The sequence below is a fragment of the Helianthus annuus genome, chromosome 7 (genome assembly GCF_002127325.2).
Source record: "Helianthus annuus cultivar XRQ/B chromosome 7, HanXRQr2.0-SUNRISE, whole genome shotgun sequence".
NCBI classification, from domain to species: domain Eukaryota; kingdom Viridiplantae; phylum Streptophyta; class Magnoliopsida; order Asterales; family Asteraceae; genus Helianthus; species Helianthus annuus.
In genome coordinates this window covers 7,522,699-7,594,787 of record NC_035439.2, presented here as the reverse complement: position 1 = coordinate 7,594,787, position 72,089 = coordinate 7,522,699, and the positions used below count along the sequence as shown (strand labels likewise).

Sequence of the window (72,089 nt, the reverse complement as noted above, 5' to 3'; positions counted from 1 at the left end):
CAGGATGGTCAACAGGTATATCAACAATAGGTGGGGGAACAACAGGATCGACAGCAACAACGACATGATCGCCCTCCAAATGATCATCAACGGGCAGGTCAGCTAGAACAGGCTCAACTAGGATGCCAGCATGTACGGGGTCATGCTCGGGCATAGGATCTAGAGCAGCTGCCTGCTCAGGAGCCAAGGCAGGCTCATGGTCATCAAAAGCCATCTCGAAATCGAAATCGGGATCAATAGGATCAACTGGATCGGCGGGATCCTCCACGGACTGGTCCATCGGGATAAACTCAATATCATGATCCGGGTCAAATCCCGGAGGAAAGATGGGATCAGAATCCTCTATATCGTCATGCTCAAATGCAAAACTCGGGATAGGTGCGGCAGAGGACGCCTGGTCAGGATCCGAATCATGTGCAAAGTGTTGTGCGCTCACCTCGTGAGAAGGTGCGGATGCCACAGACTCAAAGGAGTCTGGGACCGGTGAATGTGCGGGTGAGTCCTCGGCAAGGGCATCAGCGATCATCAGAAGATCGCCAGCAGGAAGTAGGGCTGCGTCCGGGATCTCATCCTCGATAGGCTCATCCTCAAACAGATCGATATCGCCGTCAGCCTCGGCGTCAAGTAGTAAGTCATATGCGGGATAAACAGCTAAAGGTATAGGAGCCGGAATCACTACTAGGGGTAGGTACTCAGCAGGGGGGCCATCCGCAGGCTCATCAGCACCCTCGGGTAGTGCGAAGGGCTGGAAATCGTCGTCGTCCGTGCTGGTGGAATCAGATGTATGCACCTCATGCTCCGAAGATGGGAGGTCATCAGATACGATAGGTAGGGGTCCGGTGGTGTCTGAGTCACCTGTGCCTGGTGAGTCCATGTGTCTGTAACACAAACACAAATATGCACAAATAATCAGTCATACAATCAGGTAATCACATAAGTCACCAAGTAAAAATCACATAATTCTCCTAGTCCCACTAGCCTCCCAGCCTCCCAGACTGCTCTTCCTAGTCCCACTAGCCTCCCAGTCTCTCAGACTGACATTCCTAGTCCCACTAGCCAATTCTCCCAGCCTCCCAGACTGACTCCCTAGTCCCACTAGACAATTCTCCCAGTCAACGTTTGCAAATATTATTTTTACTCTAAAAATAATATTTGTGTATTTTCACAAAATAATCATAAACAGTGTTGTGAAAAATTATATTTACCAAATATATATTTATCACGTTTAGTTTTGTGAAAATCCCACCTCCGAATATTTGTAAATAAAGTCGTGGCGAAATATATTTTGAAAACATGTCGAAAATAATTCTAACACTTGTAAATAATTCTAAGTGTTAGGTTTTAGAAAAATTTCACCAGAGTTTCCTCTGTAACTGGAGGTGGCCACGCTTTCAAGCGTATCATTTTCTTTTACCAAAATCATTTCAACAACTTCTTGATTCAATCAAACAATTTCCGACACATCAAACTAGTCGACAAGTATGTAAATCGCATAGTCACATGAACTTGTAGTTTTTCCGAAAACTATAGTGTAGATCCCGTTATAGTTTGTGGATCTATGTGTAAAATAACTTATTATCGTAAAAACCTCGTTTTTAGAATAAATCTATCTTTACATCTTCTTGTCAACTTTTACAAAGATCGTTATTTTGTCGAAACTTTTCATTTCACAAGTGTTTATACACTTGTGGTTTGTAGAAATCATGCTTGTTAGTGTGTTATCCGACTTTTAGAAAACATGATTTTCTCGACACTTGGTCCTTTGAAAATACCACTTGCAGATACGTAGATCCGCTAGTTTTAAACACTATTTTACAAGTAAAAATACTTTTACACAAGTTCATGTTTCTCGTGTGGTAGAGTTTCACCTTTTAACCCTTGTACCGATAGAAACAAGCTTATGTCAAGATCTATGATCTTAACAAAGTCGGGTTAAATGGTGATCCGAGCTACCACAACGTAGATCGGGCCTAAATAATCATCACAATATAAATACTACAACATTTACACAACTTGTAAGCTTTTAACCATCTTTATTTGTGTTTTTAGTAAACTTTAAAGCATCATCTTGTAAGATTTCGAGTTTTAACCGTTACACATCATATTAACCACTTCAAAATAGTTCGAGTAGGTGTTTTAAGTAACATACCACTAGCTCGAGGCTAGGGAAGAATCTAAGCGCAAATAGGGTGGATAAAAGCTAGAGAAAGAGGTCCTCCGAGCTCCGAGTGCACCACGACTCCTTATATGCGATCCTTGATGCTTGTGTGATGTTGGAAATGGATGATCAAACTCGAAAAAATGGCTGGACATATATAGGGGATCTCGGCCGAAAGTTTTAGAGCAAGGGGAGAGGTGTTTTGTTGAGATGTTGGATGGTGAATAATCATATGTGCAACCTCTAGTACTTATAGACAATTGTGAGATTAAGATCCAATGGTTTTTGTGCTTCTTAGATATTAAACATCCAAGAATAAAATAATCAAAAGTGTACCAAGTATGTCCCCTAGATGGGGACGGTTTCTAAAGGGGGGGGGGGTTCTAGTTCATTTGTAACTATTAGTTAGATAATAGTTTGGTTAAATAGGTTAGTTAAGTAGTTAACCCGGTTAGTTGTGTGTCGTGTTTTATGGCGGGTGTTAGGGTATTCAGGGACCCTAACTGGCTCAGAAAAAGACCAATAATGTTAATGGCAATATTTTCATGTTCCGGGTAAAGTCCGGTTGTTCGGTTGGATAGTAATCCGTTAAAGTGCTTAACGAAGCTTTCAAGTGTCGTAAATAATATTTTAGTGACACAACTCATTCTGCAAAGTGTCAGGAATATTTTCCTCATGTTTTGGCACTTTATTAGTTAGCCAGAAGCTAGTATGTTATTAAAAGTGCTGTGGCTTGTGCTTAGAGTACGTTTTAGGCACATCCAGTCATTATATCTTATTCCTAGAGACGCAATTCTACAACCCGTGTATCCCTACACTCACTATGGGTGTAGTAAAATATTTCTGGCTCATATAGGCCCTTAGAGGCAGTGTCTGCCTAATGCTGGCTTTATCAGCATGTTCAATAGGTTATCCGTTCTAATGCTACTGTGCTTTAGTGCATCATGTTTGTCACTAAGGTTCAACTTGTAAATAATGTAGTGACGGAAATCAAAGTATGATGCAGGAATATACAAGTACTAGAAATCAAGTAGCAGTTCGTCAGCAATTTTAGTTAAGCACAGTAATTAAGCAGCAATTAATTATTAATTAAATCGTACGGATACCTGGTTTAGTGAGGGTTGTCACATAAAGTATCACCCTGGAAGGGAGTGATGCGATTTGGAAAGAAAGGTAAGTTAAGCCCGAGATACATAGGACCATTCGAGGTCATCGAATGTGTCGGATCAGTTGCTTATAAGTTAAAGTTACCTGAAGAGCTCAGTGGTATTCACAATGTGTTCCACATCTGCAATCTGAAGAAGTGTTTCGCTGATGAATCACTAGTCATTCCACATACAGATGTGCACATAGAAGAGAGCTTGAAGTTTGTTGAAAAACCTGTGTCGATCGAGGATCGACAGGTTAAGAAGCTTCGAAGGAAGCATGTGCCGATTGTAAAGGTTAAATGGGATGCCCGTAGAGGTCGTGAGTACACGTGGGAGGTAGAGTCCACAATGAAAGAGAAATACCCTTAATTGTTTCAGTAAATCTCGAGGTCGAGATTTCTTTTAAGGGGGTGAGGATGTAATACCATGAAATTTTTCGTCGAATGAAATAACGACACGTGTCATGTACGACAAAAGTTTTATAAACCCGGATTTAGTTAAAGATGTATGGCAGGAATTTTAGAACATGTCGACGTGTTAATTTATACCTCTGAACGACTTCGTTATAAATCCCAAGACCCTAACAAGATTAATAAACATCTAAATATACCTTTAAATCCGGTGATTTTTCTATTAATAATGGATTCCAAATTGCAAGAATGGATCCTATGAAATAATGGTCGATAACTCTCGTATATAATTTCCATCATTGTGCAAACCAATAATATTGCAAGATAGGGTAACACAACTGATCAAGCATGGGTTAAAGGCCTCATACTGACAAATTCTGGCTCAAAATCATACCATGCAAGTTGACTGTTCAAAGCTTGAAAGATTAATTTTTTTGCCTTTTGGTAAAGGCTTACGGACCGTAAAGGTCCTGCCTTACGGTCCGTAAGGAGTGCCCAGCGACAGCAAGTTGGCTGTTGGCTGTTATAAACGTTTTAACCGACTTAAAACGATATTTTCACTCTTATGGGCGAACCCTAACTGTTCCTAGGCACTAGGAACACTTGTAAATGATCTGGGATCAACGCTAGGCTTAGTTGTCATGATCACAAGCCCTCAAGAACACTATATAAAGGCCTCTTGTGCAACCATTTTGATCACACCTCAATTCTGCATTTCTGGAGCTTCCTGGAGCATAAGAGCAGACCCTAAGCCTTCCTAATCGTGCATAGGACTTCAGTAAGTATGCTTAACCTTTCTTAGTTGAGTTTTTACTTAGTTTTAGCTTAGAAGTCAAACCGTCGTAATTAACGGTTGACTTAGCGATTAATCATTAATGGTCAAGTGATTAGTCGAATCAAAGGTAGTTATAAGTTGGTAATCATGTGGGCATTAAACCCTCAAAAGGGCACCCTCTGATTCCCACTCTAACTAGATCAAATGTCGGGTCAAAGTTGTTTAGAAAAAGTCAACAGAATGCTAATTTTCGAATTAACGCATAATTAACAATGTAGAAGGCATGTAACTTATTTTATCACTCATATAACTTGGTAATAAGTATAATAACTGGTCTAAGCTTGTTTGATCCGACAATTTTCTGTTTAGACCCGGTTCGGAACCGAAAATCGCAAAACTTTGACTTTTGCTTTGACTTCAGTTCTGATCCATTTTAGTAGAGTTTAGAAATGCCTTAGGGCTTCCTGGACCAGGTTACATGATAGTATAACCCTCTGTGACTGGTTCATTGTTTGTCCGAGTCGTTTGCACATTTCCGTAAATGCTTAAATGTTGACCATAATGCCCTTTCGACCATAAAACGAAAATTTTGGAAATGTAAGAGGACAATAATCCTTGCTACTAATTTATAAACATGTCCCTAAAATTTCATATCAATTAGAGGTCTAGAATAGGAGTTATGCTAAATAGCGCCTTTAAGAAATCTTTTGTTAATTAAACGGCGCACTTAGCGTAAAACCTATCTAAACCCAATTTCAACACCAAACCTTTTACACACTGATGAATATAATATTTTGAGATTTTTAAAGATTTTTAATTATTTTTAACTTGCTCATAACCTAAGGTTATGACCTTGATTCGGTAAATGCCGATTATACCCTTTTTGGTTATAAAATGAGTTCTACATAGTATTTTGACACCAATCCAATTGCTACTGATTTCATATAATAAATAAAGTATTTTGAACTATATAACCTGATCAGAAAACTCAGATTTCCTGTATAACCCGGAAATCGCTTAAAATGGCTTTTTACGCGTATTAAACGCCTAGTATGAGTTTAAAACCATTTTGCCAAGTAAGGCTTATTGCCTACTGATATAACTTATTAAAGAAAGTGGTTTTTACTGATTACTTCAGACCCGAACATCAGAAGTATAATTAATCGCTTTTACAATCTTTAAAATGACCAAAATACCCCTACGGGGCGTATTATGGGATTAAACTCGTTTTGGGCATAATGGGAGATATCCTACTGATATCACAACCTTTTTAAAGTATATTGACTTAGGAAACCTGTATAGGACTCTTACGGTTACCCGTTACGCTAATTACGCGTTCTGTTCGATTTATGTAACTAGTTTACATAAATTAGCCGAAACGGGTCAAACCTTATCGTTTTTATCTCAAAATCCAGAATGTGGTTGGATTACCCATATTATACAAGTCTTCAAACTTGTCGGGACTAAATCACATTCTATTCCGGTCTTCGCTTAATCACGCGTTCGAACCGTATCTTTCGTTAAAACTAACCGGTCTAAGTTTAGGCTTAATTAAAGACCCGTTAGGATTCTAATAGGTTATTATAAACCTTCATTCCAGAATAGGAGACCCGGTAAAAGCTACACGCACTTGCTATTTGTGATTGATACTTGCAAAGGTAAATACTTTTAACTTAATTTCCCTTATACGGGCTTGGGGTACGGTATATAAAATACCGCTTGGTACAGCATTGAATCTTTAATCGAATAGAGATTAAATCATTTATATGCTTCGTTTCGAAATGTTTTGTTTGCTTAAATCCTTTGGGAGGTTAATGACCATGTCCGGATATCCTTGGCATCATCTTACGAGATGGCCACGACCTGAGCACGGGGTGTAGGCGTACACCCGTCAGTGCATAAATGAATAAATAATGTGGTGTGTCTATTGATCTTTAACCCGGTCTACGGATCGGGCTACTGAACGCATGAGAAACATGTAATTCGTTTACAAGTATTATATTCAAATAATTATCCCAAGTTATAAAAAGTTTGTGCCCCGTGCATTCAAATCAATTTTTCAAACTCTTTTCAAAATGAGTCGGTTGAATTTATTTACCAGTGTAAACTGACGTATTTTCTCAAAAAGGTTAAGTGCAGGTACTACGCGAACTAGGCTGGCTTTCTCCTAGCGTCCACAATAAGTCTCGCAAGCTTGGATGTCAAACTGTTGAACAATGTTTCCTATTTATGTTTGATCCACCTGTGGATTATTTTCAATTGTTGTGATACTTGATATTACAATTATATTCGGTTGAAATATATCTATCTTTTGCTTCCGCTGTGCATTTAAATATTGTGTTGTTTGACTGTAATGTTACCAACTACGTCACGATACTCCCCACCGGGCCCACCGGTGAAACGTGTAAATATCGGGGTGTGACAAAGATTCAACAATATCACCAGAAAAGTTTGGCAAAACTTGACCCCCAACCCGGTACAGTCCTTGCCTATTGCTCGGTCTTAAATGCAGGCCATCCTATTCTAGAGCTACTTCGTTACTAGGGACACCGTCCACTAGAGGAAAAGACTTGGAAAAATTATGATTGCTTGGAAGAACAGTTTCCCGTGTTTCGACTTGAGGACAAGTCGTGTCTCCGGGTGGGTAGTATTGATACATACCTAGTGCCAAACAGCCCTGAACCCGACCCAAATCCAAGCCCAGAATCTGACCCAACTACTGATATAATTAATTAAAAAAATGGCGGGAACAGTTTCATAAGTGGTTTTCTAGCAGTTAATTAACTTCTGTTTCTTTTATGTTTTATAGGGCAGATTAGGTGATCTTTCTTTATGTCGATGTTTATTATATAAAATTAGGGTTTTATACCTTTGAAATCGGAGACCTAATCCTTCTCGAATTGGATTATTCTATCAATTTTATCTTTCGATTTCAAGTTTCTATCAATGGTTCCATTGCCGGGAAATTTGAAGCTGGTGCAGACCCGGTACAGTTCCTGCGATCAGGTTATGCTTGCTTCTCAATTAGCATCAATTGCAGCCAGCATAGACTCTATGCGGAAGGATATCGTAGAGATCAAGGCTCAGGTAATCTGAGATGGTCGTAACAGTAAAGAATCAGCCAGTGATTTGAAGATTACGGTAGAGAAGGGCATAAAAGAGACGACAACAGATGAAGGACTGGATGGTCACAAAGAAGAATTGCAGGCTCACGTGCATATCCAGGAGCCTCAAATCGTGTCTAATGCTACTAGTATTGCCCTAAAATACGAGTCCAAGAACGATCCCTCTAAGCCCACTAGAAGTCTTACATGGAGGCCAAGCCCAAAATCTATCTCAGCCTATGCTAAAAATACTACTCAGTTTATTACATAAAACCCTACACCCCAGATCCAATCCCCTAGGACTAAGGAGACAGGGAACCAAACTCGGTTTCTTAAAAGACAAGTTGCGGGTCATAGGTGCAAAATGGGTACATTCAACCTGCTGGAAACCACGAAAGGACAAGACGAGCCACTCAACACCAACAAAGAACCGAAAGAAATGGAGGACGCAGAATCCGCAATTAAGAGTGATGTGTCTGTGGATGCTGGCAATATTTTCTTTATCAAGATTCAACAATATCACCAGAAAAGTTTGGCAAAACTTGACGCCCAACCCGGTACAGTCCTTGCCTATTGCTTAGTCTTAAACGCAGGCCATCCTATTCTAGAGCTACTTTGTTACTGGGGAAACCGTCCACTAGAGGAAAAGACTTGGAAAAATTATGATTGCCTGGAAGAATAGTTTCCTGTGTTTCGACTTGAGGACAAGTCGTGTCTCCGGGTGGGTAGTATTGATACATACCTAGTGCCAAACAACCCAGAACCCGACCCAAATCCAAGCCCAGAATCTGACCCAACTGCTGATTTGATTAATTAAAAAAATGGCGGGAATAGTTTCATAAGTGGTTTTCTAGCAGTTAATTAACTTCTGTTTCTTTTATGTTTTATAGGGCAGATTAGGTCATCTTTCTTTATGTTGATGTTTATTATATAAAATTAGGGTTTTATACCTTTGAAATTGGAGACCTAATCCTTCTCGAATTGAATTATTCTATCAATTTTATCTTTCGATTTCAAGTTTATTAATTTTATCTTTCGATTTCAAGTTTCTATCAGTGATCGAGAGAGAGAGAGAGAGAGGGAGAGAGAGAGAGAGAGAGAGAGATAGAGAGAGATAGAGAGAGAGAGAGACGGTGACGTTGTTGTTCTGTGGCGGTTTTGGTTGGAGGCAGTGATGGTTGCAGTTGCTAGAGGGTTGAGTTTAGGGTTTTGATTATGGGTGGATTTGGCTGTGGTGAGAAGGAGGTGGTGGTGGCGACCGTGGTGAGAAGGGGGGAGGAGGTGGCGATGGGTGGAGTTGGAGACTTGGAGGTGGCTGTGGTTTCATAATCTGTCATCGTTTGTATATAATAAAACTCATAATGACTAAAATGCCCTTGAGGAAAAGGACAAAAGGCAGGTTTTTCTTTTAGAAATCTGACCTGATTTCATTTTTGGACCACAATTGCAATAAAACTAAAACCATAGGGACTTATATGCAAAAGGTTTGAGATTTAGACTAAAGTTACAAAATTGGCCAAACCTCATGGACCAAAATGGCACTTTACTCTTCATTTTAATAATTGGATTATTTTTTCTTTTCATTACGTACATCAATGTAAAGCACAATCTTGTCCATGATGGTAGAGGTCTTGACCAAGACTTGGCCTCTATTGTATTCCCATAAAGTTATTTCTTGTCAAACGACTACTTCATACTATTGCACAATATCTCCAAATAAATCTTAGCCGCATCCACATTCTTACTAATATGTAGAAGAACAGTACACGTGTTGGTTATTAGTATAAATAAATAGAAAATGTCTTGTAAGCGTAAAGCGTAGTTGGTTACGCTAGCTCTTATGGGTTCACAACTTTTCACTTTATGTCATTGTCACGTAGAACTAATCTCTCTTTTACTTATTTTCACATTTTTGTGTTATGGTCTCACAAGGTTTCTTACGCACTACCTGATAATATATATTAAATAACATTAAAAGAAATTGATTAAGTTGAGTGATGTGAGAGGGTAGGGGCCCACAAACATTTGCCCTTTACGCCAGACATGACTGCATCCATGCCATTTGGTTTTAACAGGGCTTTCACGCCCCTTGTTTTGGTGTTTAACGCCTGTTAAAGGCCACCTCAGCAATGGCAAGAATCGATAATGTTCAGCCTTATAATCCAAGATATCTCAAAAGAACTTTTATTCATCATCTCACTTCCTATAATATTGCTTGCTTCAATGGCCGACTTTGTGAGGTCGAGAGTTTTGGTAACATTCTTGTTCGTAAGTCACCGACATGCACGAGTTCAAATTTTGTAAGACACCGAGATCAACTTTTGTACCCCTCTTTACTTGCAAGAGGTAATGACAGTAAAACCAAAGGAAATTAGTCTACCAAAACATCATGGTTCCTTATTTCTAAATTCATTCAAGGATTTCAAGCTTTGTTCACACACACCTATTTGTGACAAGTTTTTACCCATCATTTATCCTATCAAGCTCCATTAGCATCAAATAATTAATATCTCATTTACTCTAGCTCCATTTTATACACATTTTAAATTGTTGCAAAGCTCTTATAAGAGGAATGCATTTCAATCCTAAATCTTTGTGACACGAGCGGAGCTGTCTTGTTGGTAGCTTGCCTTTCACTCTTGTCATGCGTGACATAGTTTAATTGGATTTGTAATGTAGCTCACACTTTAACACGGCTAAATATACTCATTACTTTGCTTATTATACAACTCTTTGCGTCTAATGGTAACTTATTGTCCGTTTATGGTTTACTGGTTCGGGAAAACTATGTTCAAGTAATGCTCAATTGCTAACATACTTGTAGCAAATGTACGATATATTTTTTTCTTGTGCATGGGTTATTGTCTTTCTAAATCAAATGCGCATTTTAGTTTATTATTGTAACGCTTATTAGCCTCCCTTTCCTTGATCATCGATCATATGGGTTCTATGTATCCTTAGTTGTCTCGCTAAAAATGATATCTTCATCTATGTAGACTTCTATGAATATGAATATGTTTATGAGGTTTACTACCACATGTCACATTATGGTGAAAAAAACATAATGCATTGGTGATGCCGAATTAAATTGTCATAAATTTATATAACCTAGACTTATGTTGCCTTCGGTTCATCTGCTTTAACTTTAGGATAAATTACACTTTTCGTCCTTTATGTTTGTATCTGATTTCAATGGATGACCTTTAACTTCAATAATTACAGACCTAGTCATTTATTTGGAAATCCCATTACACTATACGTCCTTTGGTACTAACCTGGTTAAAATTTTCAGTTAAATATGATATGGGATTATCATATGAGGGCATTTATGTCTTTTTACCTCCTGATTCATACTAAAAATAACCCAAATGAATTATTTTCTCATCTTCTTGGCCATTGAAAACACAGAACCATTCTATCTGCAATAGCTTTCAATGAATGTGGGGATTCACCAAATCGTTTCTCTAAACATTGGAACACTTATATTTTAGCAATGTATTTTTATTAATATTGCTGATGAGGTTTTTATTTCAGATCTAACACCTGAGACGTCGGCCACAACCACTGCTTGAAATGTCGAACCACCACCACACCAACCACCACCGCTGCACCTCCACCATCATCACCACACCACCCACCACCATTGCACCTCTACGTCACCACCACAACATCACCCACCACCGCACCATTCCGGTCAATAACGACAGAGATTAAGGTTTCAATACACAGAAGAAACTAAAATTCTGCAAATAAAGTACAAGTGCACGAAATTGGGGGTTAGGGTTTCGTTAAATCCGAAATTGACGAGCGCGTATACATGTATAATGAAGCAATATGAAGACAGTTAATGATGATTGACTTGTTTATGTGCCTGAAAGTGAAATCTTCCTTCTTCTGCAGTTACAAAGTGGATGAATTTGGGAAACTCTGCCTGAAAAAACTTGTGATTTTGTTTACCTTTTGTTTTTGTTCTGGTGAAAAAGATCTCTTGCGCTAACTAGGGTTCTGGTGACCCTCAGACGACGGCGACCCTCATCTCCGTCTACAGAAACTCCTCCTCTCCACCACTCGGAGGATTTCTGAAGATTGAAGTTGAGAGAAAAAGAACTCTGATGTCGAGAGATGACAAATTGAGAGAAACAGATGAGAGAGAAGAAATAGAGGAATCGTTTCAGAGGGGACCCGGAAATTGTGGTGGTGGGGAAGGGAGCTGGAGGCCCGGCGGTGGTGGTTCTGGCTAGATATGAGAGAGAAAGAGGGGGAAGAGATATTTTGAGAGAGGGAGGAGCATGGATTAAAAAGAAAAACATATTTGTGTAATAAATATGTAGTTTTACACTAAAATGACGAATCTACCCTCATGATGCCATATTTAACTGAAAATTTTAACATGGTTAGTGCTAAATGACGTAACGTGTAAGGAGTTTAAAAAAAGGATTGTGCCTGTAATTATTAAAGTTAAAGGTCATACATTGAAATCAGATACAAACATAAAGGACGAAAAGTGTAATTTATCCTTAACTTTATTAATAACATCTTGTTTTGCCCATAACTAACCAAACAAGCCTATGATACCTATGTTTTTTGTTAGCTTATTTTGTCACTGATAATTGATACACACGAGTAAGGTTCATCGTTCCTGTGTTGGAAAACAATCGAATGAACCCTGTGTCTGGTAACCTTCTGCATAAATATAATAAAAAAAATCATAAAACTACGAGCACAGAGATGTAATAACAAAACCATTACCAAAACCTTTATTAATTCACACCTAACCCGTAGAACTCATAATAATCAGTTCTCAACAACGATACAAACATCAACTTCAACTGATTAACACAATCAGTGTAATGATCTACACAAAATAGAACGAAAATAACAAAATCGCATAAGAACGAGAGGAAAAACCCTCATGATCTAAAAAACTTTCAGTTTTAGTTTTTTACTTTTTAAATATAAATAACCTCACTCATATAAACAAACACATTATACTATTTTTTTACACTCTCAATTCATCTCATTTTCTCTCAACTTTCTTCATTTTCACTTAAAAAATTGAAAAAAATGGCAACGATTCCATGGAACAAAGAAGATAACATCGCGTTATGTCATCGTGGGTCGAAGTGCTTACCCACTACACGCCTCGTAATTGCTCGGGTCTGTTTTGAGGGCGTATTTTCCAACAATTTTGAATTCATAGGGGTGACATCACCTGAACCATGGATGCACTATTTTCGCTTTTTAGGATTATCCGTTTGGATAGTGAAAGATTGGAACAATGCACAATGCGGTGGAAAATGACGGTGATGACCTTTCGGAAGACGAAGTCATATAAGTCGCCCTCATCAACTACAAGCACGCAGGGGCGGATCAACATTGAAAGTTACGGGTTCACACGAACCCACTCGGTTTCAAATTTTTACTAGAGTAGTATATAGAAAATTCTAAATGAACCCATAAAAGAAATTTTGGTTGAACCCATTAACAAAATTGACAGATGGCTGACTGGTTAGGACACCCCGTTCCAACCCAGCGATTGCTGGTTCGACTCCTGCGGTTTTTGATTTTTTGAAGGTTTTTTTTTAAATCTAAAACAGGCCTAAGATTTAACATTATACTAGCGTCCCATTCCCCATTTTTCCTGAAACTCGCACATCAGCCCTATTCCCTTAATCTCTTCGACCCTCTCACTACCAAATCTCTCATTCTCTTAAGCAAATTGATCCCTAAACTTCACCTTTTTTGTGTCTTCTTCACCATTTTGTGTATACGTTCTTTGGATTTTGTAGGTAAGTTCTTTTCATTTTTACTTTACAAGGTTTTTATTTTACCATGAGTGATTAAATTCATTAACATACATGTTAGGTTTCTATTTTTCCATGAGTAAATAAATTCATGAACATACTTGTTTGAACTTGTGATTTGGGGTAGATTGAACAAAGTTGGATCTTTCTATATTTTATTGAGAGTATGCATACAAGCTGCTCGATGATATGTCTGAATAATAATTGCATGATTATACAATACAAACTTGTGATTGAGATGACAGTTGAGTTGAAGTAATCAATGGCTATGATAAAACTTATTCCCCTTCTTCTTGATTTTGCAAATTGAACTGAAGTAGATGCTATTGCCATATGGCTGCTAAGTATAAATTACATGTCTTATTTGCTTAAAAAATGATTGAAACAAAGCAGCCCTGGTGAATAAATAGGAACCAAGGACCGACCATTTGTATTATATCTGCCCGGTTTCGATTAATTTTCGGTCTTGTTTTCGAGTAATTTCGGGTCGGGCCGAAATCTGTTAACCCCTAATTGTATCGATTTTTATTTTTTAGTATGTGATGAATTTTACCCGACCCAAACCGTCGAACCGACCCGGATTTTTTACATCCGGTCCTATGATATTAGAGTATCTAAAAACAATGAACCCACTAGAAAAAATTTCTGGATCCGCCACTGCAAGCACGCCTACAGCCTTGACTTTAAACACGTTTGAGCATGACAGATAATTAGATTTTTTGTTTAATTATGTTTAGGATTAACGTTTTATTTTAATTATATAATGTTATTTAGTTTATTTGGTGTGTTTTTTTAGTTATGTTTTTTAAAGTTGTGTAACATTTTTATTTTGTAAATTATGTAATTTTTTTAATTAGTTTTATTTGTTTTATTAGTATTAATTTTTTTTAAATTAAATAGATTTTATATAATTTTGAATAAAAAGAGTTAGTGCTATATTTCAAATAACGTCAACCTTTCACACTTCGTCCATTCCTTCCGTTTTTGCATTACACCACCTTTCTAACATGTGCTGATGTGACGTTCTTTTGTCTCGTATGACGCCCCCTTACAGAGACCATGTGTAGTGGTGGCTGAATTTCCAACCCTTTCTTAGGTATGATCAGACATGTGGCAACGTAGTCAGCAAAGGAGTATTATAGGGCTTGAAGTTAAAAACGGGTGTATTGGTATAATACCGCTAACGGTTTGATTGGTCAACAAATCTTCATCCCGACGTTTTCATGACCACACCCAAACCAAAAAATACATAAAAAACGTCCTGGGAACGGGTGGTGCAATGCTTTGAACGAAAAAAACGCTCAAACCACCCACTACTAGGGCTGTTCATGAGCCGAGCCGAGCTAGGGCAAGCTCGGGCTCGACTCGATTATAAACCGAGCCGGCTTGGCTCGGCTTAGATTTGAAACCGAGCTGAAAATCTAAGTTCGGGCTCGACTTGGTTTTAAACCGAGCTGGCTTGACTCGGTTTGGTTTGGCTCGATTTTAAAAATAAAAATTAATACATAGCTCTCAAAATTCAGTATTCTAAAACATTGTTCAATACTTCAAAAGAACATATTCAAAGTAAGTTCAACCTAATATATTATAAGCCAAAATCACGTTCAGCAACGCAAAATAAATTTTATATTTCAAATAAATACAATATTTGTTCATTAGCACGACAATCAACCTTTAAATATGTCATAGATATCAAACTACAAGCCTAAATATTTGTAAATAATAATCACTTTTTTCTAATATATTATATGTATATCAAAATAAAATATATTATAAATAAAATAATTCGAGCTAAGCCGAGCTGAGCTACCAAGCGAGCCAAACCGAGCCAATTTGGCTCGTCACGAGCCGAGCCGACCCGAGCTAGGCTCACTTTCTAACCGAGCCGAGCCAGCTCGGCTCAATTTCAAAACGAGCCATATCAAGCGAGCTTTTTTCAAACTAAATCCGAGCGAACTCTAAACCACGAGCTTTTTGGACAGCGCTACCTATTACATTGTTTGAGCACTTAAAATAAAAAAGATAGCTGATTTATTAAAAATTGAAAATAATATATAGACGTAATGATTTGTACCTTTTTTCCATGCTGAAAAGAAAAGGGTAATAAGTACAATATATCTCACATAATGTGCAGTCAATCGTCTTCTTTCTTCACTTCTGCTTCCTACATTTTATAGACCCCACCCCCTTCCCATCCCCCATTTACTCTCTCTTCTCTCTCCCTCATGCACAACCCAACCCAACCCACTGACTGATCACCACCATAAACCACCACCACCCACAAAACAAAATGGGCAAAACATCCAGATTCTTCAAATCATTGTTCGGCTGGAGTTTCTTCAAATCCCACGGAGATAAACATGCCAAGGTTCAACCACGTCATCATCGTTCCTCCGGTCAAACAACCGATGGTTCAAGTTCAGCCAATCATGCTATTGCAGTTGCTGCCGCTGACGACGCCGTTGCAGCTGCTCATGCCGCCGCGGAGGTGGTGCGTTTGACGAACAGAACAGCGGTTGTTGGCTCCGGTTACGGTGTCGCCGGGGAATGGTCGGCGGTTAAAATACAATCTTACTACAGAGGTTATCTGGTAATTGTTTAATGTTTATCTTTGATTACCGCTTTACATTGGTGTTAAACGGGTCTTGTGTTCGTGGGTTGACGACACGAACCTGGAAAATTGACTAGAAGACCCAAACTCGAAAATCATGTTAGACATATCAACCCGAACACAACACAAATACTTGCGGGTTGATCAAAACATGGTCGATTTCATTATTTTTTTGTGTTTTAAGTTTTTTTTTCTTTTGCATATTAGTAGATAGTAGTCAAACATTACATTTAAAAAAACAGGAAATAAAACATTACATTTTAGGGTGAGATTAGGCATAAGATCATGTGTGGTGAGGAGGTGAAATAATGCCTACTCTCTTGTGCATGGAGTGACATGTGGCATTGTAGGGTGAAGTTAGAAAGGGGTGTGGTGGAGATTTTTGAAGATGCGGAGAAATTTGATTTTTAATTTCCTTTTTTTTTTAAGTTAAAAAAGGGTTCAAAATAGAGGTGAGATGATCTGATTGGCCATTCACAGTCATCTTAGGCGTGTTTGAGGAAACACCAAAAAAAGGGCAAAAAACGCTTTATGGGGCGTTTTTGGGGCATTTCACCCCACTACGTGCGGTTTAAGGATCATTAGGTTCTGGGTTCGATTTCACAAAAGGGTTTTTCTCAGATTTATTGGGTTTCCTCCTGAATTTATGTATAAGCATACTTGCCTAGTGGGGATGAATATGATCGCACAAGAGAGTTTTTCCCAGATTTATTGGGTTACTCCCTGAATTGGTGTATAGGCATTCTGCCTAGTGGAGATGGAAATGTTCGGATGATTCTGGTGGCACAATGTTCAGAAAAAAAATGTCAGGAAATAAAATATAAATAGCATATAAAACATATATGTTTAGCTATAAAATTATGTCTACGTCTATTTCCTTTTCAAGTTTTAAATTTTGCATAAAAATTTTAACCAATTTAATTTAAGAAATTAAACAATTACATTACATATTAAAACAAAATAAACGGGTTCACAGGAACCCGTCCGGTTGACACGAAACTGACGACAACCTTGTTATGCTTGATCTAAGCTCGTAAATTTCGTGTTAGTTTTGTATCACATCGTAATGTTTTTCATTTTTTTTTTCTAGTTCACACCCTTTGAACGGTATTAATGTCTTTTTAAAATGGACGGTGTCTATTTTTTGGTCAAACGTCAACGCACGAGGTACGGTGTCTATTTATATTATATTGGTCGGCCGGATGAGTTCATACGTTGTTCAAGTTACAATATATGATGCATAAAGTACAACTTTGTAGCTGCAACAGCCGAATGTTGGAACCATGAAAGCCTGTTTATTTAATGGTTCACATTATGGCTCATAACTTCATTTATTTGCCGGTATGATTTACGACATTGGGTGGCAAATGTCCCACCCATAAAGCTCACAAGTACAAGTATTTATTGTTTTAATTAAACACCAACTTATTTCCCATTTTACCCTTGTAGCTTATATTATTATTTTTAAAAGAATTCATTACACTGTTTTGGATTTGATACATATTTTTTTATTAATATTAATAAGTACACTTTTGGACCAGTTTAAAAATGGTCATATCTATGTGGTCCGTAACAACAAATGGGGTTATCTTTTTTCTGTTAAGTAGTGTGAACTGACTGAATTATTTATAAAAAAATGAAAATATAGGCGAGGAAAGCGTTACGTGCGTTAAAATCGTTGGTGAAGCTTCAGGCCCTGGTGAGGGGTCACATTGTAAGGAAACAAGATGCAGATGAGTATAGACGTTTGCAGGCTCTGGTTCGAGTTCGAGCCCAGGCGAGAGCCCGTGCGTGCCAGGTCCAGATCACCGAGTCACCCCAGTCAACCACCAAGGTTGTTTCTTCTTCATGCAAAATTGTATGTTCCTAGGTTGTGCACGGGTTGATGTTTTTAATTAAATGGTTTGACCTGTCAACATGTTTTAAAAAAATATACCCATTAACCCTTTTCAACCCGACGTGTTTTACACATTATTAAATTAAATGGGTTAAAACAGGTCGTGTTTAGGTTACACATTTTTAAGGGTGTATGTGTCAAGAATGGTGTTTTTGACGCGGATTAAAATATAGCTAGGTCGTGTTCAGGTTACACGATTTATAAGTATGGACGGGTTAAGGTTTAACGGATAAAAATATGGGTCGTGCTCGGGTTAAATGATTTGCAAGCATGTACGGGCTGAGGTTGGTGTTTTTGACACGGATAAAAATATGGATCATGTTGTTTGGGTTGCACAATTTATAAGTGTGTACGGCCGTACGGGTTATAGACTTATAGTTGTTACTTGCAGGGGCCTCCAACTCCTGAAAAGTTTGAGCACGTCCATCGACCCCGGATGATAAAACATAATCAACCATCGATGCTAAAGGTGTGTGACTGTGTGTTATGTGTTCTTATATTTATTTTTCGTATGATATAATCATAAAAAAATTTGGCCAAACCGTTTATTGCGGTTCTGTAAGTAAAACGGCAAACCAAGTTGGTCGGGTTGGCCAAACCCCAGCCATAACAGTACGGTTTGCACTGGTTTTTTTATTTTTTATTTTTTCAAAATCGTTATGTTTGTATTAATTTTTTGAAAATGATAAAATGACATTCATGAATTTTATAAATATTTATAATTATAATTGTACGTTTTAGAAAGAAAATAATCTAGGTTCCAAGTTGTAAACTCTGAATCGAACTGTAAAGACCGATTTGAAAAACCGTGAACCGCACCTTGTAAACATCAAACTGACTGCTAATCTATCACGCAGAGTAACTGTTCTAGGCTGTTTGACGACCGCACCGAAAAAATCCTTGAAATGGACACCACAAAATCCCACACAAGACGACGAAGTCTCTTCCAACCGGACCAGATCAGTTACAGTCATAGTCAAAGTTTGACCACTTCTCGAGGGTCAACACTCCACCCAATGGGCCCTAGCCCAAGTGGCTCATGTGAAGTAAGTTCTCTAACTGGCCCTTTAAAGTGGATTCCTCATGACTTTGAGGAACAAGTTTCTTTAAGCACTGTCCAAAATAGCCCTCCTTTTTACACCTATACTTCTAAGAACGGGTCGATGAGGGTGAGCCCGTTTACCCCGGCTAAGAGTGACAGTTCGAGAAGCTGTCTTAGTGGCTACTCGGACCAGCCTAACTACATGGCGTACACGGAGTCTTCACGGGCTAAAGTCAGGTCTGTAAGTGCCCCTAGACAAAGGCCTCATTTGGAGTTTCCTAGCACCACAAAGAGGTATTCTGTCTACGGATACGGTTCAGTTGCTCATCGTGGTTCAAACTTACGGGATAGTTTTGTGAGCAAAGCATATCCGGGTTCGGGCCGGCTTGATCGGCTCGGGATGCCGATTGGAGGTGGCATCGGTTTTCGTGAAAGTGAGTTTAGCGGTGGTTATTGGAATTAGCAGCTTATATATGTTAGCTTTGTTACATTTGAGTAAGTGGTTGGAGTGAGAGTGCCATTTGAAAGTTATGATGGCCATTTTGTAATTTTCTCTATATTGAGGGGTTGATATGGACTTTTACTAATGTAGGCGTTTTATATCCTTGTTATTCCATCAGTATGTAATTCATTTAAAATCATCAAGTTGGGATCAAAACTAGATTGTTGTCGTATGTATGTTGCGCGTTGAGGTGGTGACTTTAATTGTTAATAGCTGGCAGCACGTTATGTAATGCGTTAATAATATGAAAACGCGTGTTTTGACGTATCTGATCTATAAAGTATCACGGTTACAAAAGAAATGGAATCGAATTCGAACCTGAGTTGGTTTGTTTAGTGAGGGTTCTACCTAACCACTACACTACCCTTACCATTGCATTAAGACTTAGCAGCGTCTAAATGTACAATAACTTGAATTTTATAATCTCAAATGAAAACGTATTATATTTATCCTGACTTGTTTCCGAGCGCAGATTATGTTAGAAACGTAGACCGACTGAAAGTATACGCAAAAATAAGCATGAAAACGTATACTAAAAAAAACGGTTCAAAGCGAAATTACGTATTTGCCCATATTATCATATACCTTGTCGGCATACATGTTCCAGTAAGCAAGCAAGTAGTTCAGATAACATAGTTCCAAGAAGTCCAAATAGAGCTCCACAAGCGCCGTCTAAAACGTTGTTTTTTATGAAAAGTGTCGAGAGTATGCACCCACTAATTCCCGACAGCATGCTCGTGCTGCCATATGTTTCGTGCATCAGAAAACTAGAATTAATATATAAAAGTTATCGAAAAGGGGAAATAGATTTTATCACCTCACACTAATCAAAATTAGCTGCTGCCACTCTCAACTTTTATTTTGGCTCTCACCACCCTCAACTTAACAATTGGGTTGCTGTGTCACCCCGTCGTTAACTAGACACTAACTAGGTTAGTTTTTTTTGCTGACGTAGCCAATTTCTCATGAATTGGCTTGTTTTTTATGAGGTGTCATGCTAAGGTGTCTAATTCCCTTTTAAAGAAATCCATATTCTAATTATTATATATAACATTATAGGGTGCAAGTTGGCTTCAAAGTCCATTTTTCATACAAAGTGTAAAAAGTCATAAAACACCATAATATTAACCATAAAACACACTGAAAACCTACAAATAACAAAGTGAAGATTACTAAAACGCCATATTTGTGGATTTTGTGTTGTGTTTTGCATGATAAGGCTTTGATTATCGAATGATTAACATTAGTGTGTTTTATGTTGATTATTATATTGTGTTTTATATTCATAGTTCTACGATGGTGTGTTTGAAAATTTTATGGACTGTTAGGGTTTAGATATTGTGTTTTAATGATCTACACATTTCACTCGATTCAAGGCTAATTCCGTAAGTTTTCTCCCTAAATTTTATACTTCCATCATCAATACACACTTTCTCATCATCTTCTCCATCACATCACTGACTTTTCACCATGAAATCGCCTGATTTGGACTGCTTTAAGGTGACGTCACCTCGGTTTCTTATGAACACTGTAGTGTGACATCATCTCATCAAGATTTGTCCAGATCTAAAGGATTTTCCACACTATTTTACACAAATCTCCACGAGATCTACACATTTATCAACTGTTTTCATACTTTTCTTCAACCTTCTTCACTTTTCACTCAAACCCGATAGAATCTAGACTCATTGATAAGTGCATTTTGGGTACACATTATGTAATATTATTTGTAATATAAATGCATTGATTTTATTGTACGATATATTATTTCTAGTTGTTTTTGCACTTTTGTGGGTTACAAAGAAATTAAACTAAAGTAATGGATTTGTGCTTTTATGGTCATTAATGGGAATTAAAATCTAAATGAATTTCAAATCTAGTTACTTACGGTGAGTGTAGAAAACAAAATAAATCACAATGAAATCTCATTAATGGATGTGTTTGAAGCCATGTTTTATGTAGTGGTGTGAGTTTGTTGAAGTCAATTTCTTTGATGTGCAGGTTAAATATTAGACAACTTTATTTAATTTGTATGGATTAAATAATGCAGAAATCATTGGGGAGGTCGATGACAAAAGCTGACATTTGAGGGTTATAAAAGGACAAAAATTTGTCATACTTTGGAGGGATTTTAATTGATCAACATCAAGCATATTGGGCTAACATGTGAAGACTTTTGAGAGGAGCATTGGGCTGACTCTTGGACGCACATGCACAATTGGGATTTCTTTGGTGGGCACTATTATTGTAGAAGGGTTTTATTATTAAATCATAAAACACATCATCATCTCGGGATATATAGTTCACGCATACATTGGATTTTCATCAACAGCCGACATTCGAGAAGTCATGGACGAATTTCAAGGATAACCATTCAGCTTTCATTCTTTCATTGAAGCCAAGCAATAATGCCCAACCAACTCGGGATGACAACTGATGCGGTAGAGACAAGCATGCGCGGCTAAGCTTCTCGTAACTTCTACCCGGATGAACGTTTACACGGTTTGACTTAATTATTCGTTTTCTGATTCTTGTAAACTGGTATATCTTGACCACTTGTGTTGGATTATTGGTAAACGTTCCTTGTGTTTGAATTACTTGTCATTTATTAAGCGTATTGGCAACTTTCTTGCGTTGTTAGCGGGTTGGTAAATTGGTGGGTAATTGATACAATCAAACGTGTTATTAGGTTGCATAGTGAATCTTAAAAACTATCCCTATTAACTAATCAAATTCATTAATTCCGAGGCCATGTCTATGTGGTGTTTTGAATCAGAAAACGGATTTTTATATTGAAACGGGTATTCGGGATTCCGGGTGGAGGTTACTTCTTCTCATCTTGATAACACTTTTCGTGACAAATCGTGTTTTCTTTTAAATCAAACAAGCAAACCCCCGAATTAGATAGTTAGATAATTCTAGTTTTTAATTAATTTCTTTAACGCTAACCACAAATTCCCCGTGGATACGATACCCTACTCACGCTATCTACGTAGCTTATTTAGGTTTTTGATTGACCCTTACGACAGTCATCACTCATTCAGGCTCTCTACCCATACTCTAGTTGAGAACCGGTCTGAAAAAGGATTTCCACCGGAGAGACGACCGATTCACGGATTGAACATGAAACTACATCGGGAACAGTTAGCATGATCGAATGGGGTGATTCCCATCTGATCGACTGAGTTGGACTTGGTATGGTTTCCGTTGTTTGACACGTCGTCACGCCGTCTCCGTCACCTTCAACCCACCACCTATGCCTCCACCGTAAACCGACCACCACCACCGTCACCTTCAACCCACCGCACCCGCTGTCATCTTCAACCCACCGCCTCCATCATGATTACACAAATTATCATACAGATTCAGATTCAAACACTCGTTGTACAGTTACGTGTCATTTAGGAATTAATCAGAATATCAGATCAATCAGTTGTTCATCAAACGCATGTAATTTTCTCGATCAATCTATCATGATAAGAGGAGAGAGAGAGTTGAGGTGAGAGAGAGAGAGAGATAGAGAGTTGCAGGTTTGGGGTGGACCAATGACCTTTTATTAAGCTATTTTTTATTTGGTTTTTCAATAAGTAAGGGTACTTTGGTAATTTAGCACACTTTTCACTGAGATATTTAACATTAGTTAGTGATAAGGATCACTCGAGTGCGAAAATTACAACCACTGGGATCAACTCTGTAATTATTAAAGCACTGGAACGAAGTCTATATTTGCAAACCAATGGACCAACCAGGCATTTAACTCTATGCACAAAATCCCAAAATTAGGAATTAACCAATCAAATCAATCAATCGTACCCAGTAAATCCCACAAATAACAAAACTACTGGTAGAGTCTGGGGAGGAAGAGATATAGGCACATTTTACCTCTATCCCTATGGATAGAGAGACTGCTTCCAGAGAGACCCCCAATACCAAAGGCATATAGTAGAAAAGCGAGAAACCAAACAAATCTATAAATAGAGCACTACTAAATAGCAAAAAAGTGGTGGCTAGGTAACATAGTGAAGTAGAACAAATATTTCAAATTACAAGATCCCACTTAAGCATATATGAAAAAAGAAAAAAAAAACAATCAATGCAAAATCCGCCTAGACTATAAAGAAAGAAATGCTAAGCAAGTACTGAAGTACCCCAATGCTCAGACCTAATGAATCTACTCCTAAAAATCTTTAACCTTAATCCTACGTCTCCAAAAACCCCTATCTTAGACCATGTCCACAGAGAGGTGTAACTCTAGCAAATCTTTCCTAATCCACTCATCCCAAGGCAACTTGGGCCTACCCCGACTCCTCCCTTCCAAAGTTAGGTCTTCTACTGCTCTAACTGGCGCTGTCAATTGCCTACTTTTCACATGCCCAAACCATCTCAATCTTCCCTCCTTTATCTTATCCGAAATAGTAGCTAGTCCTAACATTTCCATAAAATCCTCATTTCTTATCTTGTCTACCCTTGTGTGCCCACATATCCACCTTAACATTCTCATTTATGTTACCTTCATCTTGCGCTCTTGTGCTTTCTTAAGGGACCAACACTTTGTGCCATACAACATAGTAGGTCTAAAATTTCTCCTTTAGTTTAGTTGGGAACCTTTTATCGCACAAAACCCCAGTGGCTGCTCTCCACCTACACCAACCAGCTTGGATGCGATGTGCTACATCTCTATCTATCCCCCCAATCCCTTTGTACAAACGATCCTAAATACTTGAACTTAGTAACCTACGGAACCTGTTGACCGTCAATAGTAATTTGAGGGTCATCGCCATCGCCCGCACCACTGAATTAACCGATCAAAGTTACTATTCACACCAAGTTCCTAATTGTATTATATCTAATAATATCTAATATCTAATATCTAATATCTAATATCTAATATCTAATATCTAATATCTAATATCTAATATCGTACAATGGAAAAACATCTCATTGTACCAACAAACTCGGCCATCAACTCAACAAAAACAAGTCAGAAATAACATCACTAAAACAAACTGTAAAGATAAAAACCAAACTGCTATCAACATCACTAAACAAACTGTAAAGATAAAAGCCAAACTGCAATCAACATATGAAGAACCAAACATAATTCCTCAAAAACATTTTAACATTAAACTAGTACCACAACATAAAAGGTTATACATTGTCTATTTTGGTCTCATTCGACTTTAAATTTGACATACCATGATTAAAAACCTTATTTGTTTCATACTAGAATTAATCTGCCAAGCAACTAGTTGGATCGGCAGGCAACAGTCCAACTTGTAGTCCGACCTCTGAGAAAGTTGCTGCTAACTCCAGATTCAACCCTGGATCAGCAACCCTGTATAATACAAATTTATAAAGAAAATTAACATCTTGTATCTGAAACAATGTAAATATTGATTGATACCTTGGTTCCACATTTACCACTTCCAAGTTGGTACCTCTCACAACATCCCTCAATGAAATTAAGCTAGGAGTATGCGGCGGCAAGGCAGTCCAAAGTCGCCGATGATTTACGATTCTACCCTTCTTTGTTAACAAGTCATAAAATAAAATATAACCAAATATACTAACTAACCATCACTACTTCCCCATTGTTTCACAGGCGTAAAACACCAGTGGAGGTCGTACGCACCCCAAACAGTGGTGTAATTCTCTACTCCATGAATCTTTCACGCCGTATTCCTTCATTACCCAAACATTAAACTTTGTTGCTTCTGTAAGACGGTCAAAAATTGAAAGACGGTTACCAAGGTTAAAAAATCATTTGCATATGGATGAGCCAGCACCACCTGGGCCGGGCCTGGAATTTCCCCAACTTCACGGGTCTCGAAATTGAAGAAAACTATGAAATATGGAACGGTACCGTCCACGCATAACCAATGAACAGCTTTTTCCAAGTGGCATGGATGGTAAATAATGTTAAGAGGAGAAAAGGGTAATTTGCCAAGAGACTCCCATGAGTACATAGATCGCCCCCATCACATCATCTTCTGGATTCAACATTTCCGAATCAGAGTCTGAATCAGTTCTGTAGCAGGATCATCAGAATCAGATGAAACATCTGAATCTGGATTCAAACAGTGAAAGACGCAGACAACTTCAACCCGATTTGTTTTCGGGCAGTAAAAAAACACAGACGTTGCGTCTATATAAACATGTTTAATTTCAGGAAGCAGTGTGCATTCACCTGTTGTAACAGGATTGTATAGCATACACCGGTAGCTTTGCTCATTCTCTCCAAAAGAAGTATTCCGTTACACGATTGTGTTATATAAAAACCATCTAACGGCTTAACTTCAACTCGCGAAGTAGTATCAGTATCCGTTACACGATTGTGTTATATACTCTGAATCTGAATCATTAATTGGGGTTCTGATTTTGCAAAATCTGAATCATTTTTAATGAGAGTCAAGAGGGACTTGGAAACACCGCAACAAGCAATGAGAGACAGTAATGGCAGCTTTGAAAGAACATCTTCCAGATTGAGATTTGGGAGCTCAATCAGGGATCGGTCATTTGCTGCCATTGATTTTAGGGTTTTGTACGTAGGAGCAACCACCGGTCATTTATAGAGAATTGGGAGATATTAAATAGCATTAATGCGATCATGACTCAACCATCGAAAAACTATGATTTTGTCATGAATATAATAATGCTAGGGGTGAGCAGAAAAACCAAATAACTAAACCATAACCAAATTAACTGAACTAATAGAGAAAATAATGGTTCAGTAATGAACCGGCTTTTATAGTTTGGTTTTGGATATACGCTTGGTTTTAAATGGCGCAAAGCGCACAAAAGTGACGAGGTCTAAAACCTAGGCACAAAGCGCAAAAGCAGCGGGCTTTACATACGCGAGGCGCAAGGAGATTATATATTAACCTTTCTGTACAGCCTGCGCCTCAGGTTGCATAAGGCGCTGGGGCGAGTGCGCCTCGCGCCACAGGCACGCTTTTTAAAACCAAGGTTACATGTGTATATATAATATATTTTTTTTTAATTATATAAAATATGTAATATTTTTTAATTTTATATAATATGTTATATTTCATTTTTCATGAATCATATTTTCAAGTAAAATGACTATACATCAATTGGTAATATCATTCATACAATCCAATATAGTTACAAATTAGAAACATATGTTATATATACATATGTTATATATGCTATATATTAGTGATAACCGAGCGTGTAGGCGTGTGCTGAAATCACTTTCCAAAAGTAGTACTTTGACCTAAGTGGAAAACCTTCATTAGATCATCATTCTCAAGGTCAATAGATGAATCCACCAACCTTAACTTTCCTACTAACCCACTAAGTTTAGTGAACCAGTGAAAATTCTTATTACCCTTTTACTAAGTCAACAACACTATAATATTCCTTAGATGGTTCAACGTTTTGGTAAATATCAAAAAGGAAATCACACATACCGTTGAAGATGTTGCCTCTTCAAATGTAGTTATCATTCTCCCGCTTGGTCCTTTGCCTCCACGAGGATTTCATCCCGTATCCTCAGCACATTCAATAGTCTTATTTTGATCCATATCCGTTATCCAAACATCTATCTAATGTAATTAATAATAAAAAGCAAAAAAAAAAAAAACTAATGATCGGATATTGATGATGATGATGAACTTTATATGGTGTTTGACACGTTAGAAACCAGTGAATTTAGCAACCCTGTATTTTGCTATGTAAGGTTAATCGTCGTTTAAAAAATATCTTATATAATTCGTTAGGCCAAAGGGCCTTTTTTTGCTCGGCCGAGGCACTTAAATCCTCAGGACGCCTCTGTTGTTATACTATATAAAGAGGTATACACATACATACATACAGATAGACGCATATACGTGGCCTGTTGGGATTTGTGGAGGCTTCTTCTGCCTAAGGTCAACCAGCCCTAATACTCCAAATCTGTAACCCTAATCTAGTAATTATAAATAGATGGTAGGGCCTTTGTAATTCCTTGAGCACCTGAATAGAAAGAATCACTAGTTGTACACCATGGACACGTAAATATCTGTGTTCGGCTTTCTTTAAGTTTACCGTTAATGTGTGTGCGTATTGCATCATTTCCAGTCCTAACTAACAGACTCATCATACTCTACTGTATATGATGTTTATTATAGTCTTCTTTGTCATGAGCAACTATTGAAATCATACTTTATAGTGTGTAAAATCCATTTGTTCCAAGCCAAAACATATAATAACTGCAGTGTTCTTTCAATATTGGGTGCAATATCTGTTTAAAAAATCAGAAACTAGATGTACTTATGTTAATATCAATCTATCCAACAATATTGAATGAGAAAATATGTGTAATCATGAAACAAACATAAATAAATTACGATTAGATACTTACAGATAGAAATTCAGCAGCAATGTGAAGGTTAGGGTTTATGTTTCGGTGCGTGATACATACGGACATGAAGTGAGATGTTAACTCATTTGTTTGTAAGATTGAAACGAAACATATTTCAAGTTTACCTTCATATCGTTTGTTAGCATCTTCACACATGGTGCCAGAGATATTGCATTTGCAGGGCGTGTTTGGGTAGGCTCCTCCAACACCATTACACAAAGGGGCTTTATCGCTTTTAGAACACACGGTGTAGACCGTAGGGGTGTTCATGAGCCGATCCGATCCGATCGAGGGTCTGCTCATGCTCGGATTGAATTACAACCGAGCGGATCAAATTTGCAAAACCGATCGCAAAAGTGATGCTCATGCTCGGATTGAATTTGAATCCATCGGCTCGGTTTCGCTCGGTTTTTATCAAATCCTAAAAATCGAGCGACGCTCAATTGAATGATAAGGCTTCATTCAACAAAAACAAATTCTAACTTAATTAAAACATGTCCAACACTTTACTAACAAAAGCTACATAACTCAAATCATGATTCTAAAAATAAAGTGCGAATACAAACTGTTATTTAGTTTAAAAGCCATTTGATCATCTTCATCCACAAAATTCAACTTCAAATCAACATATAACCTATAAACAGAAGCATTAAGATGGGTTAAATATTATTTGGGCTTTTAATTTTTTTGGGATATTATATTTTTTTTTTGGGTTTTTAATCTGTAAAATCATATATATATATATATATATATATATATATATATATATATATATATATATATATATATATATTAATTATTAATAAAAATAATTCGAGCGAAACTGAGCGATCGACGAGCGAGCGGAGCTTTGCTCATGCTCGGATTGAATTTGAATCGAACCGAACCGATCGGCTCATTTACAAACTGAGCGGGAATCGAACGAGCATTTTTCGAGCGGTCATCGAGCGATCTTCGATCGTCGAGCAGTTTGCACAGCCCTAGTAGACCGCGTGGAAGAGGCATGGAAACCTCAACGGCTCGTCTAGAAAAATGTTCGAAAATCTTTAGACCCTATGCGAATAGAAAATACGGGCCCTTAAATATAACTTCTTAAAAAGAATATATTAAAAATATTTAAATATATGAAAATTGATAAAAACCAAAGAGGAAAAGAGATAAACTGAATTCTCATCCTTCATTCTATTCAACATTACAATATATAGATAAATATAACAATAAACCCTAAAGCCCATAAGTAATGGGTTGGACCTAAAATGTCTGGTTTATAACACTCCCCCCAGACATTTAGAATTATACACAGTTTAACAACATACTTCAGGATGATGTTAAATAGGTACTTCAGGACCTGAATAAATAAACTGATACTATTGGATCAGCTATGCTGCCTCATTAAAAACCTTACTAAGAAAACCCAGTGGGACAAAACTTAGTTAAGGGAAAAAGAGTACAGCGTGTATAATTCTCCCCCTGAATTCAACATCTTTCAATCTACGAAGACCAATCTTGTGTGATAGCTTCTCGAAACTGCTTCTAGGTAAATATTTCGTGAACAGGTCAGCTAAATTTTCATTTGACTTAATCTGGCAAATATCAATTTCCCCTTCTTTTTGCAAGTCATATGTTGAGAAAAATTTTGGTGAGATGTGCTTTGTTCGATCACTCTTGATGTAACCTTCTCTGATCTGAGCCATGCAAGCAGCATTGTCTTCATAAATAATTGGTGGCTCCTTCTTGATCTGTTCTAATCCGCATGCTTCTTGTATGTGATTAATCATTGATCTCAACCACAGACATTCTCTACCAGCATCATATAGTGTTATTAATTCGGCATGATTTGATGATGTTGTTGTAAGTGTTTGCTTAGTTGACTTCCAAGAAATTGTTGTGCCACCGTATGTGAATACATAACCTGTCTGAGATTTTGCTTTGTGAGGATCTGATAGATATCCAGTATCAGCATACCCAACAAGCTGGGACTTTTGATCTTTCTGATAGAAAAGACCTAAGTCTTGTGTTATTTGCGAGATACATAAGAGCACCGATCGCGTTTAAGTACGGTACTTCTGGACCAAGTACTTCTTCACCTTTTTGAGGGTGATTGTAACACCTCGAAAATTCCTGTCCACTAAAATAAAGACACGTGTCACGTTAGACAGAGGTGTCAGAAAAACCGGATTACATAAAAAGATGTTTGGTAGGATTTTATAGGGCGTCATGTTATTTAAAATACCTCTGAACGACCCAATGGCGACATGTTATTAAAACACCTCTGAGCGACCCAAATTGTTATAAATCCCAAGATCCTTAAATCATTAGATAATCATCTTATATGATAACCGGCTGCTCTCAAATAAATAAAGCTGCATCTTTATTAAGGACTTTGGAATTATAGGTTGTTACTACTGAAAATGTTAAATAAAATCCTCGTAAAAAGGAATCAAAATAGCTAATTACCTTGGCCAACTAACATGAGAATCCAAGGACTTATTCTTGATGTTCCGTCAAATTAAAGTTGCCATAAGATTCCAAGGTAACAATATTCATGCAAGCATGCAAAACCTGACAATGGTGGACCCTACATTGCAGTAAAAGTCTGATGTTTCGACATTTGAAAGTTGCATGGTCAAGACTTAAAAGTTTTAAAATTTTTGTCTTCTGACCACCTCTTACGGACCGCAAGGCCCCAAGCTTACGGTCCGTAAGGAGGGTACCTGGGCGTTTTCAGCAAGGGTCGGTTACGGACCGTAGCCATTTTAGCTTACGGTCCGCAAGAGGTTCTTACAGACCGCAAGGCCTTAAGCTTACGGTCCGTAAGACCGTCGCTGGCAGTAGTTTTTGGACAGCTGCCTGTCCAGCCCGTTGCACCGACTTAAAACGTAAAATTTCGAAACCATGGGCTTGCTAGGCAGTATTTAGCCCTCTAGGAACACATGGGATGATCCCCCAACCATTGTAGACTTGTGTGTCACAATCTTGGACCTCTTGGCTCACTATATAAGGACTTGAATGGTACCCATTGTCACTTGCTTACTTGGGACTTTGGTTCAAGTCATCTATGGAGCTTTGCTGGACATCAACTAAGTTTCATTAGGTCCCTAACCCTTCTTAGGACTCTTGTAAGTGCTCTTAACCTCCCTTAATCCATTCTAGCTTAGTTAATTAGCTAAAAGTCAAACCGTCGTAATTATGGTTTGACTTCGTGATTAATCATAATGTACTCTGTCAAATCACGAATTAAAGATACCTTTAAGTAGGTAATTAAGTGGGTAGCAAACCCTTAAAAGGGTATTTCCAGATTCCCGCTCTAAGCATGTCAATTGTCGAGTCAAAGTTAACTATAAAAAGTCAACAGAACGCTTAAATTCAAATTAACTTATAATTAGCAATGTAGGATGCATGCAACCTGTTTTATCACTAATATAATTTGGTAAATGATGTAAGAACATGTTCCAACATGTTCAACTCGACAATTTTCTGTTTAGGCCCGGTTCGGAACCGAAAGTCGCATAGTTTGACTTTCACTTTGACTTTCAGTTCTGACCCGTTTTAGTCAAGATTAAGATTGCCTTAGAGCTTCTTTTGGACCTAATAACATGTTAGTATATCCTCCTGTGATTATACAACTTGGTTCATTAGATATCTTGTTCACATGCATGTTTCCGTTAAATGTCCATATGTTGACTATTATGCCCGAATGTCCATAAATCATGATTTTTGAAAATGTAAAAGGGTAGACATCTTAGTTACTGAATTATAAACTTGTCTCCAAAGTTTGACATCAGTTTAAGGTCTAGATTGAGAGTTATGCTCATTAGCGTAATTAGAAGCTTTCTTAGTAAATAATTAGCGTATTTAACGCATAGCCTATTTAAACTTAGATTTTATACCAAAACCTTATACCCACTGTTATGTAATAATATTTTGGGAATTTTAAAGATTTTTATTTATTTTTTAGGCTGAGCATAACTTAAGGTTTTAAACTTAATTCGGCTTATGCCGGTTTTGCCCTTTTCGGCCATAAAATGAGTTTTACAAAACCTTTTGACCCCAAACCTTTTCCTACTGATTTATTATGTTAAATATAATATTTTGAGCCTTCTGGAATTATAAAAATATCAGCTTTTCCTTTAAAACCCGGAAATGGCTCCAAATCGCCTTTTAGGCATTTTTACGACATAGTATATGTCAAAACTAGTTTTTATACAAAAGGTCTAATACCTACTGAGATATTTAGTAAAATCTCATATTATAACAGTAAACTAAAGTTGAAGACTTAGGTTTCCCGTTTTGACCTTTTAAGTCTATGTAAAATTACCAAAATACCCTTATGAGGCGTAATTGGAGTTTAAAATCATTCAGGGTATAATGGGACATACCATACTGATATTACAACATATTTGGTGCAAATAATCTCAGGAAACATGTATATGATTTATATGGTTACCCGTTACGCACTTTCGCCTTCGGATCGGCTTATGTGACTAGTTTACGCACATTAGCCGAAACGGGTCAAACCGTAACATCTTAGTCTCTAAATCCAGAATGTGTTTAGTTTACCCATGTAATACAAGTATCCAAGCTTGTAGGGTCTAAGTCACATTCTTTTTTGGTTTTCGCCTTCCTCGCGATTAAACCATATTTATTCTTCGAAACTAACCGGTCTAAGCTTAGGCTATGTTAAAAGACCCGTTAGGATTCTAATAGGTTATTATAAACCTTCGTTCCAGAATAGGAGCCCAGTAAAAGACACTTGCATTTTTGCTTTTGTGGTTTATACTTGCTCAGGTAAATACTTTTAACTTATTTTCCCTTATACGGGCTTGGGGGTACGGTATATAAAATACCGCTTAGTCGGGCAATTGACCCTAACTCATTAGTAGTTGGGTATTATCAATGTGACCCGTTTGAAAACTAGTTTTGTTTGTTTTACGCCTTTGGGAGCTTAATGACCATGTCCCGGATATCCTTGGCATCATTATAAGTAATGGCCACGACCTTGACACCCGGGTGTAGGCGTACACCCGGTATTATGTCCATATTATTAAGGTATAAACGTTGGCTTCCCGCCGCGGACTTATACTGAGTGGTGTGTCAATTAACCTTAAACCCGACACGACTCGGGCGACTGAACGCATAACGAACATGTAATTCTTTTACAAGTTTAACTTTGATTAATTATTCCCAAGTTATAAAATGTTTTGTGCCTTGAGCATTTAAATCAATTTTTAAAACCTTTTCAAAATGAGTCAGTTAAATTGTATTTACCAGTGTAAACTGACGTATTTTCCCCAAAAAGATTAAGTGCAGGTGCTATACGTAATAGGCTGGTTTCTCCTTAGCATCATAGAGTCTCGCAAGCTTTGGGATGCATATATCTGTTGAACAATTTTCTCCTTTTTATTCCGATCCGCCTGTGGATCTATTTCGACTACTTGTGATACTTAAATATTACATTTGATGGTTGAAATAAATCTATTTCTTTTGCTTCCGCTGTGCATTATAAATTGTGTTGTTTGACAATGATGATATCAACTACGTCACGATACTCCCCCACCGGGCCCACCGGTGACACGTGGAAATTCGGGGTGTGACAGGTTGGTATCAAAGCCAACACTGAGTGAATTGAACACTAGCCTTTTGTGTTTAATCTCAGTGCACAAATTGCACATTCTTCGAGTTCCAAGTCTAGACATTGAACATAGGACCAACTCTGTTTTGTTTTATTTTGAGTCTTTTTGTGGTTGTTATCTAAATCATGTATGCAGGTCATCATGCCACCAAGATTTCTCCGTGGTCGAGGCAAGGGACCCGTCATGGGTCATGATCACGAAGCCGGGCCTTCGCACCGGCGTACCCCATCCATTACTTTGAGCACAAGCCCGCAAGAGCCATGGAGGCTCTATGTTGAACCTGGAAGACGGTCTGTCTCCCTTAGCTCTTCACCTTCTTACCAGCACTCCTTTGGGCCCCAATCGAAAAACGAGCCCAACAACCAGCCGCCAGCCTTCATACCGCTACAGAGATCCAACTCGCACCATGCGTATGGCGATCCCACTCCGATCTTTCAGAGCCGATTCAACCCGGCTAACATCTTCCCTGAACTTGTGGGTCATAACCCACTTGGTCCTGAGGATCACTTCCCAGGCGAACACGCTGATGATATGGATGAAGACACGGATCCAGTGGAGCCCGCGTCCGGAACACCCAATCACCCGATAGAGATCTCTGACGGGTCATCATTTCACGGATCACCTTACCGTGGTCCAGATAGCTTCCAGGAGAGGTTTAACCAGTATGACTGGTATTTCACCCCGTCCGAGCACTCGTCGTCCCACCAGCAGCATCAGCAGCAGCAACCTCAACAGGATCCATCCGAGGGTTCGCGATTCAGGGCAGTCACGCCACCACCGCCACCGCCAGTAGAGCAGCAACCGCCTCCGGAGCCGCCGAGGCGGAGAAGGTCGAACGCACGGATGTCCGTGCGAGGAGGAATTCGGATCAGTACTCCACAGCCTTCAAGTGGCAGCCATTACCCGCCACTTCAGGAAGAAGAGGACCCACAGATGGGAGGTCCATCAAGCCCTATTCCAGACATCAACTCAGTACCTGTGGCACCACCATTGGGTTTCGATAACCCAATTCATGCGTACGCCGGGTCAGCGGCATATAACCCCTTCGAGCAGCCGGCGCATACCCACTACAACTACAATTATGCTAGTGTGGACCCATACCAAGAGGCATGGGACTACAATGCCAGTCACCCTGAAGGGCCTTATGGAGGACTTTGGACTACTGGTTACCCGACTTTTGGGTACCAGCATCCGCCACCTCCTCCACCTGTGTATCAGCCGCCGCAGCCACAGATTATTCCACCTGAGCGCCAGCAGGAAGTCCTTGAGAGACTAGACCGTTGTGAACGGGAAATTCAGACTGAGCGCAGACACAACAGAGGATTCTTCAAAGGACTATCAGATCTGATCAAGGGAAAGTCCAAAAGGAGGGACTATTGAAGATTCTTGTTATTTTTATTTAGTTATAATTCAGTCCCTGTGTGGACTTTTTGCTTCAGTATTCAGCTCCTGCGTGAGCTTGTCATTTAGTACTCTGCTCCTGCGTGGGCATGTTTGGTTAGTTAACCCCTGCGTGGGTTTGTTCTTGAATTTCCGCCCCTGCGTGGGCATTTGTTTTCGTAGAAGTCCCGTTTTGGGCAAATATTGTACTCGTTTAAGACAATTTATGGGATGTTTTAGTTAAGTTTTCATATTTATTTATTTCTGTTAATCATATGCATAAAATATGAAACAAATGAAAATTTAAAAAGATCTGCCATTATATTAAATTGGTAAAATCTAAAGAGAACAAAGACCTAGCCTTATAATTTATAAAACAAGGCCAAGATGGTAGTTCCGTAATTAGGTTAAGATCCATAATTAACATCTCAATTTAGGACTATTCTGCGTTAATTATTAAAGAATCTTGGAGGTAAAACCTAGCCTTTGTATTGTTGCAAACATGGCCAAGATGGTATAACCCACATAATAGATTCCAATTATTAACATCTGTTAGTATGTTAATAATCTTGGCAAACTGTGAATCAGTAAAGTCACACAGGCCATCCATCATAAAGGGTTAATTTTAAATTCCCTTAAATTATTTAACCACTTCTTTGGAGTGAAGTGCCTGTGGGCAATAATTAAATGTACTCCGTGACTAAGGACAGTGGTAGCTTATGACTCCCTGTTAAATAAATGGTAGCGAACTATGATTCAACCTAAAACACCTAGATGCTATAAAATCTTGGTTTATTAAATATCTTAACTGTCCTTGTGACTAGGCCTTATGTGCTAGTAATAAAGTATCATAGGATAATAATAAAATCCTAATGTTCTAACAAATTAACCTAAAATGGCAATTTAAAACCTTGGTTAATAAAACATAAAATACTATAAGAGCCTTTGAGTTAAAAACCTTGTCCATCATTTATATGTAGCAATTAAAGCTACATGGCTGGATCGGAGGAAGTCAATAGCCATCCGGTAGGAAACCGTGATGATGCTAAATTCTTAGTAACGGGTGCTGAACTGAAAGCGATTGTGAATGATGCGGTTGCGAAAGCCTTGGAACGACAGTACAGTGAGTACAGTGAGACCCGTAGTAGAACCCTACCTACACCGCATGCTAAACCAAAGAATCATTCTGAGGCTCACAACAAACCACCACCTACTCCACCCAAATCTAAGAAAGATGATGACCGACACTCCTCGAATGAAAACAGTGTTCACCCCAGGAAGATTGTGTTTGATGAAGCCCCACGTGCTAAGGGTTGCACGTATAAATATTTTGTATCTTGTAAACCTCAGGAGTTTACTGGAGAAAAAGGGGCAGTAGACTGTATGACATGGCTTGATGAGATAGAGACAGTGGTAGACATCAGTGGTTGTGCTGAAAGGGATATGGTTAAGTTTGCATCCCAGTCTTTCAAGGGTGAGGCTCTAGCTTGGTGGGGGGCGTTGATCCAGGCTTCTGGAAAGGTTGCCTTGTACAATATGTCTTGGAAGCAATTTGTTGCTCTTGTCAAGGATAACTACTGCCCTCAGCATGAGGTTGAACGAATAGAATCTGAATTCCTATCTCTGATTATGAAAAACCTAGACTGCCAGGCATACCTCACCAGTTTCAACACCTTGTCCAGAATGGTTCCTTACCTGGTAACCCCGGAACCCAAGAGAATCGCGCGCTTTATTGGGGGTTTGGCTCCAGAAATCAAGGCCAGTGTGAAGGCCTCTCGACCTACTACATTCAGATCTGTCACCGATTTATCTCTGTCTCTCACTCAGGATGCAGCAAGACAAAAAGCATCGAAAAATGCGGATTCTGACAAGAGGAAACGTGAAGATGACAATTCACGTCGATCAGGCAAGAAACATAGGGGGAACCGTGATGGTAAGAAGGGGTTTGAAGCCAGGAGGAGCGAGCAACAGTCGGGCGATAGGCCCAAGTGCAAGGTTTGTAGGAAGCACCACTTTGGGAGGTGCAGGTATGAACAGAAATCCCAGCCCAAGGCATGTGGGATATGTAAGTCTTCTGAGCACCGAACTCTTGAGTGCAAAAAGTTGAAGGATGCAAATTGTTACAGTTGCAACGAAAAGGGATACATCAAGACTAATTGCCCAAAAATTGTGAAGAAAACTGAAGATGGGAAGAAGACCAATGCTAGGGTCTTCCAGATGAATGTGCAGGAGGCCATCCAAAACGATAACGTCATAACTGGTACGTTTCTCATTAATGACGTTTACGCAAGAGTATTGTTTGATTCTGGAGCAGATAAATCTATTGTGGATAGTAAATTCTGTGAGCTGTTAGGATTGCCTGTTAAAGCCTTAAGTGCAAATTATGAGGTAGAGTTGGCAGATGGGACTTTAGAAACCGTCTCAACTGTGTTAGATGGATGTGCTATATCCATTAGGAACCACTCTTTTCCTCTATCCCTGCTACCCTTTAAGTTAGCCGGCTTCGATGTAGTATTGGGCATGGATTGGTTATCGCATAACCAAGCCCAGATTGTATGCAGTAGGAGGCAAGTAACAATCAAGACTCCATGTGGTGAGTCTCTCACCATTCAGGGAGATACACATCATGGACTGCCTGAGCAAGTGTCTATGCTCAAAGCATCCAAATGTTTGAAGAATGGTTGTGTTATCTATATGGCACAAGTGACCATTGATGAACAGAAGCCCAAGATTGAGGACATTCCCGTTATCTCGGAGTACCCTGAAGTTTTTCCAGAAGAACTGCCTGGTTTGCCACCAGACAGGCAAGTGGAATTCAAGATCGATATCATTCCTGGAGCTGCACCTATCGCTAGAGCGCCTTATAGACTAGCACCAACGGAAATGAAGGAATTGAGAACGCAGCTAGACGATTTATTAGCCAAAGGTTTCATTAGACCTAGTTCGTCTCCTTGGGGAGCGCCGATCTTATTTGTCAAGAAGAAAGATGGTTCGATGCGTTTATGTATCGATTACCGAGAGCTTAACAAGGTTACTATCAAGAATAGGTATCCTTTACCCAGGATCGACGATCTATTCGATCAACTTCAAGGGGCAAGTTACTTTTCCAAGATCGATTTGAGGTCAGGATATCACCAATTAAAGGTTAAGGATGAAGATGTACACAAGACTGCATTTAGAACTCGTTATGGTCATTACGAATTCCTAGTGATGCCTTTTGGGCTCACTAACGCACCTGCTGCATTCATGGATCTCATGAATCGCGTCTGCAAGCCATATTTGGACAAATTTGTCATCATCTTCATCGACGACATTCTCATTTATTCCAAGAATCAAGCTGATCACGAGAAACACCTCCATTGTATTCTGAAACTGCTTCATCAAGAAAAACTATATGCAAAATTTTCAAAATGTGAATTTTGGTTGAGAGAAGTCCAATTTCTTGGACATGTGGTCAGTGAGCGCGGTATTCAAGTGGATCCCGCTAAAGTTGAAGCTGTCATGAATTGGCAGGAGCCAAAGACACCTACGGAAATCCGCAGTTTCCTAGGTTTAGCAGGCTACTACAGGAGATTCATCGAGAATTTCTCAAGAATTGCAGCACCCCTAACTTTGCTGACTCGCAAGAATAGCAAATTCAATTGGGGACCTAAGCAGCAAGAATCATTCGACATTTTGAAGCAGAAGTTGAGTAACGCTCCCATGTTGACGTTACCTGATGGGATTGATGAATTTGTGGTTTACTGTGATGCATCACACACCGGGATGGGTTGTGTTTTAATGCAGAAAGGCAAAGTTATTGCCTATGCTTCACGACAATTAAAGGTGCACGAGAAGAATTACACCACCCATGATTTGGAATTGGGTGCCGTTGTATTTGCACTTAAACTGTGGAGGCACTATTTATATGGAACTAAATGTGTGATCTATTCTGATCACAAAAGTCTTCAGCACCTGTTCAACCAAAAGGAATTAAACATGAGGCAGCGACGTTGGATGGAAACTTTGAACGATTATGATTGTGAAATTAGATACCATCCAGGCAAGGCTAATGTAGTCGCAGATGCCTTGAGCAGAAAGGAGAGGGTGAAGCCAATCAGGATCAATGCCAAAAGCATTGAGGTCAGGAACAATCTGAATGAAAGGTTGTTAGCCGCACAGAAAGAGGCAGTATTAGAAGCTAACTACCCTAATGAAAAGCTAGGAGTAACTGAAGAGCAGTTATCCTATGGCAAGGACGGAATCCTGAGACTAAATGGAAGAATATGAGTTCCTGTTTATGGAGGACTTCGAGACGTCATCCTTAAGGAAGCCCACAGTTCCAGATATTCCGTCCATCCTGGAGCGGATAAAATGTACCAGGATGTAAAGGCAAATTATTGGTGGATAGGCTTGAAAAAGTCTATAGCCACCCATGTGGCTAAATGTCTGACGTGCGCTCAAGTTAAGGCCGAGCATCAGAAACCGTCAGGTTTGCTAGAACAGCCTGAAATTCCCACCTGGAAATGGGAAATGGTAACGATGGATTTTATCACCAAGTTGCCTAAGACGCAGAAAGGAAATGACACTATTTGGGTAATAGTCGATCGACTGACTAAGTCAGCACATTTCCTACCCATTAGAGAAACTTTCAGTTCCGACATGCTAGCCCAACTGTATGTGGATAAGATTGTATCCCTGCATGGCGTACCAGTATCTATCATCTCCGATAGGGATACCAGATACACATCTCATTTCTGGAAGAGTTTCCAAAAGTCTCTGGGTACGCAATTGAATTTTAGTACAACTTATCATCCTCAGACGGATGGGCAAAGTGAGCGTACTATTCAAACCTTGGAAGACATGTGTGACACCCCGTTGAAACACGCTAGCTTGGCAGTGGCTGCCTTAACTTTCGGGACGAAAGTTCTTAAAACTTGGGGATAATGTGACACTCTAGGTTTTTCCGAACGAACACCTTGTAATAATTTTGTGTATACTTATGATATTAAATGAAAACGTGATCTTTGTGCATGATATGTGTGATATGTATGTAATATATATATATATATATATATGAGAGCCGAGACCATGACTCGCAACCACTCGGTTGCGAGTGGGCCACTCGGTCTCGAGTGGGCCTCTTGAGCCGAAACCGTTTGGGCCGAAACCCCCAAGCCCAACCCGAGCTCCCTTGTATATAAACCCAACCTCCCCCTCATTCTTCATTCTTTAGTTACCAAACACATCCACACACTCCTTCTATTCTCTCTCACTAGAAACCTTCAACAACATCCCATCTCTTCCAACTTTCGGTTCAAGCTCAAGGATCTCGGACAAGAATCTCGGTCAAGACCATCATCATTCGGATACTCTACTTTCTCGGTTCCTTTTCTTTGTTTTCGGCTCCTCCTTCTCAACCGGTTAGTGTTGTTATTATGTGCATAGGATTATGTGGGTTAAATGAACTAGAAATGCTTGGTTAGTAGTGTTATACATGATTTTTGGGTGATTTGTGAAGTTGGACTATGTGTGTTAAATCTTATGTATGAATACTTGCTAACATGCTTAAAGATGGATAGATAATGGTAGTTTAAGAGTATTCATGGCTAACCATACTATGCTTCATTGTTTCTTGCAATGATGATGTTAAACTTAAGATTTCGGATATATATTGTATGTTTCTTTATTCTTACATGTTGATCTTGATGAAATACGTGATTTTCGGTCCAAAATGTATGGCTATGTTGACATGAAAACCCTAGAAAAACTATGAACTTGTGATGAACTTGTTTGAATATGGTTTGAAGATTTCAAAAATGGCAAAGTTTGATCTATTTTTATTAATGGTCAGATTAGGAAAAATGTTAGTAAAACCTTATTGGCTATTACTTGATTTGGGCCTGATTACATAGTACAATGTGGACTGATGTATCTGAATCTACACGTGAACATGAAAGAGACAGCATTACGACTCGCAACCGCACCGTTGCGACTCGCAACCATGGCATGACAACTCGAGACCACGCAGTTGCGACTCGCAACCACAACGTGACAACTCGAGACCACACGGTTGCGACTCGCAATCACAGCGTGACAAGCCGAAACCTCCTGGTTGCGACTCGAGACCATCTGGTTGCGACTGGGCTGTCCACTTTGGTTATTGGGCCATAGTATGCTTGATATGGGCTACCTGTTGACTGATCTGCGTGTTACTGTTTGACTGCTTAAATAGGGCCGGCCCAATAACCCACTGTCTATATTTTTTATGCATGCAACGTGATAGTTATGTGTAGATTTTTACGTGATTGCTTGTACACCAAACCTGACCTATACCGGTAACCATGTTAGGACGTGGTGACCAACGTGTTTGACAAGTAACCCAATTTGCCGAGCAACCCAAGGTGAGTTCACACACTAAAAGCATGCGTCCCGCGGAGGGACACGAACAAACTACCAACTTTGGGAAAAATACTTTTGACCCATTACTCCGGGGGAAAACAGAATGGGTAATTACTATCTCCGGGGGAGATACGTTTGGATACTATTTATAAATCACAACTAGCCATGCTAAACGAAACTCTATCACCTTAAGTCCCTGCTTACAGTACCGATTAATCGCCGGGGGCGAACGGGTTATTAGTTGATAGCGCTATTAGGTTTGACAACCTCACACCGTGACCGGGGGAGATCGGGCGTGAACTAGTAGACCTTGCAACATGGTCAATGACGATAGACATTGACTCGGGGCACGAATTTATATTCCGTCAACAGTTTCGGTATCTACAGTTTAGTGAGCTTACAGATGGGGTAGCTCCCCACAACGTGATTATAAATGCTTTATCTAAACAACTTAAGTTTTGGGTAAACTAAAACTGGACAACTAGTGAACTCACTCAGCATTATTGTTGACCCCTTACTGCATGCTTTGCAGGTAACCAGTGACTCAGGAGCTGCTGCTTGGGGATGTGTAGTGTTCGTCAAACCCGTGTGTTGGGTTAATTATTTTGAACTAAGAACTATCTTTAAAACTACTTTGGTTTATGCTTCCGCTGCTTTGTTAAACTAATTATCGAACTTAAACTACGATGTTGTTAACTACTTTGGATATTAAATATTTCTACTATTAATTCAATGCTCAGTATAATTGGTGGCTGGATCCTGGTCAGTCACGCCCTCAAAGCGGGTGTTATCCGCAGGTGGATTTTGGGGGTGTGACAGATTGGTATCAGAGCCATTGGTTATAGTGAACTTGGTTTTAAAAAGGGGAAAATCTTTTTGAGAAAAACCAGACTATAACCTGTGACTCGCGACGACACTACACTCCAAGTGCAAGGCTCAACACATTTGACCTCATAGCTCGGACTGGCGTTTACTTGTTTGCTTACCTTATGTTTCCTGTTTTATTATACGTACTGGTGTGCCTAAATTAGATAGATATACCTCTCTCTTCTATCTCATTCTCGCTACATTACGACATCACACTCATACTGTGTTTTCTGGTTATGAAGACAATGAGTGGACGTGGAAGAGGAAACATCAACATGACTCAGGCTCAGTTCACTAACCTGCTTAACACAGTGGCTGCAGCTTTCGCAGCTCATCCTATAGGTCAGCATGCACCTGCGCAACCACCCGTGTGTACTTTCAAAACTTTCATGGATTGCAAGCCTCTCCCTTTCAACGGCACTGAGGGTGCCATAGGTCTTCTGCATTGGATTGAGAAGGTTGAAGCTGTCTTTGCTGTCTGTGAGTGTCCCCCTGCGAATTGGGTGAAGTTTGCTACTGCTACGCTTGAAGGAAACGCGCTTTCCTGGTGGAAGGCGCAAATTCAGATGTTTGGATTGGAAACTGCTAATGCTACGGCATGGGAGGATTTCAAGGACATGATTAAGGAGGAGTACTGTCACCGGGATGACATCCACAAACTTGAGAACGAGTACTATGCGCTTAAGATGGTTGGGTCAGAGATTGAGACCTACACCAAACTGTCCAATGACTATGCTGCTCTTTGCCCAAACATGTCTCGACCTATGTATCGAAGAATCGAACTGTACATCAAGGGTTTGGCTCCAGAAATTCGAAGCCATGTAACTTCAGCCAACCACACTACCATTCAGCCGATCGTTCGACTTGCTCACAAACTTACTGATCAGGCCGTAGAAGAGGGCAGGTTGCCCAAAAGGATCAGTGCTACTGTCGGAACTTCTAGTGACAACAAGCGTAAGTGGGAAGGAAATCAAGGCAGGGATGCTAACCCCACTCAGGCCCCAGCACAGCAAAGGAAAACTGAAAACAACAAGGGCACTCAACAACAGGGTGGCTATCGCGGTAACCACCCCAAGTGCAACAAGTGCAATCGACATCACAGCGGGCCGTGTGGGAAAGGTCAGTGTCAGCGATGTAACAAAATGGGGCATGAGGCCAAGGACTGTAGGAGTCCACGTCCCGTGGGGCAGAACCAGCAGCAACAACATCACGGGAATGCCAAGGGTTGTTTCCAGTGTGGAGCTGAGGGGCACTTTAAGAAGAATTGCCCTGAACTGAACCAGAACCGCAACAACAATCAGGGAGCTGGAAACAACGATCAGAACAATAATGCTGGGAATGGTGCTAGAGGAAGGGCTTTTGTGATTGGAGCTGGAGAAGCAAGGAATGACCCCAATGTCGTGGCGGGTAAGTTCCTACTCGATGATCGTTATGTTTCTATATTATTTGATTCTGGAGCCGATGCTAGTTATGTGTCCCTACGTATTAGTAAGAAGCTTAAGCGTCCGCTTTCGTTACTAAGTTCGCATCATATCGTCGAGTTAGCTAATGGTAGAAACATCGAGGCCTCACATGTTATCAAAGGCTGCAAACTAGAGTTGTCTGGTCAGACATTTAGTATCGATCTTTTCCCTGTTACTCTTGGAAGCTTCGACGTCGTTATTGGTATGGATTGGTTATCCAAGCATCGCGCTGAGATCCTCTGTCAAGAGAAAGCAGTTCGTATTCCCCGTCGTTCTGGCAAACCCCTCATTGTACAAGGTGGCAAAGGCGGAGAAATCTCCGGCGTTATCTCTTTCTTGAAGGCCCAGAAGTGTTTACGGAAAGGGCACACCGCTATCTTAGCACTTGTCACTAACACGCAGGAAAAGGAAAAGAGGATTGAAGATTTTCCGGTAGTGCGTGACTACCCCGAGGTATTTCCTGAGGAACTACCTGGACTCCCTCCCCACCGTCAGGTCGAATTCCAAATCGAGCTAGCTCCCGGAGCAGCGCCAATAGCTCGTGCACCTTATCGACTAGCCCCCGCAGAATTGAAGGAACTCTCTACTCAACTACAGGAACTATTGGATAAAGGGTTTATTCGCCCTAGTTCATCACCCTGGGGAGCACCAGTACTCTTTCTCAAGAAGAAGGATGGCACATTCCGAATGTGCATTGATTATCGTGAGCTGAACAAGGTTACCATCAAGAATCGTTACCCTCTCCCGCGAATCGACGACTTATTCGATCAGTTGCAAGGATCGAGCTACTATTCTAAGATTGACCTGCGATCAGGTTATCATCAGCTAAGGGTCCGTAATGAAGACATCTCCAAAACTGCATTCAGAACTCGTTATGGCCATTTTGAATTTCTCGTTATGCCCTTTGGAATGACCAACGCGCCTGCGGTATTCATGGATCTCATGAACCGGGTGTGCAAACCTTACCTCGACAAATTCGTGATCGTGTTTATAGACGACATCCTGATCTACTCGAAAAGTCAAGAAGAGCATGAACAGCACCTACGCCTTATCCTCGAACTCCTTCGCAATGAGCAACTGTATGCCAAGTTCTCGAAATGCGACTTCTGGCTTCGAGAAGTCCATTTCCTTGGGCACGTGGTTAACAAGGATGGAATTCACGTCGACCCTGCAAAGATCGACTCTATAAAGAATTGGCCTACCCCTAAGACTCCGACCGAAGTCCGCCAATTCTTGGGACTGGCGGGATACTATCGAAGATTTATCATGGGATTCTCCAAGATCGCTCAGCCTCTCACGGCTCTTACTCAGAAGGGTATGGTTTATAAATGGGGTGAAGCTCAGGAAACCGCGTTTCAGACACTAAAGGATAATCTCTGTAGTGCTCCTATTCTCTCGTTGCCTGAAGGCACTGACGACTTTGTGGTTTACTGCGATGCATCCATCCATGGGCTCGGTTGTGTGTTAATGCAACGCGACAAAGTTATTGCTTACGCCTCTCGACAACTTAAGACTCACGAAAGGAACTACACTACGCACGACTTGGAACTAGGAGCAGTGATCTTTGCGCTTAAGATATGGAGACATTACCTGTACGGTACCAAGTGCACCATTTACACCGATCACAGGAGTCTCGAGCATATCTTCAAGCAAAAGGAATTAAACATGCGACAACGTCGATGGGTCGAACTTCTGAATGATTATGAATGCGCCATCAAGTACCATCCGGGCAAGGCCAATGTCGTGGCAGACGCTCTCAGCCGAAAAGACACTACTCCCAAGCGCGTGCGAGCGTTACAACTCACCATCCAGTCTAATCTCCCTACCCAAATTCGAAATGCTCAGACCGAAGCTCTGAAACCGGAAAACATCAGGGTTGAGTCCCTGCGAGGATCGAGACAACGATTAGAGCAAAAAGAAGACGGCGCCTACTATGTGGCAGGGCGCATTTGGGTCCCACTTTACGGAGATCTACGAGAACTGGTGATGGACGAAGCCCATAAGTCCCGTTATTCAGTACATCCTGGTTCAGATAAGATGTACCACGACTTAAGGACCACTTACTGGTGGCCTGGCATGAAAGCCCACATAGCAGCATACGTTAGCAAATGTTTGACCTGCGCAAGAGTCAAGACTGAGTATCAGAAACCAGCAGGCCTACTCCAGCAACCCGAAATCCCGAAATGGAAATGGGAGCAGATTTCCATGGATTTTGTTACAGGGCTACCAAGATCCCAACGCGGGAATGACACTATTTGGGTGATAGTAGATCGATTGACTAAGTCTGCACACTTTCTGGCCATTAAGGAAACAGACAAGTTTTCTACCTTAGCAGAAATCTATTTAAAGGAAGTAGTCTCCAGGCACGGGGTGCCAACTTCTATTATTTCCGACCGAGACGCTCATTTTACTTCCGAATTGTGGCAAGCTATGCACAAATCCTTTGGCTCACGTTTGGACATGAGCACCGCTTACCACCCACAAACGGATGGACAATCTGAGCGCACCATCCAAACCCTGGAAGACATGCTTAGAGCATGTGTGATCGATTTTGGCAAAAACTGGGAGAAGCACCTACCGCTGGTGGAATTCTCCTACAATAACAGCTACCACACTAGCATTCAGGCGGCACCTTTTGAGGCATTGTACGGTCGTAAATGCCGATCACCTCTCTGCTGGGCGGAAGTCGGTGATAGTCAACTCACAGGCCCAGAACTGGTGGTAGATACAACGGAAAAGATTTCCCAGATAAGGCAACGCATGGCGGCAGCTCGTGACCGTCAGAAAAGCTACGCTGACAAGCGTAGGAAACCACTAGAATTCCAGGTCGGGGACCGGGTTCTACTTAAAGTCTCACCCTGGAAGGGTGTGGTCCGTTTCGGTAAACGAGGCAAGCTGAATCCACGATATGTTGGACCATTTGAAATTACCGAGAAAATCGGTAAGGTGGCTTATAGATTGAACCTGCCTGCAGAGCTGAGTGCAGTGCACAATGTCTTTCACGTGTCTAATCTGAAGAAGTGCCTGTCAGATGAAACGCTCATAATTCCTTTCAAGGAACTCACTATTGATGAACAGCTACACTTTACTGAGGAACCGATTGAGATCACGGATCGAGAGATCAAAACCCTCAAACGTAGCCAGATACCTCTCGTGCGAGTTCGTTGGAACTCACGGCGTGGCCCAGAGTTTACCTGGGAGCGGGAAGACCAGATGAAGTCTAAGTATCCCCAGTTGTTCCCAAACGAAACCCCCAGCACTGAAGCTACAACTGAATTTCGGGACGAAATTCCAAACTAACGGGGGGATGATGTGACACCCCGTTGAAACACGCTAGCTTGGCAGTGGCTGCCTTAACTTTCGGGACGAAAGTTCTTAAAACTTGGGGATAATGTGACACTCTAGGTTTTTCCGAACGAACACCTTGTAATAATTTTGTGTATACTTATGATATTAAATGAAAACGTGATCTTTGTGCATGATATGTGTGATATGTATGTAATATATATATATATATATATGAGAGCCGAGACCATGACTCGCAACCACTCGGTTGCGAGTGGGCCACTCGGTCTCGAGTGGGCCTCTTGAGCCGAAACCGTTTGGGCCGAAACCCCCAAGCCCAACCCGAGCTCCCTTGTATATAAACCCAACCTCCCCCTCATTCTTCATTCTTTAGTTACCAAACACATCCACACACTCCTTCTATTCTCTCTCACTAGAAACCTTCAACAACATCCCATCTCTTCCAACTTTCGGTTCAAGCTCAAGGATCTCGGACAAGAATCTCGGTCAAGACCATCATCATTCGGATACTCTACTTTCTCGGTTCCTTTTCTTTGTTTTCGGCTCCTCCTTCTCAACCGGTTAGTGTTGTTATTATGTGCATAGGATTATGTGGGTTAAATGAACTAGAAATGCTTGGTTAGTAGTGTTATACATGATTTTTGGGTGATTTGTGAAGTTGGACTATGTGTGTTAAATCTTATGTATGAATACTTGCTAACATGCTTAAAGATGGATAGATAATGGTAGTTTAAGAGTATTCATGGCTAACCATACTATGCTTCATTGTTTCTTGCAATGATGATGTTAAACTTAAGATTTCGGATATATATTGTATGTTTCTTTATTCTTACATGTTGATCTTGATGAAATACGTGATTTTCGGTCCAAAATGTATGGCTATGTTGACATGAAAACCCTAGAAAAACTATGAACTTGTGATGAACTTGTGATGAACTTGTTTGAATATGGTTTGAAGATTTCAAAAATGGCAAAGTTTGATCTATTTTTATTAATGGTCAGATTAGGAAAAATGTTAGTAAAACCTTATTGGCTATTACTTGATTTGGGCCTGATTACATAGTACAATGTGGACTGATGTATCTGAATCTACACGTGAACATGAAAGAGACAGCATTACGACTCGCAACCGCACCGTTGCGACTCGCAACCATGGCATGACAACTCGAGACCACGCAGTTGCGACTCGCAACCACAACGTGACAACTCGAGACCACACGGTTGCGACTCGCAATCACAGCGTGACAAGCCGAAACCTCCTGGTTGCGACTCGAGACCATCTGGTTGCGACTGGGCTGTCCACTTTGGTTATTGGGCCATAGTATGCTTGATATGGGCTACCTGTTGACTGATCTGCGTGTTACTGTTTGACTGCTTAAATGCTAGGGCCGGCCCAATAACCCACTGTCTATATTTTTTATGCATGCAACGTGATAGTTATGTGTAGATTTTTACGTGATTGCTTGTACACCAAACCTGACCTATACCGGTAACCATGTTAGGACGTGGTGACCAACGTGTTTGACAAGTAACCCAATTTGCCGAGCAACCCAAGGTGAGTTCACACACTAAAAGCATGCGTCCCGCGGAGGGACACGAACAAACTACCAACTTTGGGAAAAATACTTTTGACCCATTACTCCGGGGGAAAACAGAATGGGTAATTACTATCTCCGGGGGAGATACGTTTGGATACTATTTATAAATCACAACTAGCCATGCTAAACGAAACTCTATCACCTTAAGTCCCTGCTTACAGTACCGATTAATCGCCGGGGGCGAACGGGTTATTAGTTGATAGCGCTATTAGGTTTGACAACCTCACACCGTGACCGGGGGAGATCGGGCGTGAACTAGTTGACCTTGCAACATGGTCAATGACGATAGACATTGACTCGGGGCACGAATTTATATTCCGTCAACAGTTTCGGTATCTACAGTTTAGTGAGCTTACAGATGGGGTAGCTCCCCACAACGTGATTATAAATGCTTTATCTAAACAACTTAAGTTTTGGGTAAACTAAAACTGGACAACTAGTGAACTCACTCAGCATTATTGTTGACCCCTTACTGCATGCTTTGCAGGTAACCAGTGACTCAGGAGCTGCTGCTTGGGGATGTGTAGTGTTCGTCAAACCCGTGTGTTGGGTTAATTATTTTGAACTAAGAACTATCTTTAAAACTACTTTGGTTTATGCTTCCGCTGCTTTGTTAAACTAATTATCGAACTTAAACTACGATGTTGTTAACTACTTTGGATATTAAATATTTCTACTATTAATTCAATGCTCAGTATAATTGGTGGCTGGATCCTGGTCAGTCACGCCCTCAAAGCAGGTGTTATCCGCAGGTGGATTTTGGGGGTGTGACAACATGCTTCGTGCATGCGTGATTGACCTAGGAGGAAGTTGGGATAGGCACATACCTCTGATCGAGTTCTCCTACAATAATAGCTACCACACCAGCATTAAGGCTGCGCCTTTTGAGGCACTATACGGTAGAAAATGCAGAACACCCATTTGTTGGGCAGAGGTAGGAGAAGTTCAAATATCAGGACCAGAATTAGTCCTGGAGACAACGGACAAGATTACCCAGATTAGTGAGCACCTAAGGCTGCCCGTGATAGGCAGAAGAGCTATGCTAATGATAGGCGAAAGCCCCTCAAGTTCGAGGTTGGCGATAAAGTTTTGCTCAAAGTATCACCTTGGAAAAGGGTAATGAGATTTGGCAAGAAAGGTAAGTTGAGCCCAAGGTACATTGGACCATTCGAGATCATCGAATGTATAGGATCGGTGGCTTATAAGTTGAACTTACCAGAAGAGCTTAGTGGTATTCATAATGTGTTCCACATCTGCAATCTGAAGAAATGTCTAGCTGATGAATCGCTAGTCATACCGCATTCAGATGTGCATATAGACGAAAGCTTAAAGTTTGTAGAAAAACCTGTGTCGATTAAGGACCGACAGGTAAAGAAGCTTCGGAGGAAGCATGTACCCATTGTCAAGGTCAAATGGGAGGGCCGCAGAGGTCCTGATTATACGTGGGAGTTAGAATCCACGATGCAAGAGAAATACCCTCAATTGTTTCAGTAAATCTCGAGGTCGAGATTTCTTTTAAGGGGGTGAGGATGTAACACCTCGAAAATTCTTGTCCATTAAAATAAAGACACGTGTCACGTTAGACAGAGGTGTCAGAAAAACCGGATTACATAAAAAGATGTTTGGTAGGATTTTATAGGGCGTCATGTTATTTAAAATACCTCTGAACGACCCAAGGGCGACATGTTATTAAAACACCTCTGAGCGACCCAAATTGTTATAAATCCCAAGATCCTTAAATCATTAGATAATCATCTTATATGATAACCGGCTGCTCTCAAATAAATAAAGCTGCATCTTTATTAAGGACTTTGGAATTATAGGTTGTTACTACTAAAAATGTTAAATAAAATCCTCGTAAAAAGGAATCAAAATAGCTAATTACCTTGGCCAACTAACATGAGAATCCAAGGACTTATTCTTGATGTTCCGTCAAATTAAAGTTGCCATAAGATTCCAAGGTATCAATATTCATGCAAGCATGCAAAACCTGACAATGGTGGACCCTACATTGCAGTAAAAGTCTGATGTTTCGACATTTGAAAGTTGCATGGTCAAGACTTAAAAGTTTTAAAATTTTTGTCTTCTGACCACCTCTTACGGACCGCAAGGCCCCAAGCTTACGGTCCGTAAGGAGGGTACCTGGGCGTTTTCAGCAAGGGTCGGTTACGGACCGTAGCCATTTTAGCTTACGGTCCGCAAGAGGTTCTTACGGATCGCAAGGCCTTAAGCTTACGGTCCGTAAGACCGTCGCTGGCAGCAGTTTTTGGACAGCTGCCTGTCCAGCCCGTTGCACCGACTTAAAACGTAAAATTTCGAAACCATGGGCTTGCTAGGCAGTATTTAGCCCTCTAGGAACACCTGGGATGATCCCCCAACCATTGTAGACTTGTGTGTCACAATCTTGGACCTCTTGGCTCACTATATAAGGACTTGAATGGTAACCATTGTCACTTGCTTACTTGGGACTTTGGTTCAAGTCATCTCTGGAGCTTTGCTGGACGTCAACTAAGTTTCATTAGGTCCCTAACCCTTCTTAGGACTCTTGTAAGTGCTCTTAACCTCCCTTAATCCATTCTAGCTTAGTTAATTTGCTAAAAGTCAAACCGCCGTAATTAAGGTTTGACTTCATGATTAATCATAATGTACTCTGTCAAATCACGAATTAAAGATACCTTTAAGTAGGTAATTAAGTGGGTAGCAAACCCTTAAAAGGGTATTTCCAGATTCCCACTCTAAGCATGTCAATTGTCGAGTCAAAGTTAACTATAAAAAGTCAACAGAACGCTTAAATTCAAATTAACTTATAATTAGCATTGTAGGATGCATGCAACCTGTTTTATCACTAATATAATTTGGTAAATGATGTAAGAACATGTTCCAACATGTTCAACTCGACAATTTTCTGTTTAGACCCGGTTCGGAACCGAAAGTCGCATAGTTTGACTTTCACTTTGACTTTCAGTTTTGACCCGTTTTAGTCAAGATTAAGATTGCCTTAGAGCTTCTTTTGGACCTAGTAACATGTTAGTATATCCTCCTGTGATTATACAACTTGGTTCATTAGATATCTTGTTCACATGCATGTTTCCGTTAAATGTCCATATGTTGACTATTATGCCCGAATGTCCATAAATCATGATTTTTGAAAATGTAAAAGGGTAGACATCTTAGTTACTGAATTATAAACTTGTCTCCAAAATTTGACATCAGTTTAAGGTCTAGATTGAGAGTTATGCTCATTAGCGTAATTAGAAGCTTTCTTAGTAAATAATTAGCGTAATTAACGCATAGCCTATTTAAACTTAGATTTTATACCAAAACCTTATACCCACTATTATGTAATAATATTTCGGGAATTTTAAAGATTTTTATTTATTTTTTAGGCTGAGCATAACTTAAGGTTTTAAACTTAATTCGGCTTATGCCGGTTTTGCCCTTTTCGGCCATAAAATGAGTTTTACAAAACCTTTTGACCCCAAACCTTTTCCTACTGATTTATTATGTTAAATATAATATTTTGAGCCTTCTGGAATTATAAAAATATCAGCTTTTCCTTTAAAACCCGTAAATGGCTCCAAATCGCCTTTTAGGCATTTTTACGACATAGTATATGTCAAAACTAGTTTTTATACAAAAGGTCTAATACCTACTGAGATATTTAGTAAAATCTCATATTATAACAGTAAACTAAAGTTGAAGACTTAGGTTTCCCGTTTTGACCTTTTAAGTCTATGTAAAATTACCAAAATACCCTTGTGAGGCGTAATTGGAGTTTAAAATCATTCAGGGCATAATGGGACATACCATACTGATATTACCGCATATTTGGTGCATATAATCTCAGGAAACATGTATATGATTTATATGGTTACCCGTTACGCACTTTCGCGTTCGGATCGGCTTATGTGACTAGTTTACGCACATTAGCCGAAACGGGTCAAACCGTAACATCTTAGTCTCTAAATCCAGAATGTGTTTAGTTTACCCATGTAATACAAGTATCCAAGCTTGTAGGGTCTAAGTCACATTCTTTTTTGGTTTTCGCCTTCCTCGCGATTAAACCATATTTATTCTTCGAAACTAACCGGTCTAAGCTTAGGCTATGTTAAAAGACCCGTTAGGATTCTAATAGGTTATTATAAACCTTCGTTCCAGAATAGGAGCCCAGTAAAAGACACTTGCATTTTTGCTTTTGTGGTTTATACTTGCTCAGGTAAATACTTTTAACTTATTTTCCCTTATACGGGCTTGGGGGTACGGTATATAAAATACCGCTTGGTCGGGCAATTGACCCTAACTCATTAGTAGTTGGGTATTATCAATGTGACCCGTTTGAAAACTAGTTTTGTTTGTTTTACGCCTTTGGGAGCTTAATGACCATGTCCCGGATATCCTTGGCATCATTTTAAGTAATGGCCACGACCTTGACACCCGGGTGTAGGCGTACACCCGGTATTATGTCCATATTATTAAGGTATAAACGTTGGCTTCCCGCCGCGGACTTATACTGAGTGGTGTGTCAATTAACCTTAAACCCGACACGACTCGGGCGACTGAACGCATAACGAACATGTAATTCTTTTACAAGTTTAACTTTGATTTATTATTCCCAAGTTATAAAATGTTTTGTGCCTTGAGCATTTAAATCAATTTTTAAAACCTTTTCAAAATGAGTCAGTTAAATTGTATTTACCAGTGTAAACTGACGTATTTTCCCCAAAAAGATTAAGTGCAGGTGCTATACGTAATAGGCTGGTTTCTCCTTAGCATCATAGAGTCTCGCAAGCTTTGGGATGCATATATCTGTTGAACAATTTTCTCCTTTTTATTCCGATCCGCCTGTGGATCTATTTCGACTACTTGTGATACTTAAATATTACATTTGATGGTTGAAATAAATGTATTTCTTTTGCTTCTGCTGTGCATTATAAATTGTGTTGTTTGACAATGATGATATCAACTACGTCACGATACTCCCCCACCGGGCCCACCGGTGACACGTGGAAATTCGGGGTGTGACAGTGATAAAGATTCTTGTGTGGATCTAGCGGTCAGACAACCATAGGTACGCTAAACGGAGGTGCTTTATCCATATTGAAACGTATTAACATCTTCTGGATGTAGTTTGATTGATGGACAAATGTGCCTTTGCACAGATACTCAAATTGTAGTTCGATGCATAATTTCGTCATACCAAGATCTTTCATTTCAAATTCCTTCTTTAACAACCGAGCATCTTTCTCTATCTCTTCAGGAGACCCGATGATGTTGATATCGTCAACATAGACTACTATTTTAGTGAAATTTGAGAGTGATCATTTTATAAAGACACATGGACTGATTACATCAGACTTGTATCCTTCCTTTTCGAGATATTCACTAAGTCGTTTGTACCACATACGACCAGATTGTTTGAGACCATATAAAGATCTCTGGAGCTTTATAGAACACATATCTCGAGGTGTTGATTTTAATGCTTCAGGCAATTTTATTCCTTTAGGGATTTTCATGTAGATGTCATTTCCAAGTGTCTCGTATAAGTATGCGGTGACGACATCCATTAGTCTCATATGAAGTCCTTCAGAGATTGTGAGGCCGATTAGGAACCTAAGGGTTATCGCATCCACAACAGGGGAATACGTTTCCTCATAATCAACTCCTGGGATTTGGGAAAACCCTTGTGCTACAAGTCGAGCCTGATATCGTACAATCTCATTCTTTTCATTTCTCTTTATTGCAAATACCCATTTATAACCTACTGGTTTGACGTCTATGGGCGTTAGGACTACAGGTCCGAAAACATGTCGCTTTTCGAGTGAATTCAATTAGGCATTTATGGCTTCTTGCCATCTTGGCCAATCATTTCTGTGCATGCACTCTTCTAAAGTTTTTGGTACGTAATCATTTTCATTGATTACATCCGTTGCTATAGCATATGCGAATATATCATCAACACGTGTTTTATTCCGGTTCCACACTGTACTATCTTGTACATAATTAATAGAGATCTCATTTTCGTTCGGTACCGGTGTTTCTTCTGAAACTTCATTTTCCTCTGAATTCATAGTTGTCTCTTCTGGGACATTTACCTCTACCGGGGTTTCTCTTATAATCTTTTGTGAGTTTTCACCAACTGCGTTACTTTGCTCTTTTCGTTTCCGTGGGCCTTTGTCTTTGGAACCGATTGGTCTCCCACGCTTTCGTTGTATAGTAATCGCTTCTGGGATTACTTCAATTCGAGCAGGTGCATTTGATGCTGGTACATGTGACTTTGTCACTCTATTCGTGTCTGTGAATGCATCTGGTAATTCGTTCGCTATTCTTTGCAAATGTATGATCTTTTGGACTTTATATTCACATTGACCACTTCGGGGGTCGAGATTTGATAGCGATGATGCATTCCACGTTATTTCTTGTGTTACCAGTCTTTCTTTGTCCTTATCTCCCCCTAAGACTGGAAACATTGTTTCATCAAAATGACAGTCAGCATACCGTGCTGTAAACATGTCTTCCGTCATTGGTTCTAAATATTAAATTATGGACGGGGAGTTAAAACCAATATAGATACCCAGTCTTCTTTGGGGTCCCATTGTAGTACGTTGTGGTGGCGGTATTGGTACATATACTGCATAACCAAAAACTCTAAGGTGGGACAAACTTGGTTCTCGTCCGGAGACCAGTTGTAATGGGGAGTATTCGTGATCAGCAGTTGGTCTCAATCTAATCAGTGCAGCGGCATGCAAAATAGCATGACCCCATGCAGAAGATGGTAATTTACATCTCATTAAGAGTGGTCTAGTGATTATTTGTAATCGTTTAATCAGAGATTCAGCTAAACCGTTTTGTGTGTGAACATGAGGTACTGAATGTTCAACATTGATCCCAATTGACATACAATAGTCATTAAAAGCTCGAGATGTGAATTCTCCCGCATTATCCATCCGGATGTTTTTAATTTGATTATCGGGGAAATGGGCTCTCAATTGTATGATTTGAGCTAAAAGTCGGGCAAATGCTACATTTCGAGTAGCTAAAAGGCTCACATGTGACCACCTTGAGGATGCGTCAATTAAGACCAAGAAATAGCGGAATGGTCCACACAGAGGATGAATAGGCCCACAAATATCCCCTTGGATTCTTTCTAAAAATTATGGGGTTTCATGTATCAATTTAGTTTGTGAGGGCCGAGTTATAAGTTTGCCCAGAAAGTATGCTGCACATGATAAGTCTTGTGGTAGCAAAACTTTTAAGTTTTTGAGAGGGTGTCCAGTTGCACTTTTGATTATTCGTCTCATTATTATGCTACCAGGGTGACCTAGACGGCCATGCCATATATTGAATCTTTATCTAACAGCTTTTGGTTACTCACCATGTATGATTCGATAGGATTGATATTAGTACAATATAATCCAGAGGATAAGGCTTCTAATTGTTCAACAATTGTTTCTTTGCCATTTTTGTTTGAAGTAATTTGAAGATATTCAATATTATTTTCAGATATTGTTTTTAGGTGGTAACCGTTTTTTCGAATATCTTTAAAGCTAAGTAAATTTCTTCTGGATTTACTTGAATATAATGCATTATTAATAATTAGTTGGGTACCCGAAGATAATGTTACGTGTGCTCTGCCGGAGCCTTCGATAAAGTTACTGACACCAGATATAGTACTAATCGGTGTCTCTGCCGGAGACAACTCAGAGAAAAATTTCATATCTTTGATAATATTATTAGTACTACCGCTATCTACCATACATTCATCACCAATAATAGCTCTACTAGAGCTAGTATACATATTTCTTCAGGAAATAAAAATAAATAAAAGTTAATTCAAAGAAATAAAATGAAACATTGCAAGAGTTTATAACAAATGTGTTGATATGCCTCAATGAGGTGTTTAGGGGTGCGACATGTGCGGGACCAATGATTTGACATCCCATATTTATAACAAATGTTGCTTTCGTTCCCGCTACTTTTCCCATTTGAAGGTCGCCCCGTATTATGTCGACTCGATTCACCGCCGCTATTTTTAGTGTTCTGAGACTCTCGATGCCATGTGTATCCCCCTCCTCGACCACGACCTCTGCTGGGGCCGCGGCCTCTACCTCTACCTCGTCCGCTTTGATAATTGGCCACATTCGCTTAAGGGAATGGGCTTGCACTGGTGGGTCGCAATTGGCGTTCCCTATATTGCTGCGATAGAAGCATACTTGAGGCATGGAACGTTGAGAAATTTCTTTTCAAGTATGTGTTTATTGGTTATTTTTTATCACCATATTATTTTAACTCAGAGGTAATGCGGAATAAGGCAGAAGTGTACTCACTGACATTCTTAAAATCCTGTAGTTGTAAATGAAGCCATTCATAGCGGGCTTTGGGGAGTAAGACCAACTTCTGGTGGTCAAAACGTTCTTTAATGTTTGTCCATAATTCAAGGGGATCCTCAACAGTTAGATATTCCCGCTTTAGATCTTCGTGAAGATGATGGCGGAGGAATATCATAGCTTTCGCTTTATCTTGAGGTGAAGTTTGATTACCATCAATAATTGTCTCCCCCAAATTATTTGTTGACAAATGAATTTTAGCATCAAGAGTCCACGGGAGGTAGTTGTTACCCGAGATGTCAAGTGCGGTGAATTCAAGTTTTGATAAGTTCGACATTTTAATCTACAAAAGATAGAATAAGGCATTTTAAAAACAAGCCTCCAAAATGAAATGTATATTGTATGAGAACTTCAGGTTCTCTTTTGCTAGAACTGCAAGTTCTAAACTCTAAGTATGTTTATAAAATAAAGAAGGAAAATAAACTCATTTATTATTTTTTGTATCTTGTAAATGTGTTTGAAGAATTTAAATAAGCGGGTCCTTTTAAGCATATTGCTTGGTGTCGGGCCCCACACGCATTAACTCATCAAAGACGTGACAATTTCAATCAGATATTTTTTCAAGTTTTATTTTATTTTATTTGTAAAAAAATGTTTTCTTTTATTGCTATTTAAACGATAATCGATACTCCTTTGTTTATCTATTGGTTTCTAACCAATATTAAATACTAATAATATAGTAAATAATCAATATATGTTAAATATAGTGAGGTACATACAGCTGTATGCCACCATGTGTATTAAATATGAACTAAATAATCAAATATATATGTGCCATCATCCCCAAATCCCAAATACCAGTTAAACCACAAGCCAAAAACAATTTTTACTTTGTTAATCAAGAACACATCAATCGAAAAGAATCTTCATCGCCAAATTCACATTCCGAGACGTTGCGTCGCACGGATTCTTGAATGATGGATACAAAGTGCCGGTTTGAAGATCTACCTTAGTATCAGATATAGAAGCGGCGCTGCGCCGGACGGTGCCGGAGAAAAATTTCACGGCAGTGGACGATGATGTCGAGGGATCCAGTAACGGTTGAAGAACCACCACAGAAACCGTTAGCGGTTGAGGACAATCGCCGGAGGAAAGTTTTCAAGGCGGAAAATTTATGTGTTTTATTCGGTTGATTGTGGCGGCAGTGACCCCCGCTGGTTGACTGGGGTTGACATGAGTCGACAAGATTAGATCGGAAAACCCCGGATAATGAGTTTTATAAAAATTCATATTTTCGTTTAAGTTGTTCATGGCGGCAAAAGCCGATGTGATTATTGTCCCTGTTAGTGCATAAGGAAAAAAAAACCCTATACTTTGGTTCCGAAGTGCAGAAAAAAAATTCTTCCTCTAAAACACTCCAAAATTCAGATCTAAATCACATATGTGTTGTTCCAAAGAATAAAACCTACGATCCAGTTTGAAAAATATTTGTAAAAGGCTTGTATCCTTTCTGTGAAAAATTAATAACGTAGAAATCATATGAAAAAAGAACTTTTCTTTGGTACCATATTTAAATTCGCAAGTGTGATTTATCTTTGGATACACATATGTATTCTGTAATAAGAATAAGAAGACATAGTACAGTGTGAGATATGATGGTGTGTACCAGGATGCGATGAACAATAAATTCCTGTTAAATCCGTCTGGTTGAAGATTGCCAGAAATCCCAGTGTAGAGTCAAAGTGCTGATAACGTGATAAAAACCAAAGAGGAAAAGAGATAAACTGAATTCTCATCCTTCATTCTATTCAACATTACAATATATAGATAAATATAACAATAAACCCTAAAGCCCATAAGTAATGGGTTGGGCCTAAAATGTCTGGTTTATAACAAAAATGAATTAATGTAATTTGAATCAACACCAATCAATTTATGTAACTTGACAAATTAGGCAAGTAATGTCAAAACTGAGAATGTCAGGATTAGAACTCGTGTCTTCTTATTAAAGTGACTTTCAAACCACCAAACCAAGTGCTTCACAATGACATTTTTCGATTTATTACGTATATATTCTAACTTTACAGTGTAAAACTAATACAAAAACAAAAAAAATTGGGCCCTCGATGGGTTTGGGCCCTGAGCCGTCGCCCATCCCGCACACCCTCAGGGTCGGCCTTGCCTCAACCACGTCAAAACCAGAGGGCGGCGTGGTGATGGGGCCAGTTGAAATTCGTTGGCGTTGTGGCAATTTACTCGATGACGTAGCGCAATGTGAGTGGGGTGGTATATAGTGAAGGAAGAAGGATCAAATACAAACCACATTTCGTATACAAATTGTAACAACCATTTAAAAAGTCACATGTGTCATCCAACCAATTATAGAGAAATGGTAAAATGATAACCTAAATAATATCAATTATCTTGAATTCTTTATAATTGTGCTAACAAGCAATTAATTCTTTATTTGGATCTTCATTTTGTTTTCAATGTGCTAATAAAGAAAAGTGTTGATATCATTTCACATATGTGCTAAAATCAATTATCTTGATTAATTTTCATGTGCTAATATAATTCAAAAGTGCTACTTTTATATATGTATTGTTTTAGTATGTGCTAATTTAACTTTTTTAAGTGTTAGAATATGTTCTTACGATTTGTAGGATAAATATGGTTTGTATCGGAACCAACCCTGTGAAGGAACTATCCTAAACTCCATGAAGATTGAAGTGGTGGGTATTTTACAATTCTGCCCTTGCTCGTTAACAAGCCCTATAATAAAATATAACCATGTTCATTTACCATCACTATTTGGTTGGAAACTTGATGAAAATAGCAATTTTCACAAATAAAGGAAATGCATTTTTTCTAATTTTGGACTAGAAATAAATATAAGAAACGGAGGGGATTTCATATATTTATTTGTGGGTTTGTGTTCTATGTTGGAAAAGCTTCGCAACGAACTAAACCACGTCCAAAACGGAGCTAAGGTGAATGAGATATCGATGCTCAAAGTTTGGTGTTTGAAACATTAAATGCTGAAATAATGAGAAAGTGACACATCGTCCCACATATAGAATGCCGAAATAATGGAAAAGTGGCACATTGTCCCACAGAGGAGGAGATGAAACTTAAAAAGGTATTTAAGTGGGAGCACTTTGTTTCATGGAAGCACACACTAGTGTACTTGCGAAAGGTGCAAAGCACCCTAACTCGCGTGGCGTGGGCGATGGGCGCAATGTGGCGCTTTGATGACGCACTTTGCACTTCGCACGCTCGCAACGTCGCGAGCCGCTTTGTATTTTTGACCACGCGCGTAGTGACGCACAAGGGCTGCAAGGACCAGGTGGCAGGTAAGCCTTGGCGTATGACGTGGCAGGCGGGCGCACAGGTGCATGGCGGATGACCAGCCTGGTCTGCGCGCTGTGGCGCATGGACACTGATGTGACGCGCGTGGCGCACCAAAGTGAGCCAATACGGCACGACTGTGTGGCGTGATCGTATAGGTTCACTAGTGACGTGACGCATGCGCGCATGAGTGGTGTAAACCTGCGCGTGCATGAAAGTGAGCCAAAGTGGCGCGCACGCGAGATAGAAGCTTCCAGACTTTAATGACAGAACAGTTTCATTTCAACATTTGAAATAGACGAGTCTACGGTTTTGACTGAGAATTAAATGACGAATTAAAGTGCATTGAAAACGTTTAATGAAATTTAATTCTCTCATTTAATTTGTTTTTGCTGTTTCATCTCAGATGTTGTATACATACAACATCACATCCATTGCAAATGACACCAGTTTCACCAACACCTGTTTCCCCACTTGCTGTATAACTACAACATCACATCCATTTCGGTCCCGGAAACGGTATCCACTTTTTGGCCTTTTTGGTATCGGTATTTTCGGAAGCGGGACGGTACCGGTAAAATACCGAATTTTACCTTGATATACCGCTACCGTACCGACATATTTCGGTATTGGTATCGATACCCAGTTTTGGCGAAATTCGGGATCAGGATTTTCGAGATCCGGACGGGATCGGGATTTGCTCATCCCTATTTCTGATCCTTCTCTCGCTCTTCTCAAGGTATTCTTCGGGTCCTCGAGGCTGCTCCGATAGTACTACTGCTCCGGGTGTTGTACCTTAGGAAACAAAACGAGTTCTCTTGGGAGACTCGGAATTTGTTTTAAGGGCCTTGTGTTAAAGTTAAACACAAGCCTCGTTTATTTTCTGCTTCATTTTTGTTCTTGTATTTTGATTTTTCAGTTGTAATAGTTCTGTAAGTTTCAGGTTTCTTTTATTTATATATCGTAATGTAACTAGTTAATGCCATCGCCCGCGTTGCGAGGCGATGACCGAATAATTCTCAATCAATTAAAAACACACTATTATAGTTTTCTTAGGAAAAAAATACTAAAACGATGACAAGACCGTAGTTCTGAGCTCAGGGCAAAACCGTAGTTTGTAAGGATTAATGAGTGAGTTTTAGGAAGATCCTTGACATGGAAAAAAATTAAATCCAGTCAACTAATAAAAAAACACTTTTATAGTTTTGCTAAAAAAAACTAAAACGATAACAATACTGTAATTTGAACTGAGGGCAAAGTTCTATTTGTTGACTTGGGTAAAATCGTAATTTGGCAAAAGTTAAAGTGATGACAATACTATAAATTTGAACCGGAGACAAAATCGTAATATAACTTTGCACCAAGGACAAAATCGTAATTTTAAGCTGGGGACAAAACTATATTTTTAATTTTAACTGGGGCAAAATCAAAATTTTGAACTGAGGGCAAATTCGTAATTTTGAATAGGGGGCAAAAGCATAGTTTTATTTTGAACCGGGCAAAAACATAATTTTAAACTGAAGGCGAAATCATAATTTTTGAAACGGGGAGAAAATGCAAAGTCGTCATTTTTAGTTTGGGGCAAAAGCAAAAATTATTTTGAACTGGGGCCAAAGTTGTAATTGTAATACGTGGATAAAATCATAATTTTGAACCGAGGGCAATATCGTAATTTTGAGCGAGTGATAAAAAAATAATTAATTTTGAGCTGGAGGCAAAAACGTAATTTTATTTTAAGTGAATGACAAAACCGTAATTTTAAAACGAATATAAAACAATAAAACTATTGGTCCAATAGCTAGCTGCGTGGCACTATTCCCCCACTTGGTTTTTGTATATGTAGAGAATTGTTTAATAAAACTGTTCTATTTTATTTATATGCGTCCCCGTTGTTTCTGCATATTGCAGGTGTAAAATAACGTTGGAGGTCGAATAATTGCCAAACAATGGTTGTAATTTTAATATACATTTAACTGAGTTATTTTCTCTACTCTTATGTTAAACAGAACCATGTTGGCTAGTCCGGCCAACCCAACCGGTTTGGTCAGTTGTTGTCTAAAATCTTAGTGGCCGAACCAACATTTTCGTTAAGCCAACCAAACCAAACCTGACAGTTAACAGATTTGATTAAACAAAGTAACAACAAGCACACACAACCCAGCTTAACCAAATGCAAATTACTATTACTTTACTACCAATATAAAAGAAGAACTAGCCCAGAAACCAAACAAAAGTCATCAAACATTTAAACATTGATTAAACTAGTACCAGAACACATAACTACTAGGATTGAACCCCTTAAGGTCACGATCAACCCGCTATGCAGCTAGATGACAGCGGTTAGGAAAGGAACATCCAACGGTTCAATTTGCAGTCCCGGCCTCCTCTGAGAAAGTTGATATCTCCAGATTGTTACGCGCGCTCGAATTTGGATCAGCAAGCCTGTATAATAAATAAAAAGATATAAATAAATTAAAGCCAGGGTTGATATGGGCAAAAACAAAATTGCATATGGGTTCATTTTGGTTAACTCGAACTAGACGAAGGTCAATTTGGGTCTACTCAAATTATACAAAGGGTTAAAACGAGCCACTCTTATAATGTTTGTCAAATTATACAAAGGGTAAAAATGAGCCATTCTTATAGCACCACCCATGACCATACCCTACCCGTTGTCTCACCGACACCAATTGATATTTTTTAAACAGTTCTTCTGAGCTGAACTCATTTTGCTCAGAGCCCGCCTTTACGGTAACCCAGTTGACCCAAACTGTTACGAACCATCATCCAACCCGACCCACCTGTTTAGCCAAGCTTAACTAACATGCTTGCTTGTATATATAGTTGTTGAAGGAATTAAGAGGCTAAATTTCCATACCTTGGTGCCACCTTTACCACTTCCAAGTTGGTACCTCTCACATCCCTACTCCAATGAGATTAATCAGGATCTGAATCGGAGGCCGGAATCGGATCTAATCCAATATGAGATGAAACATCTGAATAAGGTTTCAACCGGTAAAACATGCATAGAAGAACTTCAAATCGGTGTGTTTTTGGGCAGTAAAAAACAGTTCTATAACGAATTCTAGTTTCAGGAAGCAATGTGTATTATTCACCTGTAAGTAACAGGGTTGTAGTATAACATACAACCCATTACACGAATGTGTTATTTCAAAGCCATTTAAAGGGATGTTAAAATTGGACGCGAAGCAGTATCGGTACCCACATCAATCAAGTGAAGACTTGGATCTAAGAGACACTGGATCATTAATCGGGGTTCTGATTTTGCAAGATGCACTTGTGCAAACTCTGAATCATTTTTAATGAGATTCAACAGAGACTTGGAAACACAAGGAGAGATCGTAACGGCAACTTAGTAAGAACAGCTTCCAGATTGACTTTTGGGAGCTCAATCAGGGATCGCTCATCTGCTGCCATTGTATGTGGCGAACGAATCACTGGCGCTCTGTTACTATGATTTTAGGGTTTTGTATGTAGGACCAACCACCGGTTCGATGATATCAAAGCAATTGGGGGGGTAGGCCGTTTATATAGAACTCGGAGATATTAAATAGCATTAATGACTCAATCATCCGAAAATTACAACTTTAACTTTGTCACGGATTTTATGCTAGGGTTGAGTAGAAAAACCGAATAACTAAACCGTAACCATTGTTGTAAGGATCGCTAGGCACTAGTCAGCCGGTGGGGTATCGACTAGTGATTAATCAAGATTAGTCGTGATTAATCGGATTGGGATTTTTATATGTAATTTTCAGTTTAATATCTACAGTACACACATTTTTATAAGTAGACACATTTTAACCCATGTCGTATACAGGATTAATCGCAGGAATTTACAGGTTTTTGCCGGAATCAGGCCGAAATTTACAGGTTTTGGCTGAAATCTAGCGGGAATCTGGCGGCCATAATGGCCTATTCCAGCCAACTAGCGATTAGTTGACTATTAATCCCAATTTTTCCAACACTGAGCATAACTGAAAAAACAGAACCGAAATAACCAAACTATGAAAAAACAGAACCGAAATAACCAAATTGATGATCCGGTTATGATTTTTTTTCATAGCCAGCTTTTATGGTTCAGTTCTGGTTATACGTGTAATAATAACCGAATGAATCAGTTTAAAACCGGCCTTCTTGTCGCTATATGGGTCTTAGCGACGAATAGCGAACTTAGCGACAGCCGGTTAATGTGCAAAAACTGGCACACGCGGGCCCGTTTTCGGAGCTGCATTCTTGTCCGCAAGACGTGCGGACATGCACGAGTTCAATTAAATTCCAGTTCAGAAACCCATTTTTTGCAACGTAGCCTATAGGTGCCTTGTCGCTATTCGTTATCGACAACTATGGGTATACCATTTTTTTATTTTTTTAGACCAGGGGTATCCTTTGTATAACCGAGACGAAGTTGAGGGGTATTTTTACACTACGAAAACGGAGTTAAGGTGTATTTTTACACTATGGAAACGGGGTTGAGGGATCCCTAATAACCTTCTAAGTCCGCCCCTGCTTGCCACACTTCCAACAAGCAAGTAAGACCTTTTGTGGGATCTAGTGTTGTTTTACCTTGAACTTGTGGTTCGCAAACTTTCCCATCTTCTGTCATCGATTACACTTAACAAATAGATGGATTCATCCAATTTCATGTTACCTAAGACTACACACTATCCCATTTCCTTGTACTACTCCTACCGGAAGCATCCTCTACCAAGAGAAGCCGATTTTCTCATCCAAGATCTCACGCATTAGTGTACTCACTCAACACATACATCGCCTACAATGTGATAAGAAGGAAGAGCATCTTCTTCTTCTGCTTCTGCACTGCAGTTGTTACCTTCAAACTTGGAAGTCATGCCTCTCACTAACTCAGCAACCATTGATTATCAGCTAAATACTACTTTTGAATGTTGGTGGGTGGGTATCTCCTACTTTCAGGGTAATGCTAATCAAAACAGCCTGAATATATTTCCTATATCGTGTAGGATAATATAAAAAAACCAACACTTAAGTAATTCATGTAAAACTGAGAGATAATGTAAGAAAATTATAACTTGTGTGCATAGTTGTCAATAGCGAGCGTAGCAATCGCCAGCGTATAGGTCTAGGCTCGCTATTATAGGGTTGTAGCGATAGATAGCGACAATTTACTTATTTTTTGGTTATTTAATATAAATAGTAATTAAATATCGCTCTAAAATAGCTGGATTTTAGGTTTTTGTTAAATATACATGTAAAATAGCATATATATCTATATCAGTGTATTTTGATAAACTACACACAGTACAAGTATTGCATAGCATAATTAGTGGTGTACATACATAGTAACTATAGTGGTTTTCTTCTACTATAGTTAATAATCTACGGATCTTATCGTATTTAATTCATAATAATCTACTGTTAATAGCAACTACTAAAATCATACTTCAATTGCTGTAAAATTATCTATGTTATGCAACAAAATCGAGTGAGATAATCTACGAAATCATGAATTAAATACGATAAGATGCGAATATGATACTTACAGATCGAAATTCAGGGAACTTCGTCACCAATTTGATGTTTAGGGCATGAATGATGCATAGTGGCTTGAAGTGAGATGTTCATACATGCGTCAGATACATACGTAATTCAGATACAATTATGCAGGGGACATTTACGAATATTTGTTTTCAGTCCCATTTGAGGTGTTCTTTGGGTTTCGGGGGTTCAGGCCATTTAAATTTCGGGTTGATTCGGATTAGGTTGTTCAGAAGTTTTCATGTAAAATGAAAAAAAAAAAAAAGGAAAATTAGTTTTTGAATCCTTGACCATCCGTACTCGTGAGATTTTGGGCGTTTTTTTTTGACAAAAACGCCGGAGCACGCCCAAGCGGCCCCCGTGGGCGTTTATTTGACAAATTTGCTTTTGGTGTTGTATTTTCCACGTTGGCCAGCCTCACCCACCCTCTCCCTAGAGGTCCCGGGTTCGAATCTTGGTGTCCGCAACCCACGGCCAAGCTCTTCGCTCTCGGTTGGGTATTCACCCCCAGGCAGCTATGGGGCTAAGCTAGCTTGTGGAGTGTGATCACTCCAGCGGTTGGGAGGACCGTGGAATATCCCCCCCCCCCCCCAACATTTGACCAATCACTGTTTTAATTGAATATTATTTGTTTTAATATTTAGAAAAAATAATAATTGGGTAATTATGGGAGTGCCACGTGTCGAACAACGCCTAAGGGTGGGGGCATTATCCCACTACGCCCTTTTCTTCAAAACGCCCCTTGGCTTACTAGGACGACACGTGGGGGACAACGCCCAAGGGTGGGGGCATTATCCCACTACGCCCTTTTCTTCAAAACGCCCATTGGCTTACTAGGACGACACGTGGCGGACAACGCCCAAGGGTGGGGCATTATTCACCATAACCCCTACGCATGGTCTAAGAGTTTTAACCACTTGAGTCTAAAATCAAAATGTTTAACGCTCTGAGTCCCTACAACGGCTTTTCTTAACCATTTGAGTCTAAATTTCTAACACCATCCATCAAGTGTGTTAACTACAAGAGTAATTTAGTCATTTACACACAAAGTACAAGTCTTATATGCACATGAATACAAGGAACAAGTCTTTAATGCATAAAGCTTTAATATACAACATATATAAAAATAAATTACATATATATAACACACACCAGCAAACTTTCTCTCTTTCTATATACACCACCGAACCGCTACCACTTCCATCACTGCCCCACCATTATCCCCACCAAAATCACGCTCTCGATCAAGAAACCCTCCACCATTGTCTCACCTCCACCACCAATGCCACCCCACTGCCACCACCATCCCGCTAACCATGGATAAATAAATCTAGCGGGACCCATTTCATCCATCTTTCATATACAAGAGTACAACCCCTACAAAAGCCTTCAATATTTAACCATTTCATTGAAATCCAACATCTGGGCATTCTTCATTCTTAATTTCAATAAAACCCCACTTCAATTAGCCAAACCACTACTACTATACAGTACCATGAAGAGAAGCACAAAGTAAAATGTTCATATGATCGATTAAAGAGACTCTGTACTCTGTAGATAATATTAATAAGGTGGTGATGTATGACATTTGAACAAGTAAGCATTCTTTCATCTTTCCTAATCATGAAGTTCTGATCACTGTGGTGCATCTATAATAGACATTGCTTTGTGTCTGATGAAAACAGTTTAAAAGTGCAAAATCGCTTTTTAATCTATGGATTTTAACATAATATTTAGCATTTTAGTAGCATAAACACCTTTAAGATGATCCGTTCGGTAGCTGATAGCAATCTCTGCAGGTATGTTGCAAGACCTGTGGATCAAGGCTAGTTTTCCAATAAATTTACCAGCAAAGTGATGAAGCTTGTTTTCTGCACAGAATCAAGTGGGGAAAGATATACGTAGGTAGAGAATGGTTTGATTATTGCGGCCACTATACAATACCACCATGGCACCACCTGATCTCCGTTTGTCTCTACCTCAAATCTGATACGAAAATGGTGTTCAAATCAACAAATGCAAAAACTAGAACCCACAAAACAAAGTTGTCGGACATGTGGCATGTCTTTGCCAGAAGCCTATCGTCAATGTAACCACCACCATTGTCAACGACACGTCACAATCATATAACCCACCCCCATCCACACCTACCTACCTACAAACCACCGCCTACCACCGCTTCTGGAAGCCGGAAAATGGAAGAGGTTGCTTGTACCGGCCTTCTGCCGCTAGATATGAAAACCAATACTCACTCTTGGTGGAGGTGTTGGTGCTATGTGTCACACCCCAACCGATGGCGGAAACATCGGGGCGCGACACTAAGCGAATCAGGTTGCTCAAGAGAATCCATAACACTACTTGTTTCGATAAAGCTTAGTCAAAATTTCATAATAAAGACTAATTTGTCATACAACCAAACATGTTCAAAATTGTATCAAAGTATCATCAAAATTCAGCATGTTCCAAAACATAGTTTATCTAGGATGAGTTTCTAAGGTCACCCTAGCTTGATTTCTTCATCGTCTAAACTTATTAACCTGCAACATGTATTAAAATACAATCAACAAAAATGTTGGCGAGTATACAAGTTTGAATACATAGTGTAATAGTTTAAACATATAAAACTCATATACAACATGAACAACATATCACAAGCTTCATCATGCTAGTTAACGTGGCTCATATGATAACCCAAGTCTCCAACGTGTTAACGTGCCTTTCCTACTTCGTCGCAACGAAGAGGAGGTAAAATGTGACAACTCGAGTTTCCAAGATTTCCTATTCGCATTTATTGCACGTTGACTGTTTAATTGCTTGATTGTTTGACTTGTAACTGTACACTGAATTATAATATGAAATGTTTGTTGAATATGTTATGTGCTTAACATGAGTAAATTGATTTGCTGGATTTCTTGGACATGAACTTGTATACTTGTATGATTGTTGAGATTAGCCCCGACGAAACAAGTTGCTTCGCCATAAAGCATCACGACGAAACAGGAATTTGTTTCGCCATCCCGAGCATGACGAAACGGGATTTGTTTCGCCGTCCCTAGCTCGACAAAACAAGCTGTTTCGCCTGCCCATATATTCGCCGAAGCCCATTACGGGCCCAGTACGGTAAAACGGGTATATTATCGTACACAGACTCCTGTTTCACATCTTTGGCAAAATCAGAAACCCTAGAGCTTCCTTTTCTCCGTTGACGGCGATCGTGTGCCCCGGAACCCTGAATCGACCAAATTACTATTCCATTCTATTGGTGCACTACATTTGTCGACTTCGTCTTGTATCGAGTCTTGCATTGTATTGTAAAGATTAGGGCATGATATACGAGAAAACAGGAGAGTGTATGTTGTTAGTAATGTAGTTTCGCTTTTAGGGTCATAGCCTAGAGGTTTCGCTTATATGGTCATGGTAGTTCCGCTTATACGTACACATGAGGTTTCGCTAATGTGGTCATGTACGTATAAGCGAAACCTTATCAACTATATATAGTGGTTCATTTGAGTGGAACTAGAGAGAGAGAGATCTTTGTGTAATTCCATGCCGAGGTGCTGCCGGTGTGAAGACTGAGTTGTAATTGTTGTGAAATCAATACAATCAGTAGTTAATAGTGAAATGAAGCTAAACAAAGACTAAATCAATGAATTCCGCCTCTGATTCAGTCTGAGCATCTTCTGATCGACTCATCAGGTCGTAAAACGTTTCTACAAGTGGTATCAGAGCTCAGGGGAAGAGTTCTTACCGTTTAGCTAGTTTTCGTTCATAAATTCCTACTTCTACACCTTCTTTCTTCATCAGAACGAGATTTTATGATCGGAATCCGTTCAAAATTTCACAGATTGTAGACATTTGGACATAGACAAACCCTTGAAAGTTTGAGACTGAAATTCGGACTGAAAATGGACAAAATTGACTTCGAACAAGGTTTCGCTTTTATGGACACTTGAGGTTTCGCTCCTGGATAACCACTGGTTTCGCTCCAAAGGTCATCAGGGTTCCGCTTTTGTGTCATCTTGAGAGGTTTCGCTCCAAATTTCTTGAGGTTTCGCTTGTGTAGTTTCGCTCATAGTGACAATTTTTGGGGTTTTGCTTGTAAGGTTCCGCTCCAAGTGTCAGTTTTGTAGTTTCGCTCAAGTGGTTTCGCTTATTAGTCAAGTTAGTGGTTTCGCTTGTAAGGTCATTAAGTGGTTTCGCTCTTGTGACCAATCAAGCGGTTTCACTTTTTAGTCAAGTTAGTGGTTTCGCTTGTATAGTCAAATCTGGTTTCGCTCCAAGAGACAATTAGTGGTTTCGCTCCAGTGACAATTAGAGTTTCGCTTTTATGTCATCTTGGGATTCCGCTTATTGTGACATTCAGAAGATTCCGCTTATTGTGAGATTCAGAAGATTCCGCTTATTGTGACAGTTTGGAAAATTTATCGGGATTATTTGAAAAATGGCAGAAATGTTTGATGAAAAGGAGAATGAGTTTATTGAAAGGTTAAATAGATATGGTTGGTATCAAATGAGCGGGTATGAACAAGATGATAAGAAAATTTGGACTCTTAGACTTGAAAGATTTGCATGTCGAAAGGATGAGACCGTAAAAGAGATGGAAAGGAGATTTGAATACTTGATGGACAAATTAAAATTGTTTGGAATTAAATTGTCAGATACTAAAAAGATATCAAAGTTAGCAGACGCTTTACCTGCCGAATGGGATGATGTTTTAAAGAAATTAAAAAAAGAGCCTAAATTTTCAAAATTACATCCATCTGATTTCATCAATAAACTTCAAAAGCATAGTTATAAAAATTCTGATAAGAAGAAAATATTGATAAATAAAATTAAAGGAAATCTAGATGAATTAAATTTGGGAAATCTAGATAAAATCAATTTGGATGTAATTACTGAAATTGATAAAAGAATCTGTATGTGTTTTGCTGCAAAACAAAACATGAAATATGATTATAAGAGAGGATGTTATATTGATACAAATTTAAATCCTCTTAATTTTGTTAAAATTGTTTGTGCAGGAACATACAAGACAGAGACAAAGGAAATGTTAAAGAATGAAGAATCTGTGAAGGTTGGATTGACAACAGTGTGCTCCAAATGTGACAACTTTAAGGATGACAAAGACAAACTCTTGAAAAATGCGGAAAGTTTGACTTTGGAAATTGAAAAGTTGAAGGATGAGAAGCAAGCTGATATTAAACAGATTCTTATGTTTCAGAAAGTTTGTGAGAAACTGAAAGTTGAAAATGACAAATTGTTAAGTAATTTTAACAGTTTGACATTGGAAAACCAGAAGTTGAAAGAAAATGCAAAAGTTTTTGAAGAGAAGATTAAAAGTTTTGAAATTGATAAATCAAGAATTGAAAAAGATTTTCAAAATCAAATAAAAATTCTTGAAGATGGGAGAAATGTTTTTAGTCAAAACAACATTGAAAAGCAAAAAATGATAAATTCCCATCTTCAGAAAATGATTAAACTTGAAAAAGAAAATGAATGTGCTCAAAAGAAAATTAAAGAGTTAGAAGCAAAAGAAAAAGACTTTGAAAGCAAAAGGAAATCTTCAGAAAATGAAGATTTCTGGATAAAGTTGGAGAACAAAAATTTGAAAATCAATGAAACAAAATTTCAAGAACAGATAGAAGCTTTGGTCAAGGAGAAGTCTGTTCTTGAAAACATTAAGATGGAAAATGAAGAAACAATCAAGTCTCATTTTGAGAGAATATCTCAGCTTGAAAATGAAGCTGAGAATTTGAGGAACAAAATTGAGGAACTTGAGAAGAAATTGAAAGGTTTTGTGACTTCATCAGATTATTTGAATATCCCCTGCCCAAAACCGATCAATTCAATTCCAATAAGTGACGATGTCACAAACTTTGACAATGTCAAAGTTGAAGATTGTGATGATAAGTCTGATGATGAAAATGAAAAAATTGAAAAACAAAAATTGTTTTTGAAATTAAAAGAAAAGTTTCAGAAAACTGTTTTGCAATCAACTGAAACAGGTGAATGTTCAACACAGAAACCTGTTAAGAAGAGTGTAGAACAAAAACAAAAAGGTAAAAATTTGAAAATTGTACAAAAAGAGAATAAAGGCTCATCAGATCAATCATCCAATCGCATTCAAAAAGCACAAAAATTGAAAAACGAAAACTCTAAAATTATTGGTAATAAGTGGTGCAGGTCGGACCACAGTGCTCAAAAGTCAAATCCAACAACCAAGAGGAGGAAAGAGTATCACCAAGCCAAACAATGCTTTGATCTGAACGTTTGGTGTGAAAATGGTGATTGGTATGATAACAGAGTGTGTTACAATTGCGATTATCAAGGACACATTGCTGTTAACCGCCAGAATTGGAGCTATGAAACGAGAAGATGCTATAATTGTCAAATCAGAGGCCACATTGCCAGAGATTGCCCAAGGAGATCGAATGA

The 72,089-nt window shown here is 39.3% G+C and overlaps 1 protein-coding gene and 2 long non-coding RNA genes across 3 annotated transcripts; 1 reads left to right on the top strand and 2 right to left on the bottom strand.

The window, feature by feature from the left end:
- Nucleotides 1-15,555: 15,555 nt before the first annotated feature.
- LOC110867751 lies at nt 15,556-19,607 on the top strand. The gene is made up of 4 exons (XM_022116755.2): nt 15,556-15,989; nt 17,659-17,844; nt 18,299-18,376; nt 18,765-19,607. Exons 1-4 carry the CDS (start codon nt 15,690-15,692, stop codon nt 19,410-19,412), a joined length of 1,212 nt encoding a protein of 403 aa, XP_021972447.1. The 5' UTR covers nt 15,556-15,689; the 3' UTR covers nt 19,413-19,607.
- Nucleotides 19,608-24,551: 4,944 nt separating this feature from the next.
- On the bottom strand, nt 24,552-28,034 carry LOC110867750. Its single transcript, XR_002551838.2, has 3 exons — nt 27,817-28,034; nt 24,856-27,019; nt 24,552-24,786 (listed from the first exon to the last, which is right to left on the bottom strand). It is a non-coding gene; the product is annotated as an uncharacterized LOC110867750 (long non-coding RNA).
- A 34,244-nt stretch (nt 28,035-62,278) lies between these two features.
- LOC110867749 lies at nt 62,279-65,860 on the bottom strand. The gene is made up of 3 exons (XR_002551837.2): nt 65,660-65,860; nt 62,995-63,088; nt 62,279-62,558 (listed from the first exon to the last, which is right to left on the bottom strand). It is a non-coding gene; the product is annotated as an uncharacterized LOC110867749 (long non-coding RNA).
- Between the last annotated feature and the right edge of the window lie 6,229 nt (nt 65,861-72,089).

Coding starts and splice junctions, on each gene's coding strand:
- LOC110867751 (XM_022116755.2), top strand. CDS start 15,690: ATGGGCAAAACATCCAGATTCTTCAAATCATTGTTCGGCTGGAGTTTC. Junction 17,845..18,298: donor CACCCCAGTCAACCACCAAG/GTTGTTTCTTCT, acceptor TGTTACTTGCAG/GGGCCTCCAACTCCTGAAAA. Junction 18,377..18,764: donor ATCAACCATCGATGCTAAAG/GTGTGTGACTGT, acceptor TCTATCACGCAG/AGTAACTGTTCTAGGCTGTT.